Source organism: Engystomops pustulosus, chromosome 4, assembly GCF_040894005.1.
Source record: "Engystomops pustulosus chromosome 4, aEngPut4.maternal, whole genome shotgun sequence".
NCBI lineage: Eukaryota > Metazoa > Chordata > Amphibia > Anura > Leptodactylidae > Engystomops > Engystomops pustulosus.
The window spans coordinates 48,670,543-48,742,631 of NC_092414.1; the positions used below are offsets into that span (position 1 = coordinate 48,670,543).

Consider the following 72,089-nt stretch of genomic DNA (forward strand, 5'->3'; position numbering starts at 1 on the left):
TGTGCCTCACACCGCTCAGTACATCAAAGTATGAAAATGTTATTAGCGTCAGAAGATGGCGAATTTTCTTATCTTTTTTTGTACACGATCGTTTAACTTTTGAAAATGTATTAAAACACCATAAAACCTACATAAATTTGGTATCACCGTGATTGTACCGAACCAAAGAATAAAGCAGAGGTATATGTGCAACATCCCCCACTGGGGCCTAGCCTTTTCTTGGGGCCTGGAGGCAGCCAGGGCCCAGAATACCGGAGTGGCTGGCGGTTGTGGCCTAGGGCAACGCTAGTCTCACGGTGCTTGGTATGGGGACCGGAGGGCTGTCCTACAGCGTGGCAGTTCTCCAGCAGGTGGTGTGTGCAAGAAAGATGGAGGGAGAGGCTGATGTACTGGTTCTCCCTGGGGCAACCCCTTAAAGTCTGTAATATATGTCCCTGGATGATGGATGGGGAAGCCCGTGGTTGTACAGCTGTATCCAAGGATCAGACGGAGGCAAAGTTGTGCAAAATAACTCACAGTTCTTTATTGGAACAACTGATTCGAATTACTAGAGTGGTCCTCAGGAATGGGTCCTTAGGCTGGGATGGAGCTGTGTCCAGGTGTGGATGCTGCAGCTCTTGTTCTGGGATTAGCTGAGTGTGAGTGCTGATGGTGCACAGACATTATCCCTCTCTCGCCGCCATCTTGCTGCGGATCGTCGCTCCCCGATGAAGTCACAGGGAGTGGTGATCCATTGCCATGACAGCTTCGGGTCTCACGAAGGCCCAAAGCTGTCTCGTTTTAACCCATTCATTACAATGTGCTAATATGAGTAAAATCCCCATATACTGCCATATTGCAGTATGACAGTATATGGTAGGATCGATCAGACAACCTAGGGTTAAAGTACCCTAGAGAGTCTGAAAAATAGTAAGGTCTGCCTGCAACGCATGCGTTTCATTGCAAACGCATATGCGTTTTGGCCAAACCTCCTCCCACTTTCGTTTTGGATGCGTTTAAAAACGCGAGAAAAACGCCACGTGGGAAGGCGCTCCTAACAAGGAGAGGGCACTGTTCGCAACTGTCCCTTGCCTATTGTATTGGCAGGGGTGTTGCATATGGAGCGCACGGTGAGGGCATGTTCACATGCACAGGGTGTGGGGCTTGGCCCGATCGCGGTTAAATATGGACCAAGAATGCATTGTGTGACAGCACCCTTAGTTTTAGCAAACATATGTGCGTATATATGTGTATTGACCCAGAGAAAATAGTTTTTACGTTATTTTAGGTACCATAATACACTGAAAAAATATATTTCAGCCCTAAAAAACCATACAGCTATGGTGACTGGAAAAAAAGGTTTTTATTATAACTTGCTGTAGAAGGCATTGACAAAAACAAGAGGGGCTTGATCCAAAAACAGAGGGTTTATGCTGTGACAGCTGAAATCTCTCTGTGTCCTGGGGCCCTGAAGCAATATCACAACCGCACGTGTGACCCCCAGACTGTGCAGTTTACTACTTTCACGATGCTCCTGAGGGCGGTTTCCACTTGCGTTTTGGATGCGTTTAAAAACGCGACAAAAACGCTAAGTGGGAAACCGCTCACACAGAGAAGCAGAGACCTGAAGCGGTGCACTTCCTGTAGGCTCCGTCACTCCTACAGCTCCTGGTGGCTGAATGCACGTGTAACCGGTACAGGCCCCGGGATCAGCCCGACAGGACAGTGTACAGGCCCCGGGATCAGGCCGGCAGGACCGTGTACAGGCCCCGGGATCAGGTCGGCAGGTCGCCATGAGCAGCTTCCTGTCTATTAGAGGCACGGGCAGGCTTGTAGCGCGGCTCCTGCAGCCTGTGTGCAGCACGGAGGGGATCTCGTCAGCCCTGAGCAATCACTACTCCAGCATGGTGAGTACACGCAGGCCTTTCCCCGGTGCAGACACTGATCTCATGTAACCCGGGTATTGACGTGTTCACTGCTGAATAATAAAGAACTGTAATTAGGGGTCAAACATTTGCAGGCAGATGCTGCCTACTCTTCTATGTAGGTATCTGTGCTTATACCAGCACATCACGTGCTATCCCAGGATCATGGAAGAGAATAGTCACATGACCTGTTCCTCCTGCATTTATTCATGTTGCACAGTCAGGTACATCATTACAAGTCAAGCACACACTGATCCTGGTACCTTCCTCAAGCCCAGAGGAGCCGTCTCAGCATAACTTGTCCCCAGCCTCCATTTACTGCCTAGTATAAAGTCTCCCTTCTGGATAACCTGTAAGCGGTCACGCATTGCGTCATGTTTGCGTTTAACGCATGTGTTTTCAAAAAGCTGAAGAGATTTGCCTAGTTGCATTGTTGTCAACATTGCGTATACAAAACACAAGTGTTAATGCAATGTTAACAGATATATTAACAAGATGTTAACAAACGCATGCACATTAATGCATGCCTTAACAAAGCGTTAACGCATTTGTTTTATAAATGTAATTAGGCAAATCTCTTCAGCTGTATAAACACTCATGCATTAAACGCAAACGAAACACAGCGTGTGGCCACAGCCTTAGACCGTGGTCACGAGTTCCGCTAGCGTTGCGTTTATAATGCGCTGGTAGCTCATAGGAGACGGACTTCAAGGGAAACGCATGAGATCGGTTACCTAGGCCCCAGTGTCTTGTATTGCTTACATGCGAGACCTTGGGTCCTGGTTATCGATCGCATGTGTTTCCCTGGAATCGCATATGCGATTGGGCCGAGGGGACATTTATCATAAAACGGCACTCGTGCTCCCCCTGCATCCTGCCGGATACATGGAAGCGTGGCCGCTGGGCAAAACTACGCCAGGTCCGTTCTGGCATAGTTTTGCGCAAAAACCTGTGAATGAAAGTCCACAGATTTTTCTAAATTATGTAGGCAGGAACACCTCATGCCTGCCCACTCTGATGACAACAGCGCCCCTCTACACCTCCTTCACACCCACATGGCGTGGATGGATTGCAGTTGCTAGTATAATTGAAAATTCTTGCTCTGCACAAGAGTTAGTGATTATTTCACATATTCTACGCTACGCAGTGATTAAATCTCCCCCGCTGACTGTTGCTTTGCAAATGCTCTACCAGCAGGATACCAGGAGAGGAAGGGGTTATTGAAGGAAAGAGCTTTTGAGCCATGATTCTAATAACAATGGAGTCACGAGAAATTTGGCATGAAATTCAGAGTTTGTAAAGTTATAAGGATGTTAGGGAAGTTGTTGATATAATGGTCCTTAAAGGGGTTGTCCCACAAACCAAGTTAGGCCCTATCAAAAGGATAGGGCCTAACTTACTTCTCGATGGTGGGTTCTGATGAAATATTTATTACTTTTTCATTCCTTATTACCATCTATATTAATATAAAAAAATCATGAACTGCCATTTTTTATTTTGGCCACAAGGATTTATAATTGATAATTCTGGAGGATATTTTTTCTGCAGCTGTCACTTGGTTACCCTGCAGACAGAATTACGATAAGGGAGCGTTCATAAGTGTGTTAACACATGCGTTTGCCTTATTAAATTGCTGTTAACATTTGTTTTAACAAAATGCATGCTTTAACACCACGTGTGAACGCACCCTTAAAGATAACACCTGTAAAGTCAGTTCCTATTACATCTACTATTGGAGTGATGATGTTGCAGTTTATAGACGTGCTCGGTGCACGTAGGTAAACGCCTCCACAGACTATTAATGCATACGACCATGAGGCTGCTGTATTACTAGAGCTCAGACCAGAAGGCACCCTTGTAATCATGGCCAGAAAATAGAAGAAAAAAAATCCACAATCAGAAATTGGAAACGGAATAGAAAATATTGTTGTGTTTCACTTTGTGATTTCAGTGAGACAAAATGAAAATTGGTGATACATGACCTTAAGATGTTTCTGCATCTTTAGCAAGATTGGGCCAAGGGAAAGTATATTATTTGTCAAAGAGTGTCATCTAGTGGTCATATACAGTTATATACTTGTGTTAAAACCTTTTCAGTATTCTCCAGTTTTTGCATTTATTTTGGGAAAGTAACATTATAGCAAAGAACATATTTGTGTGTAATATGTATATGCTTAAAGGGGTTGTCCTCTTCCAGCAAATAATTGATATTGTTTGTGTAATGCAAAGTTATACAATTTTCCAATATACGTTCTGTATAAATGGTTCTGGAGATCTCTGCTTGCTGTCCTTCTAAAGGAAGTTTCTATGATTACTTCCACTGGATAGAAATGTGTCCATGGTTATAGGATGGACATGCAGGGTTACAAGCCATTATTATCACAGAGAATATGCGATACTAACTGCTTGTACACCTGCATGTCCATCAAGTGACCATGGACACATTTCTATGCACTGGAAGAAACCTTTCCTTGAACAAACCATATAATTTTTTTCTGAAAGTAGACAAAGCCATTAATAATAAGAATAACTTTATGTATAATAATTATAAATTATTATTTTTTTCAATTCTGGATGTTGGCAGACTTCAGAAGCTCACTTATTGTCTCCAGAGGAAAGAACAGAAGCCGTCCAGGAACTCCAGTCTTTGGGATGGTCAGAAATCACAGCCAGAGATGCCATTTACAAAGAGTTTGTCTTCAAGACTTTCAACCAGGTAATTTGGTTAAAATATTTTTTTATTAGATTAAAATGTACTTTCTTGTCTAGAATGTTTTTATCATACCTTTTTAACTTTTCTACCAATTTTTGTTTTTGCTGTCTACGGCTTCTAAAAAGATATATAAAAATATACACTCATTCTAGTAGAAAAGCAATGGAGGATATACGAGAGCTTACATTTACTCTATACATTGTTGAATTACATGCCGCATTCACTAGTTTTACTGTAAATTACAATTTTCTTTTACTTATGGATTTAGTAGTTTGGTGACAAACCTGCTTTTGGAAAATGGCGTAATGAGTATTTTACAGTCCACATGCACCACATATAGGCAGGTTGGGTAGATGCTGGATTTTGGTGATGGGGGGGGGGGTCTGGCATAGCAGCTTCCCGGGGCACCTTTTGAATAGGCGAGGGGCACAAATTTTAAATTAATAAACAGAAAAACAAAAACCATGGCTCTCACGGACTAAGAAATTTCGGAAGTCTGGAAATGTGCTCAGTTTATTTGCTAAATCTGGGATGTAAGTTGTGTGTCTATGGCCTCTTGCCCACAATCGAGTGTGATGCATGAAGCTTGCATCGTCTGCTTGGTGAAACCTCCACTTTCAGAGCACTTAGGCCGGACATTGCTGCTCCAAAGCCCGTGGGCACTTGTTACTTATTCTGGGACAGAATTAAACCATTTATATGCAAACGCTGATCCCTCTCTGCCGCAGGATAAACGGGCACAAAAATGACAAACAAAAGACTGGCAATTTTGTTTTTTTTTCCTGCTTCCTAAATTACCGGTTTTCTAAGTCATTGTGCAATGTGCAGATCTAAACTTTCAGTCCCCTCTAAGATTATGGGAAAACTCCTCCTGCTCCACTTTGGCTTGCGTTTTATTATTCTCTGTTCGGCCATGCTCGCTATCATCTCTTGATCCATTCTGAATAGCTGTGATCTATGAGCCTGTTTACCCTGCCACAGAAGGACCTGTAAAAGGGTGAATATCTATCGCTTTACCCTTGAGCGTAGATCTAAGGGGTAATATATGGTACAAAATGTTACATTTAAAGCCATACCTCTTTAGGGCTTACTCGTATCATGCTGATCCTTTATTTTCTATTTGTCTTTTCACATTTTTTTTCCACGGATCCATTCAAAAATCTAAGAGCCTGTCCTATTTTTTTCACATTATGAATGGAATAAAACATCTTTTATCCTGATTGTAAATTATTTTGTAGATCATTGCTCTAGGCTAGTAATCGCAGAGAAAGTAACAGTACATTACAGAACAAAAAATAAAAAATAAACGTTACAATACAGAAAACTTTAACACTACTAGAAAAAGAACTAGAAAAAACTTCCTGGAGCTGTGATCTAAGCAAAATCTGGCAACAAAATCAAGCATGAAAAACCAGGGACACTTACTGATATATCGAGGCACCGTGACTGTGGTAATCTTCTTATATTTGTTATCCATGACCTCCTTCATTCTAAAATCTACATTTATGCTAATGAGGCACAAGTGCTATGGAGGTGTTACAGAAGCCGTATGTGCTCTGGATTCACAAGCTGTTACACTGTGCAGCAGCACGTCTCAGTCTTGCCCCCCCCCCCTACACTACCTGTAATCTCGGTAGCAGTGAGCACAGTCTTTCAGAATGTAACAGCCTCTGAATCTGTGGCATGGAGTGACTCTAACAACATTCCAATAGAAGGAAGGAGGATAACAAATGTAATATACAAAGGCGCTATAACAAGTGTCGCTAAAGCTTACCAGGATATGTGGATAGGGCAAGTATGAACTGTATAATTTTTATACCCCCCATGGAGTCATATATAAAAGTTATATGAGCATATGGAACCCCATGGTTATTCGCGTCAGTATCTGCCTTATGTGCCACTTTTGTTTTCATATGGAGTTTGGATGAAAACTCAGCAAACATTTATGTTTCACCATGTAACGCACAATAAAGAAAACCTGCAAAAACAGTGAGAACTTGTGAAAACTTGTGTTTTTCTTGTGGTTCTGTTTGTGTAAAGCAATAGCATGTGGCTATTCTTTTCAATGACTGGTTCCACTTAAGGTCCCGGTTTCATTTCCCATCAGCGATACATGACTCCATGATAGCCATCATACAGTAGGGTGTTCTTCATTTGAGATTCACATGTGATGCCAATTAGATTACTGCTTTCTGACTGCTCATTGATAACACGCATGGAAAATTGTGTCCTTATTGAAATGTCTGCCAGACTCAGAAGCGCTGTACACTACATCAGCAGATGGGAATCGTGCAGAAGATCAGGGCCTATAGATCACGGACATTGGGAGGTATTTGTAGAAAAGCGCTTTCAGATGTATGGAGGGCCGTTCTGCTAGAGAGATTGAAAATTGAGGAATGATTGCGTTTTGGTGCTTCTCATAGGAGTAAATGTATGAATTCATTTAATTAGGATAATGGTATATTGACATGAAATTTCCCTTCGCTGACGTCTGTTGAATGTTAGGACACTACTTATTTCATTGTTAAAAAGTTTTGACCTAGACATTGATTTCGGAAAGCATCAGGTGATCTGTGAAGCAACCTAGAAGTTGTCTGCTATACTGATTCATACAATAGTTAATATTGTACATAAATAGGCATACAAAATTTACTTATCTTTGGTTTATTGTTTGTACTATACATTTCTACAGCTTAAAGGAATTTTCCAACAAAACAATTTAGGCCCAAACTTGCTGATTGGGGTCTCGGTGATGAGACCACAACAGATCACGAAAATGGCAGGTCCGATAAGGTCCATGAGGCCATCTCAAAAATGGCATAATAGTCAAAAATAATAAAGGTATTTTTGACAAAAATAGTGCATATCTACAATATTCCAGCAGATTAAGATGCTTTGGGAGCTGGTAGATTCCTTTTTTAATATTTTGAAGAATTTGTAGGATTGGTTATCCATATCAGATTAGTGAGGATTCAAAACGGAATTGGATATTCCTGTGAATGAATATCAGTATCCAGGGCTCAAAACAGAACATGGAAAAAGATGGTCAAACATCTGCATTGGGCAGCACGGTGGCTCAGTGGTTAGCACCTACAGCCTTGCAGTTCTGGGATCCTGGGTCCAAGAAACCATCCAGGTCAACATCTGCAAAGAGTTTGTATGTTCTCTCCATGTTTGTGTGGGTTTCCTCCCACTCTCCAAAACATATTAGTGGGTTGATTAGATTGTGAGCCCCTTGGGGACAGGGACTGATTTGACAAGCTCTGTGTAGCATTGAGGAATATGTTGGCGCTATATAAATAAAGGGATTTTTATTATTTGGTCCTTTTAACAGCTGTAGAACACCCAATCCCGGGCAGCGGGCAAAGAACTTTGTAAAGTTCCCCTTAGGCAGCAGGAATCTTCTTCTCTTCTTGTCTTTGCAGAAGTGCCCAGCTACACACAGGCGGTGCCTCTATGGTGGTCTGCAATACTCAGCATCATATTCTGCATCTTTCTTCAGATTATACAATATACCAGCAAATGGAGAAATTACAGAGCAATAACATGGTCAGATGTAACAATAGGAAAGAGTGTTGTACCCACAAGAGTTTATAATCTGATATGATCTAATCAAACCAATAAATTGACACCTACTTAATATTATTATAAGCTTCATCTCCTTTAAAATCTACAAATACCTTTATCTCCAAAACACAGTTATGGTTTGATCATTAGACTGCTGGGCAATGGAAGAACGTATATACAGGGAGTCCTTGACTTAAATACACCAGTCTTACAGACGACCCCTAGTTACGAATGGACCTGTGTGCCCACTCTAACCTGAAGAGTGAAGCTCTCTGGATGCTCCAGGCTGCAATTATCAACTGTAAGCATTATGAAAGGTGTCTACAATTAAGCTGTATTGTGTCCATTGAATTCTATGGGTCTGTCTGTTATGGGGTTTTTTTTTCTGATGTACAGACCGTTTAAAAAAAAATTGCTGCCTGCACTATTTTTTTTTTTTTTTTCTCGCATGGAGACCACATGCATACCTCCAGAAATAACGGGCGAAACATGAATGACATCCATATGCAGTTTGGTTTTTTTCAAATGTTGCGAGGCAACCAATTGGGCAGAGCAAAAAGATTAGAAACCAGAATTAGGATTCCAGAATTTTTAGTGCGATACAATAACTCTAACTCGATACTGATACAATCCTTTCAAGAAAAGGAAATAAAGTATTATCTGAATTCAATGTTTAGTACACCCACCCTATATCCCACAGTGCTGATGGACGGCTAGAAGCTGGTCCTAGCGCATCTGTTTGTTTACAGGGATGTGTCCCTAGTGAGTAGCGTTCTCCCTTCGTCCTCACCAGCATGTTGCCGTATGCAAACTCAAAGGCGTTCAGTACCGAAAATGACAGAATACCAGTATTAATCCGTTTTGACTTTGAAGGTATTGAAGTACAGTACATGTATTGTTCAATCCTAATTAGAAAAATACATATCACCACCTCCTGAAACTTTTGTTTTGATGTGAACCAGGTGTTTTCCACCGTATGGCTGTAAAGTAGTCCTGTGTGTAGACCGTGTACTCTCCGTAGCCTGTCTCAACCCCTTGGACGGTCACATGATTGTGTCACCTAGTTACTGATTCGCGGATAAATTTCATAGGCCCATAGACTTTTATAAGACGACAGAGCTGCAAACAAGGGCAAGAATAGGGCCTTCTCTGAGTCTCCTGGACACTAGGCTCAGACACACGACTGAGGAATCCCTAGCTGTTTAGGAGCCTGAATAACCAAAGGAAAAAACGATTGTGTGTGTAAAAAAAGGTGGGAGACTAACCCATTACTATGCATTTCTCCAGTTAAAGCAGATAGACACGTGAAAGATCATGAAATGTTTACCACAGCTTCAAAATTGAGTTAGTCTATAAACAGTTTAGACTATTCTGAGATGTACTAGTCAGGTTAGTACATAACTCAGAGAATGTGTGTGTGTGTATGTATGTGTGTGTGTATATATATATATATATATATATATATATATATATATATATAATTTGGGGGAAATATTATTTTTCTATCTTTCATGTCTGATAGTGATGTCATTCTCAGTCTTGTGAGAACTGATATTCCCAGCCAGCTGCACCCTATATATTAAAAGCAACACCTGTGGCTGATATTGCAGCCGTTTACCATAAATTTACATGGTAAGGAGGATTATGCTTGTCATGACTGTTCAAAAAAAGTCTACGTTTAATTTGATTTCCAGTTTTGTGAGAGGCATCCAGTCCTGTGCTGGGCGACTATGAAGTTGAAAGGTAGAAAAAAACGACTTTATTGTGTTTTATGATCCTCTGAATAGCCATAAACCTATCAGTGGCACTGAAGTGAGGGGTACAACATTGTTTAGCACTTTTACATTTCGTTCTTTTATGAGCAGGTTGCTATTCTATGTCATTTACTACAAATCTTTTATATAAAGTAGTTCAGTATATAAATGGTTTCTTGTAAATAGCTTATTGTTAAAGTAATTCACTCAAAAAAAGGGGATTCTAAGCATCTCTTTCCTGGCCTCTGTTCAGATATGTATTAGAAGCTCCTCCGACAATGTCTTTTGACATCCCTTTCACAAAAACGGAGATATAACTCCTTTTAGGTTTTTGGGTTCTGTCCATTAGTGTCATAAGCAATTGGAGTATAGCCTAAAGTTTTTCTCTGTCTACCTTTTTAGGCTTCTTTTAAATTGGTTGTCAAGACCCATTAAATGTTTGTCTATCCATACGATAGGGGGATCTTATTGGTGGAGGTCTCGGTCGTGGAACCACTACAGATCACGAGAACAAATAAATGGAGATGCAGATCATAGGGTGGCACCAAATATGGCAATTACCTAAGGAAATTGCAGTAGAGCTGAATAGAGAAGCAGGTGTTTAATGGACACCAGTTCTTCTGGGGTCCCATCTTCAAAGGCCTTTTGTAATCAGTCGATACAATGTTCTTTTTTTTATTTTGGTTATTTAACTTTTTGCTACATACACCTAAAATGCATTATTATAGTTTTATATGTCACCATCATATTCCAAAATGGATTACGATAAAGTAGGTAGAGATAACAAGGTGACAATTAGAGAATTACTAATGTTGCTATACCATGCAAATTGCAGTCTTTAATGAAAAAAAAAAAAAAGAAAAATGCTAATCCCTTATTAACTGTTTATGGAAATGTTAAGATTTAAAGGGAACCTGGCACATATACAACCAGTAAGAGATTCCTATGGAGCTCTATTAATTGACCGACACCCTTCTTTTAGCTAAAAAATAGTTTCGCTTACATCCAAATAAATCACCTTTTATCTTATATTACCTGGCATCGGGGGAAGGGCGTGTCCTGCTCGGCCGGCCCCTCCCATCTACTCCTCCCCATGCCTTATGGCTCATTACTGGTCACAGTGTGACCAGTGGGACATCGCAGGTCGTTTAGTCTCTTTACAATGGCAAACTGTACCCAATGCATGTATCTGACCACATGAAGTCACAGCAGCCTCCATGGACTTCTCCTTTCCATTCTCTATGGAGGCTGCTGTGATGTAATCAAATACATGGGGTACAGTTTGCTATTCTTAGAAGGCTAAAGGACCTGCAATTAGGTCACTGGGCACATGTCATGAATGTAACACAAGGAACCATGTAATAAATTGACACAATATTTCCCATCTTTACATAGAGCTTTATATGTCTGTAGACAGTACCCAACTATAACGAGGCAGAGCAGCGATTTGTAATGATACCGAGCTGTCAGTCAGAATAATGGGACGTGGTTCACTGCCAGCATGGGAAAGAGAAGAGTCACAGAAATAAGACATAAGTCAGAAAAACTAATTTGCAGATCAGAAAAACATCTGGCAGCTAACTTTAGGTGATATGGGGAGGACTTGTAACTTTATCAGAAGGCATTGTTAGTCAGGGTGGTCAAAATCTGGTGACAGGTCCTTGTTAAAGGAAATCTACTATGGACCAGGGACTCAACCATCAACCAGGGACAAAGATTCCTAGATGCATTGAAAGTTGAATAGCTTGGTAAATGAGTTCTATTACTTACCTTTGCATATTTACTACCCTTTTGGGTTGAGGTTTTGTTGGTCAATTATACATAGTAGTGGACTCTCTTGGGGTATTTACCTTTTAAAGGTTCAACATTTTTGTGTAAGGTTAGTTGTGTTGTGTGTATGCTACTTGCCATACTCTCTTTTCTTGTGTTTACGTCCGGGCGCCATGCTTCACTGTGGAGAGCACACGGCTTTATGCTCGGCCAGACAAGCATACGGCAGTGTAAAGCACAGTTATTAATTTAGAGAAATTTAAGCTTCCAAGTCTATTGTACATAGTGTTGCCAGAAATAATTGACGGTGTACGTTAATTTTCTGGCGAACAAGCCATGAAAAAGTTGCAATTCCAGGAATTGCATTTCTCCCCTTACGCCGCCCTTATGCCAAGTGGGCTTGACAAGGCTGGGAATGGGCCAGAGAGGAGCAGGGGCGCAGGGACTGGCACAACAAAAGTCTATGCAAGACAGGACGAGGCGTAAAATCAATCAAAGCCTCTCTGTATATTGAACACGTCATGTGTCGGCAGGAGGTGTTATTATAATAATAATTCCTTTATATATCGCACACAGATTACGCAGAGCTATCACGACTGGCACATAATGCAGTCAGTAGTGAGACTGCTTAGACCTCATTTGCTGTGTAGTGTTCATATATTCATATATAGACTCCAAGTCTTGGGTAGAAAGGTCAAAACTAGTGTTTATTGGTTGATCACCCTTTAGTGGGGAAGAGGCGCTTTGTGTTCTTTGCTATTCCTATCCCTTTGCTTATGTTTTAGATATAGTATTAACTGCTTGTAACCTCGACAAGACATAGATTTGTGGTTTGGTCTACTCTAGAAAATTTAATGCAATTTTATTACTACGTGCAACAAATTTTTTTTTTTGTGCTTTTCAGATATTTAAGGCCCACAATTTGTCACAAAACCCTGGTATTCTTTATGCAGTTTGGATGTTATTGGACACCAGCCCTTATAACCCCTTTTGATTAGGCAGATTTTTGTTTAATACACAGTAATCTGGGTCTGTTGTACATTACTGTTATTAGATGTCATGGTAGATATCTTTATCCAACATAGTTAAAGAGTTTCCTTTCTACTAGTCATAGATGGATTCTATCCTATCTATCTATCTGAATAAAAGTTGAGATTGCAATACTATTGGATGGTTAACATAATTTGATGCAGAAACTGTTATTTACCAATAAACGTAAAGGAACCTGGATTATACCCGCATGTTGACTATTTACAGGTCAAAGTTCAGCACTTGTTACAGTCCAGCATTGCAATTACAAGTCAGGAAACATAAAAAGAGATCGGGTTAATGCCTAAATCTGCTGAATATTTTACTACAGAATGGTCTCCTATGACCTTTTTTTTACCTCTGTCCTTATTTAAACCACAATGGGCTTTGATCGGCTTAATAAGACTACCCTGCAACGTCATCTTTTATATGTAACAGAACCTATTACAGAATGTGGTTAATTATGACAATCACTAAAGGAAATTGTATTGTAAGTATATTTCATAAATTTGCACTAAAACATATGGTCTTCAGTTATTTTGCACAGATGACCTTATTTCCTTGCATATTTTCAGTTATAAGTATTAACATGAGTTGGCATGGAGTTTCACATATTAGGCTTACATAAAAGGCAATGCAAGGGGAATCTAATAGACGGAGCGACCTAGTGACCATACATACTAAGTGTTAGAAAAGTACAACAGTATTTATTATTAGCACATAGTTTTTATATACATAACGTTCTGTCTCTTATATATGTATAATGAATGACCTTATAAAATGTCTTATTTTCAAAATTTTTACAAATACAGCCACAAATCAAGGAGCCAAACTACCACTTTACCATGCTATAGTTTGTATGTATTAAGGCCTCATTCACACGACATAGCACATATGTCCCCATAGACGGCAATGGTGTGGCACCATTCCACACCGTACATAGGTAAAAGATAGAGCATGCTCATGCGCTGTTTTCTATGGAGAGGGGAGGAGTGGGCAGAGTTCAACCCTCCTCTTCAGCGTGCCAGAGTAGCCGGATGGGAATACGTTTGTGTGAATGTTCAAGCCACAGCCACTTATTGTACTTCTGATACAGCCTAATGAAATGAGTATATATTCACTACACCGGAAATAACATACTAGACTATGGCACTATATCATCGCTTTTCATTCTTTTTATGTTCACAATTTTTTAACTTTTCTTCTGGAGATCTACTACTACTCCATCTTGAAATTTGAAATATTTTGTACTTATTCATAGCTGTGTGCATGTACCGATAAAAATAAACGCCCACCATCCAGCTGGTGAGTTGCCAGGCTTAACATGGTCTCCAGCACACTAAGTTGTGACCCAGGCATTACCACTTCTGTAAACTCTGGGTGTCCTACACCAAAGTTCATCCCATGCAGAAAGGAAAGTGCAGTGGAATTGCAGGCCAACACTTTTACTATGTTGAAGCACAATTTCTGTCTGAGTCCCAATTTAGTGCATTATTACAAGCTAGGAAACTGTATTGGAGATTTTATCAAGCAGTCTATGACCAGGTTTTACAGTAATTCGTACCAAAAAAAAACTGTCGGAAATACCATGCACCACATTTATTAAGGGTTTGACAGTTTTAAGGCACTTTTGCATCTAGTGTGAAAATGTGCATGGCCTTGGAAAAAATGCAACAAAAGATTTAGCTGGAGCGCCGGAAAAATGACTTGGCAGTCTTCTACTACACCTGGTTTATCATCAAGCATAAGACGCAGTGATAAATTTGGTGCAGAACAAGACTGTATAGTCGTACTCTGCACTGGTGTAATATGCAACGCAGTGATAAATCTTCCCCTGTACTGTACTGTTATTCTGTTGTCGCTACTCAGAAATAAAAAGTAATAATATTGTAAAAATTTAATTGATGAAAATACTTGTTCTGCTTACTTCAGACCTTCGCTGTGCTAGTTCATACGTTTTTGTCCTCCATGTTATCGCTACTTGTTTGGTACTTTGATTTCTGATCTTTATTATTTCTTTGCGCAGAATTGGTGGATAGGCAGAAGAATTTTAATTTTCTTTCATCCAGCCAAATATATATTCACAGAAAAGTTAAAACTTTATCAATCATGAGTATAAAAACACTTTTCCTAAACAGAACTGTTTTTATAATGGTTGAGTGACCGGGAAGATTATTAAGATAATGATTGTAAAGGGGCTCTACAAAAACACACTTCCCAATAAATTAAAAATACACTGTGTATCTAAATCTTTGAAGGAATCCAGAGATAAAGTTATGCTTTCATCAGACTCCATTTTTATGTATAGGCAACCCCAAACTGTAATGTGTGTATTAAATAAATAGGGCATTCCAGGCCCTCAGCTGCAATTTTTATCAAGTTTATAGGTTCATGCGCCAAGAGGCAGGAAGAGCTGACGGGTGCAAGGGCTGGGTGTGAGACCCCCACTGCGCACCTACTAATTCCCTATTCACTGCCCATAAAATTTTTTATAAAAAAGTAATCCTAATATCATGCATTTCCCAAAATGTTATCAATGAAAACGCCTGCTTAAAAAGCTTTGTTTGTAAGAGTATAAGTTATGGGTGTTTTGAAAATGTCAATACAAAGTTTGTTGTTTTTTTTTTTGAAAATTTTTATTTTTAGTTATTAAAAGTAAGAAACCTATTTAAATGTTGGTATTTCCATAACCATTGTGAACCGAAGAATAAATTTGAATTCATTTTCCAAATTACCTATATCTATTATCTATAAAATAGGTTGCTACTAGAATTCAGAATATGTTCCACAGAAAAGCAGCCCTTTTACACAAAAGGTTAGGCCTTTTGTGGCTCCCACATGTCCCCATAGAATAATAATCTACACATTGCCAAAGGATTTTTATAGCAAACTAGCCTTTGATCTAACTTATCTTTTATTCAGAAAAGTTTACTTTTCTGTATGCAGAGCTGTGTCCCTAGTCCCCTGGGAGTGGCCATTGAGGAGTGTGTTTTTTGTATGTATAGACAACCCAAAACTTTGGATATTCTGGTATAATTTCTGAATTAATTAAATCAGGAAATCACTTCATCATGCATTGTTTTCAAATAATAATAATAACAACTGCTTTTCCCCGTCCCTACCCCCCTCAGGGCGTCATACATGTCTGCCCCACTCCTCACTGGCCGCTCCCACAGCTCTGCATACAGAAAAGTTTGATCTAACTTTTTTTGGGAAAAGCCAGTTTACCATAGAAACTCTTTGGCCATGAATACACTCTTTGGCCATGAATGTAAACATTGCCGCACAAAACTCTGCATCAGATTCTTGCCCAAGCCTTTACTCTTTAAACGTCTTACTCCACCTCTACAAAATTCCTTTTTCCGGATCAGACCACATAGGCCTTGCGAGATGATATGAGAAGAGCTTAGCCTTGAAACAAACCTTTGGAGGATTCATTTTCTCTAATCATCACTTCAGAGGTACCCGTAGCATCGTGTGCACCTTAGTAGATCTATGCAAAACTAATCAATAATATGCGTTCATTAGCCTTTACTTTGACCAAGGTAATTATTTGTATGTTTCTAATAATGGGGCCATTCAGGGAAAATGTTATGCATAAAATTTCTGGGTAACGGGATAGAAGAATAATAATACTGTATTAGTAAATTTCTTAATAATAATCTGATGTTCTTATGCCTAGTGAAATTTTAACGACTTTAGTCCTGGCCTTTTATGTATATTAACTCCCAAATCTTCTGCAGCAACATAAGCGCTGGAAATACCTAAATTTTGCCAAAAAAAAAAAGGGTTCACGTCAAACCGCTAATTTCCTTAGAAATATATATATTTTTATTACCACACAGTGTCAGAGCATCAACCTTTTATTTCAATTTTTTTGTTTTGTTTTCGTGCATTTGATTTCCAGTAAGGTTGTGGTCTTCTTTCCTAAAAAGGAACACAAATGTTTTAGTTTTATCCGATTACACTGTAATTACAACTTGTTGAAGCTCATCTGCCCTGTCTGTAATCAGCACCACCAACCAGAAGTCTCTTTCTTGCTGGAGTAATCTGACTGGTCTGCTCTGCAGTTTTTTTTGGGGGGGGGGGCAGAGGGGGGGAATGAGCCTAATCTGCAGTCTGTCTTCCCAAAATATCTTGATTTGCAGCAATTTAGAACCATTTTAAGGAACACTCTTGCCTTTCAAGCAATTTAGGGGTTGTTGTTAGGTTTCTGTAATCAGCTATGACATCCCTGAGGTCTGTAAGGTATTTTTGGCATACTGATCTACAAAGCACCGAGTTGCTTCCCATATGATTCTATTTCCATCTGCGTTTTCTGGAAAGGCCAATCCTTACAAATACCTCCATTATACAAAACATAAAGACAAAAAAATATATATATTTTCTGCATGTCAATATTATTTTATTTTCACGGTTTTGCAAGTGTTGTCAAATTGTTTTTGTAAACGGCTTGAAAATGTTAAACTCTAGTAGAGGCAAATGCCAATCTTGGATTAGGTGCTGAAATATCAATAAAAGGTTAAATTTATTAAATATATCCACTATCTATAATCCAAAGCACAAAGGCCGTGTAATGACCATCCGTTAATCCATCAAGCGACTATTTTAGACCTTAATGCATAAAGTTTTACACTTCAACGGTTTTCAACTGTCTGAGTTGACCCTTCACGTCTGCTCTCTTCACAGTAGGAATCTCCACTTACTGTGACCTGTCAGAACAGATTACAAGTGACATTATGCAGGAGCTGTATTGGCTGCATTTTACTTCTTGATCAGAATGATTCCTTCCACAAACAATCACATTGGCTAAAATGTTACATCTGCTCTTTTAGGATAAAAAAAAATGCTGGCAAAGCCGCCGTTCATCAGTAAAAGGCACATGTAATTTTTCATTTGCTTTTCATAAAAATCTAATTACAGTAAATATAATTTATATTTTTCATTTAGTTTGGATTTTAAGGGTCCATATTGTTTTGAACAAAACAAAAATGTTCAGCTCAAATAATTTTGACGTAATATTATTCTAAGAATTTTTTTGCATTTACTTTTATTATTTGTGTTATTTGTAAACCTTTGTAATATAAGAATTAAAAAAAAAGAAAGTTAAATGACAACTTTTGTCAGGTATCAAAAGATAAATATAATTTCATTCGCACAGCAAACTGGTTCATTTTTGGCACAAGATTTTGAAGAAATTCATATACAGGCGGTCCCTTACTTAAGAACACCCGACTTACAGACGACCCCCTAGTCCAAATGGACCTCCTGGATATTGGTAATTTACTGTACTTTAGCCATAGGCTGTAATAATCAGCTGTAACAGTTATTACAGGTGTCTGCAGTTAATATTTATTGTTAATCCTGGTTCTTATGACAATCCAACATTTTTAAAATCCAATTGTCACAGAGACCAAAAAAATTTTGACTGGGGTTACAATGATAAAATATACAGTTCCAACTTCAACTTCCGACATACAAATTCAACTTAAGAACAAACCTCCAGAACCGATCTTGTATGTAACCTGGGGACTACCTGTAGTTTTAATTTGTGTAATGTATAGTTTTAATTTGGCAAAACTATTCATAAAAACTTTCGTGAACTGTGCTCCAGTGGTGTAGATGTGAGCAGATGGTAGCATTTTGAGTTGTCATCTTGTACCCACCTGTATTTAGAGATTTATTATGCTTGTGTGCATCTTGTTTTGGGTATCATTTATTGAGTCTTACTGTTCTTTTCATGTTCTATAGTTTCGTACGAAACCATAAATAAAAGTTCTGTTAAAAATGTTTATTCACTCAAGGAAAAAAATGTCACAAGCTAAACAAATCCCTGGCCAATTCCTTATTAGACTGCAGCCATACACAGAACTTTTTAAAGTAAACTTTTTTTCAAAAACTTACTAAACCTTAGTGACCATTTTCCAAGAAATTTCAAAGGGATTTTTATATTATTATGGAGAAAACAAAAAGCTTGGACTATTTTAAAACCATCTTTTGCTGTGGTTTCAAAGACTTTTCAAGATTCTTTCTGCTTTTGTATACACTACAATTTTCGTGCTTCCTCCAATTGACAGCTATCTGTGATCACTACATTTCCCAAGCTCTCCACGTCACCCTATCCTTTGTTACTCTCCTAATAAACTTTTTTTTTCACTTTTGTAACATGAATTTTTGTTCTTTTCTTATGTAAAGTTATTTCAAGATATTGATTATGTGATGTGAAAAGTTCTGTTGCTTTAGACGCTACTGAACCCCCCCCCCCTCGTCAGGTAGAAATTCTAACAGAGGTTGCTATAAACATTCATATCAAGATCATCTAGTTTCTATTTTTATTTATTTTTTTTATTTAGTACAATGGTTCTAAAATGTATATGTGATCTGGTTAATCACTGGTCATTCTAGCAGCTTAACAGGAAATTGCAAATTATTATGAGTTTTTATGGGCCCATGTGTTGAACCCTGTAACAGAAGAAAAACGCCGAAATGTACGAATTGCTACTTTTTTGTCATTTCAGCACATATAAATAATTGAATAAAAAGTGATCAAACGGTTGTGCAGTCCCCAAAATGGTAAATGTAAAAAGTCAGCTCATCCTGCAAAGAATTTAACCGTACACAGCTATGTACTCAAACTCCTCAAAAAAGAGCAATGAAAAACGATTTTTTTGTCAGTGGCACCACATTAAATTGTCTCAATATGAAGTCCAAATTGTTATGCAGATAACAAGCCCTCATAAATCTCTGTACATGGAAAAATAAAAATGTAATGACTTTTCAAACGGAGCCAAAACAGAAATGGGCATCAACATCAGGGGGTCAAAGGTAGATCAGTCACATATAGTAATTGACTGTGTTGTGGACATCTTATTGGAATTCCAGATGAAAGGGACTTAAAATTTGTAAATTTCCATGTCAACATTCCATGACATTTTTTTTTCTTCACTTGTTTTGGACTTTTAAGGTGCTGTTTTTTCATGTAGCTTGATATCTTTCTGTCAGGGTGGGTTCACGCTGTTTCTTTAATTTTTCCACGTTACTTATTGGATCGTCCTTCCCCGTATCGGCATCGGGGAGCGTAGATCCATTCCCATGGCAGCCTGGAGTGTGTGAGACTCTAGGACCTGTGATTGGGCAGCCTCTAAGCGTGTGGATGTACACTGTAGTAGGTAGAAATGATTTACTACCTAAAAAGTTGTAAAAAAATAAATAAATTCAAATCTCCTCCCTTTCCCTAGAAATTATATAAAAATTAAATAAAATCATAAAGATGTTGGGTATTGTCGCATTCCAAATTCCAAAATTCTATCAACATATAAAAACAGTTATTTCTAGCGGTGTACCCCAGAACGGAAAAAGTGCCTAAATGTACGAAGCATCACATTTTCGCCATTTTGCAACACCAAAACATTTAATTAAGTAATTTAAAGGTCAAACAGTCCCCAAGTGCTATCAATGTAAATGTTGTCATGTCCCGCAAAAAATGACTGTATGCTGAAGCATGGAAAAAGTCTTTTGAAATCTAGTAAAGCATAATAAAACCTACATAAATTTGGTGTTCCAATGATGGTACCGACCCAATAAAGTAGAGTTGTCCTTTGGAGTGCACAAAGAAAGCTGTAAAAATTGTGCTCACAAGAAAATGGGACATATGCGATTTTTTTTCTACAATTTAATTTGCATTTGGAATTTTTTTTCAACTTCCCAGTAACCTGCATGGAATATGAAATGCTGTCAGTAGGAAGTATATTTTGTTACACATAAAACTAGCTCTGGTACAGCTCTGTAAGCAGAAAAAAAAATTATGGCTTTTAATGACTGAGAGTGAAAAATGGAAACGCAAAACATGAAAATGGCTTGGCCCTTAAGGGGTTAATGTTCAAAATTATTCAGAACATGGAGGTCTAAAAATCTTTTGTATATGTTTTATTGATCATATGTTTTACACCAGTTGTTCTATAAATAACACTCTGCTGGTCATTAGCTAAAAATACAAAGCCTGTAACTTGCCAACCATAGACTTGGCTAAAACCAAATATAATGTTAACCATATTATCTACTGATAACATGTGGAAACCTCTGTGTAATGGTCCCTCAGTTTCCTCCTAATGAAACCATATATACTTGAGCAGATGTTCTTTGTTAAACCTAATAGTGAACCATGCAGTGATGTCAAGAGCCTATTTTTAGCAGTTGAACTAGGTTTTTGACATCCAGATACTACAGTAGACTTTGTAATTCATGAAATAATGAATATTTCGAATAGATATTTAATATTGTGTTGCACCAACTAATAGGAGTTTCAAAGTATGACTCTCCAATTCTATACTGCACCAGATTATCATGCAGAATCTGGTACAGCTAGTTCTAGTTCTACTCTGCATCGGTCTACAGATCAAAACGGCTTGTCGGGAAACCATGGTTTTCCCATGGTTTCCCGACACAAGCTGTTTTGATCTGTAGTCCCCTGTCTAAGGGCATCTGAAATTGTGTATATCAGGACTGATAGAGACAGGTTGGACTTGTGTCTGTTAAATGCTGTATTTTTGTTAACAATTAGAGAATGTGTTATTTTGGTATACTCACTTCCTGCCAGCAAACAGCACATCATGAGGAGAGAAAAGATGCATCTATCATCTCATCTGCGATCTGATATCAGTACAATGTTCCGAAGCCAGACGAAAGTGTATATAAACCTGTATCCTAATAATCTTACCACACTGTCAACTCAAAGAACTAGATGGATCATGATGTGTCTGCTTAGTCTTCACCCACAACCTGAAATTTTGCACTGACCAGCCTATGGAGTGATAGGAGCTAAAACTGAGAAAAATTGTAAAATAAGGAGTTGAAATGATCTTTGTGTAAACATGGCTAGGGGATTGAGATTTGCGAATTTTCTTTTGTGGGAAAACCCCATTATGCATTCTCTTTTCTGTCTGACATGTATTCAGAAAGGATTCCATTGAGCAATCAAACAATTTCCGACAACGAATACTTTGCAAATCCCTAGAACTCAGTACTGAAAACTACAACCTTGTATTGAACTGTTCCTTACAACTCTATTGCAGTATATTGTTAATACAGCTCTTCTATTACAGGCTACCTGTGCAGGCTGTAAATCATTGTGCTGAATGGCACGCCTGGGAGCCCGGGCAGTCACGGCAACAGCAGGTTTACTGCCAGTACTAATCAGTTATTTTAGCATATTGATGTAAATTTATGTCAATTTGTATCAAGGGGTTATTGTCTGAAAATCTATTTTTGTGTTTTTAAAATAACATAACTATATTTAAAAGGAAAGTTTCACCAGATTTTCCATAATGAAAGGTTTCCATATCACTATGCTGACTATTGCTCACACTGTTATTAGCTAAAAAATGCAGTTTCTATCCCTAGAAAATGAACTTTGTACACCTATCTGGCACCCTGCGAGAAGGCGCAGCAAGTTCCAGGGGCATGTGTTATTCATGCGAGGCAGTGTGTTACTCAGCCCATGTCTGCCAGTATGTCCCTCATTTTCTGTAATTTTCTGAGGATAGAAATTATGCATTTTTTAACTAAAGACAGTGGGGCACATTTACTTACCCGGTCCATTCGCGTTCCAGCGGCGGCTTCTCTGACGAGTGTTCGGGTCTTCCGGCGATTCATGAAGGTCCTGCGCCCGATGTCCACCAGGTGTCGCTGCTGCGCTGAAGTCCGCCGAGGTGCCCCGGAGTTCATCGCCTTCATCACGGTGCATGTGAGTATGGCCCATGCGACCAAATTTTTTTTTTTAAATGCGGCGGTTTTTCCGAATCCGTCGGATTATCGTTCGGCCACGCCCCCCCATTTCCGTCGCGTGCATGCCAGCGCTGATGCACCACAAACCGATCGCGTGCGCCAAAATCCCGGGGCAGTACAGGGAAAATCGGCGCAAATCGGAAATATTCTGGTAACACGTCGGGAAAACGCAAAGCGGGCCCTTAGTAAATGACCCCCAGTGTGTGCAAGAGTTTGTATAGTTCTATGGGAACTTGTTATTAGTTTTATTATTGAAAATCTAGTGACCTGCTCCCTTTTACGCCTTAAGGACGTAGCCTTTTTTCATTCATTTTTTTTTCCACCTTAAAAAAAAAATCAATAACTTTTTCTTTTTTTGTGTGTATATAACTGTGTGAGGGCTTATTTCTGTATAACAAATTGTAGGTCTTAGTGATGTATTTATTATTCCATGCCTTGTAGTGGGAAGCCAGAAAAAATTCAAAATCTGGTGAAATCTGTGACAAAACGCATTTTCACCATTTTCTTGTGGGCTTGGTTTTTATAGCTTTCACTCTGCGCCCCAAATAACACCTCTACTTTTAGTCATTTTTTTCAGTACGATCACAGGCACACAAAATGTATTTAGGTTTTATTGTGTTTTAAAAAACATAAAACTTTCTGTATGAAAAAAATTCTGGTGCTAATAACTTCATACTTTGGTGTATGGAGCTGAGTAAAGTGTCATTTTTTGCAAGTTGAGCTGACATTTTCCTTGTTATTTTTTTGAGGACTGAATAACCTTTATTATATTTTGATAGACTGGACATTTTGGGACGCAGTGATACCTACATGTTTATGATTTTACTGGTTTATTTTTATATCAATTCTTGGGAAAGGGGGATATGAATATTAAATATTTTTGACATTTAATGAAGAATATCTTTAACTGCTTAAAAAAAACATTGTGATCCCATGTAGACTGAACGTGCATCCCCATCACGGACATAGTGGGCCAAATTTACTAAAGCCCCGACTTTGCACATTCTTTCATGTGCAAACTGCTTGCACATGTATTTAAGAAGTGTCCGAGGTACATTTGCACTGCACTGAACCTGATGCAACAAAAAAGTCTGATTGAAATGTGTCGCACACCCTATGTTAAAAGGTGCACCAGAAAAAAGTGGTGCACTCTGTCGGAGCAGTGCAGGGAGCACAAGATTCATGACGCACCCTGCATAGTACATGGGCACACTGCACATAGAGAAGTTTGCACTGTTTTTAGTAAATGTGGGCCACTGTATAATCCCATTAAATCTTCCAATGTATCAGCAGATGTGCCCATGTATTTCAATGTCAAATTGTTGTTCTTTTATCATTACCTTACTATCTTACACCCTGCGCAGTATCTAATGGTTTGGTCATCTGCGCTTTGCACAGCTACTTGTTATAATTTTTATCACGTTGCACTCTGTAGTAAATGTATGCAGTGTAAGCGTAATGGCCCACGTTTATTAAAGTGTTTGCACCAGTTTTCTGTCTGACTTTGCTCTGAAAATAACAAGCTAACCGCTTGCACATGTATTTATAAAGTGCCTGCGCTAGTTTTGTGTCGCGGGGGCACTGTGCGACACCACAAAATTCTGCACCTAAAGTGGTGTTCTGGAGCGGAGTCGGACCATGCACCACATTTATTACTGTGAATTGACAGATTTTTAAGTTGCACCAAAAAAAGTTGGTGCGCACTTCCCGAGCAGTGCAGGGAGCGCCAGATTAATTAAAACCGTGCACAAGTATTCCGTAATCTGTCGCACATAGTGACGCGCATAAACTGCACATATTACAGTGTGCAATACTTTAGATATGTGTGGACCATTATCGTACATTCCACACACATGTAATTGGCAAACCGTGAATTGCAAGAAGGAATGTATAGTTTTCAAGCACAGACCCCTGTAAATTACTTACTTTTTATAAATAGGTGGTGGACTGATAGGTTCTCCTTATTTTCAGCAATGCTGTATACAAGTCATATCTTGACTGTAATAGAGTAACTGATGGCCCGTTTTCTATAAGTTTCTTGGGGTACACATAGCTGCTGTCAGAGGACTGATAATGAAGTGTTAGGAATTTACCGGCATGCCCTTTATAGGTCTATTAAATAAATCTAGTCGTGGGTCAAACACTATGCTAACACCAGGTATTCCCATTAACATTGAATTTGGCACCATTTCAGCTTGTACACTGCAGATCCCGCACCCCTTGTTTAATGATTTTTTTATCACAATATTACTGTCCACATTAAGTTTTGAGCATGGTATTCTTTAAACCTGGTTACTAAGAATTTTAGGATCTATTATGGTAGTAATATTGGTATTTAGTAAAAAAAATATTTAAAGGTATGTTAAAGACTGTTATTGGAGATTGTGTTTTCATCGTCCTGTGCTCTGCCTGTGTGCCAGGGTGGAGGTGATGATACAGTTTTCTGGTTTGGGGAGGTCTATGTTGGTAGGCTTTGGTCATATATCATGGATTGTATCTACATAGGAGCATGCTGTTTTTGCTAATTGAACTCCCTTTGCATCCAACGCATCACAATAATAATAATGATGATGGTGATTAATTTAACCCTTTCTGGACTAAGCCGTTTTCGGGCTTGAGGACCAAGTCTGATTTTTGAAATCTGCCCTGTGTCACTATACGGGGTTATAGCTTTGGAATGCTCAAAACATTGTTTTGAGATTGTTTTCTCGTCACACATTGTACTTCAAATCAGTTGAAAAATTTGGATGATACCTTTTGTGTTTAATTATGAAGCAAACAGAAATTTGTCATAAATTTCTAAAACCTCTTCATTTTCAAAGTTCAAAATTTTTCTGCTTTTCAGTAAATTTTTATGAAAAATGCTAAAACCTATATTTAAAGGCACCTGCTCAGCTTTAAGTGACTTTAATAGGCCTAAATAAAAGTAAAACGGATATATCCATCAGCAAGCTATGTAGGCTGGCTGGCTATATATACTCAACCCGTGAGCCCTCTTCATATATGTAGATTATGTAGATATGCCAGCCCTCAGTATGCCGGGCACATGGAAAAAATAAACTGAGTACTCCCCATTCAGACTCCCTTGGCAGTTCCTCTTCTTTCTTCACGTGTGCCGGCTCCAGGTCAGCGACACTTCCGTGTGCAGGCCCCGGCCAGCGCACAAACTATGTCAGCAGTGGCATGGACCTATCGCTGACCTGAAGCCCGCGCACATGAAGAAAGAAAAGCTGCCCAAGGCATCGGAATGGTGAGTACCTGGTGTATAACTCTGCTTATACTCAAGTATATACAGTAAATTATATTTTGTAACAATTTCTCTCAAGCATATTCCTCGAATACATACCATGTGCGTAGATGCCAAACCTTAAATTTACCTGGCAATAAACCTAAACAAAATTTTTCATCTGTCCCCCATGCCCCTTCTAAGGGACAGTAGGGAGATGTAGAGATGTCTGACTTTGGGATGCACAGGAACCCCCACCTCTACATGCCGAGGTGAATGGTCCATTAGCCCCTTACCTCATAATTAATGGAAACCTACAATCATGGATCTACCTAATAAGGTAGATCCAGTGTCAGGTTCCTTTATTTACTTGCAGCCTGAGTGTTTTTTTTTTTTTTTTTTTTTCTTAAAGAAAAACTTTTTAGTGGCCCAGATTTCTAGCAAAAATTTGTGGAAAATTTTCTGTAGAAGCTACTGGAGTGTGAAGTATCCGCACGGTTGAGCGGGTGCTGAAGCTACTTCACGCCTCAGTAGCCTCTTCCGATACCTCCTGCATACAGTCTTTAGGGCACAGTTTGCTGTAGCTGCGCACACTCATCTGCGAAGCTCTGTTGATCCAGCTATTAACATATCTAGAATATGTGGGAGAATATTTCTCCACACTCTTCTCAGTGAAGCCTCTATAAGTTAAAATGAATTTACTGCAATAATCCAGTACTTTACACCAAGCACACTGGTGTGTGTCCCCAAAAACATGACTCTTTGATGCAAATGAGTTTCAAGGGCTTGGATACAGGAACCCCCGAGATTCATTTGCATAATTTTAAAGGATGATCTTCCCTAAAGCTAGGCCATTAGAAGATAAAGGAAAAACCTATCCAGTTTCAGAATACACACACCAGTGTGTAAGTGTGGTTATTGTACAATATTGCATGGGACATAATAGTACTGCACGGGGGGCAGTTACTTGCCGACCAGTGTGGTACTATTAAAGGAAATCTACCACTGTACACCACCCTGTAGGCTATTCAATACTGATTACAGCACATACTTTGGATAGGGACATCAACCTTTAGTTTAGCTAAAAATCGATTTAACTACATATTCAAATGAGCCTGCGGTTCTACCCCTACGTCACTGGGCACCTTTCGTTCCCTTCTTAATTATGCACGCCTCTGTCGTCTTATGCGCCCTCCTTCTGGTGTCGAGAGCCCTGACGTCACGTGGCATATGTAACGCCAAATAATAAAACAATAAATAAAATAAAACATATCTAAGGCCAGGGATAAGCCAAAGGTATGGACCCTGGGGTACATAACTCTCTGCATATGACCTTTCAGCCAGTTTTCAATCTAATAATGATTCTTGCCAAACCAATAGACCTTATTTTACCCATCAGGCGTCCATGAGGGACAGTGTCAAATGCCTTTGCAAAGTCCAAGAACAGAATATCCACAGCAGCTCCTCCATCCATGCATCTGCTCAGCTCTTCATAGAAGCAGGTCAGCTTAGTCTGAAAACTTCTGTACTTGGTAAACCCATGCTGACTGTCACTTATTATACCATGTGATGTCACAGGACGATACTCCTTCCAATATTTTCCCCACAATGGAAGTTAAGCTTACAGGCCTGTAATTGCCTGGCGAAGTTCTAGAGCCCTTTTTATATATTGGTACCACATTTGCCTTGCGCCAGTCACTTGGGACCACACTAGAAACTACGGAATCCCTGAAGATTTAAGACAGCAGTACAGCAATAACAGAACTGAGTTCTTTAAGAACTCTGGGTTGTAACCCATCTGGTCCAGGAGCCTTGTACACATTGATTTTATTGCACTTAGATTGGATCATGTCTACATTCAGGCAGTCTAGTATATTACAGGATGCATGAACTGCACTGGCACCATCCACGCCAGAAGTTTTCTTCATTTGTATAAACTGAGCTAAAACCCCCATTTCACATGACAATATTGTATCATTACTGGAAAGAGATTTTTCTAATACTTTTGGGCAACTTTTCTAAATTTGACTTTTTACAATCTTACATTTTATGTCTTTATTACATTTGCAAAAGATTCTTTTTTTCTTGAGTAAAGAACATTTTTTTTTCCAATGAAATTTATGGGTTCATCACACTGCATTGGTACTCAGTCTGCCACTGCTATACACACATATTCTCCCTTACACATGAACGCAACAGTGCAATAACCCGGGATAGTAAATAACTGCTCTTGGCTATAACAAAATAGAATGGGTTAACAAGTAATATTTTATTTGTATCTATCTCTCCCTGAATGTGTGTCTCTGTTTTTCTCCGATCGTCTCTGGCACTTACTGTCTAGCTGTTTGTCTCTGATTATAGTACCATAGTATATAAGACCGGAAAAAGATGTGCAACCCTTAAGAATTAAATAAATGTTTTTTTTTTCTCCATAACCTGTTTTATTTTTTTTCTCTCCAGAAAGGCATCCAGGCCTCTCTTGAACATGTACATAGAGTCAGTCATAACAACCTCCTGCAGCAGAGAGTTCCATAGTCTCACTGCTCTTACAGTGAAGAACCTTTGTCTATATTGATGGTCGAATTGCCTTTCCTCTAGGCGTAGAGGATGCCCCCTTGTCACTGTCACAAGCCTAGTTACAAGAATCTCTCCAAAGATCTTTTTATACTGCCAGTCCAGGTATTTGTACATTGTAATGAGGTCTCCCCTCATTCGTCTTTTTTTCTAAACTGAATAATCCGAAATTTTGTAATGTCATTGTATTCTAGTTCCCCCATTCACCTAACAATCTTGGTTGCTCTCCTCTGCATCCGTTCCACTTCTACTATGTCCTTTTTATACACTGGTGCCCAAAACTGTACACAGTATTCCATGTGTTGTCTGACAAGTGATTTGTTTAAGGGCAAAACTATGTCCTTATCATGAGAATCTATTTCTCTTGATACATCCCATAATTTTATTTGCTTTTGCAGCAGCCGCTCACCTATGGTCACTAAAATGAAGTTTACCATCCACCAATACCCCAAGTCTTTTTCAGCTCCAGTTTTACCAAGTAATTGACTGTTTAGAACATAATTATTCCTTTCGTTTCCATGGCCGAAGTCCATAACTTTAGATTTATCTACATTAAACCTCATCAACCATTTCCCTGCCCACTACTCAAGCTTCCACAAATCCCTCTGTAATGCTAAACTATCGACCTTAGTATTTATTACTTTACACAGCTTAGTATCATCTGCAAAAATTAAAACTTTACTCTGTAAACCCACTACAAGGTCATTAATAAGAATATTAAAAAGTGGCCCCAATACTGACCCCTGTGGTTGGCGGCGTCCTACCTCTTCCTGGGTTAAACTGTTTACATTCCAAAGAGAATTTACATCATTCCTCATCTTATCATCCACCAGGGGATTTTCCTGTGTAAAGACCACCAAGAAGGCGACATTCAGTAGATTGGCTCTTTCCTCATCTTCTTCCACCATGACCCGCATGTTATTCCTCAGAGGGCCCACACTCTCCGTTTTTAGTTTCCACGTTTTCATTTCATCTTGCAGGACATGCTTCAGGCAAGATGGTCTCTGACTGTGACCGTCCTCTATTTGTCTCTGACTGTCTATGGGGGGATTTATCAGAAGTGTCTGAGAGCAGAACTGTTCTGGTTGCCCACAGTCGCAATCACTCAAGTTTCATTTTCCCACAGCTGTTTATAAAATTACAGCTGATCCGTGATTACTTTCCATGGGCAACTTGAACAGTTTTTACTTCACACATTTCTGATAAATCTCCACCTATCTCTGTATCCCTATCCATCTTATACTCATTGCCTATAGTAACCAATCAGAGCTCATATTAATGACCTGTGTCAAAATGGCAACCAATCTCAGCTCAGCTTCTAACTGCCACAGCAGCAGCAGACAATGGCTCCTGTATATGGTGGTTAATAAATGGATTTTGAAAAGCGTGGGGTTCAAATTTCAGCTCAAAACAGAGTCTATGATGTTCCCTGAGTCACAGAGAATGGCTGTGCAAAATTTGGTGATTGTAAATCCGATGGTGCAGATTTCTTTAGCGGACATACATCTATACATACACTAAGCTTTATATATATATTAGATTAAATGTGCATTTAATAGAATGCATTGTCAATTTATCTTTTGCCATAAAAGCGCAAGGTTAAAAAGGCAAATATTCAATAGTTCTTGATTAGATTTTATAGCTGCATTCAGGAAACGGCAATAATAATCCATCCAAGAAAAAATGCCATTCAGCTGTCTCTTTATCTATGTATCTACCTACCTATCTACTGTATATATGTGGAAACCATTTATAGGATAAGCCAATACTCAAACATGTTGCTTCAAAAAAGAATTGTTAGCTAGGCATAAAAAAGTTACATAATTTATTTTACAGAGCTGCCCATATGCCAGACAAATTGGTTTTTAAATGGTAGCATTCCATATTTCTGCATCCTTGGTACTGACAGGCCTCAAGGAGGTGGTTGAAAACCTCACCCGCTACTACTATAAAAATTCCCCAAGCAAGCAATTGGAATGGTAGTCGCGGGTTCTCCCTGTAATGACAGGCAGTATTATTAACAGGAGCTAAAAATATTACAAACAGCACATTTCATCAGGAAATATCCACAAGTCACTGGTCATGCAGGTCAGTAAAAGAGCCCCTTTTCGGTAAGCCAGTGACGATTCTATTCATTTGAGGTTAACTTGTGGATATGAATTAGGAGATCTTGCATTTTTCATACCTTGACCAAGGGACCAAGATGCACAAGAGTGAGTTCATTCAAGCCAAGAAAGCTGATATTACAGTTTTACCTTGCTAAGTAGAAGACATATCTTAGTAGGCTAACGTACAACTTTACTGTACAACTAGACTGGGGCCATGTCGGCATAGCTCAGAGGAATTATTGAGAGTTCTGTTTTACTGCTTGAGATCTATCTACAGCAAGATAGCTATACTACACAGACCTCTAGTAATATTTATAATTTTTTTTTTTTTCCTTAAAACATATATATATTTATATATAATATATAATTTTTTTTTTTTGTAATCTGAGTTTTGTTTTATTAATATAGACCTCCAAGTCTGCATAGGCTGGGACTAACGTTCTTATGTAAGGAAGAATCGACAGTGTTCACCTTTAATAATGCAACTCTTCATGTGCAAATCAATTTGTGGCTCTCAAAAAACAGAGCTGAAAAAAGTTGCAGGTGTCTAATGGCCAAACCAGACGGTGTTTATAACAGACTTGAATATTAGCTCTTCTCTTGACGTTCTACACAAGATCATGGGAAATTACATTTTTACACTTGGCCCTGTGGCTAACACTATATTTGCTGCATTGATCAGTTAAGTTGTCCCTTAATAAATGACATTTTTGAATAAAACTTGCTGTATAATGGTGATTCTGTGGCATTATTGATTTTCTTGCTTTCTACTTTTGTCTTCTGATTCATGTGCTCTTTTGGTTCTGGTAGTTGATATTATTTTGGCTGATATAATTCATTGGTGTACTGATACTCGTCCCCAGAATGTTGCCTACATCATAATAAATAGTCAGATTTTACACATTTTTATTAGTGTCTCTAGTAGTGAGATGTTGCTCAATGTTAAAATGGAGCCGTTTATAAATCTATTTATTAAATGCTCAGTGAGACAAAAAAGAACATCATAAAGCCATTAAATCTGCTACCAAAAAATGCCTAAACCACAAAAACGGTACAGTTATTAAACGTGCCCCCCCCCCCCTAATTAAAAAAAAAAAAAAAAAACACTTGTTTATTGCCCGGGATTAAGGCATGACACAAGGTTCTGTATTTGCTGTTTCAATGTCTTTTAAGGGTGTTTTGAAGACCATTTGTCACAAGGAAAATCTGGCTCACTATATAGCTCACTATTTTTATTGTAGCACATTGCTGCTTATCAGAATATTATCTTCTGCATTTTATATAATATAAAGAGGTTATATATTTCATTACAATACAAGATTAATCGGTTGCTTTTCATAGAATGTACATATCATATATAGCAGTCGCAATTCGCTCGGGCACACTAATTGACGTAAGTCATGGAATCGGGGAAACTCTGTGTCCTTAATGATGGGCAGATTTTATTTGTTGGTCATCAAGCAATGTTGGCGCTTGGTGCCCACTATTGCTTCTTCCTCTACCATCCCTCTACCAACTGTATTGGTGTCCTGAGGACATCTTTTTGGGACCCCCTGATCTGGGGATTTCTCATCATATTTTTTTATTGAAGCAATTTATATATTCTGGGAGATAAGTCTTAGGAGTCAACTTTTTTAAACAAAGCCTGGCTTGTGAGAGGTTTGGGGATTGTTCTAAATATAAGAAAACCTCTTTAAACAAGCTACTTATTAGTTTATAATTGAAATGTCCACATTTCATGTTTCTCCATTTGCAATTAAGGAACTTAAACCAATGCATTTCCAAAGATAACTTCAGTAAAACCTGCACAACCTGAGATAGTTTTTGTCACTACAGATTCCAGGGCCATATGCTGTGGATTTACCCAGCCATAAATGTTCACGATGATATATTTTAAACGGTGGTGTTTTAACCTAGACCTTTTTATCTAGAGGTCTAGATACAGACAGTCCCCGGGTTACGTACAAGATGCGGTCCGGAGGTTTGTTCTTAGGTTGAATTTGTATGTAAGTCGAAGCTGTATATTTTATAATTGTAGATTCAGACAAAAAAAATTGGAGTTTAAACATTTTTTGCTCTAATGGGACCAAGGATTATCAATAAAGCTTCATTACACACCCCTTGCAGCTGATCATTGCAGCCTGGGACTATAGTAAAGCGTCCAGGGAGCTTCACCAAAGGCAGAAGGGGTCTGTCTGTAACAATGGGTTGTCTGTAAGTCGGGTGTCCTTAAGTAGGGTACTTTTGTATACTGGTTTGGTTTTAATCCTGCATCATGTAATAACGCTTATTGTAGGTCATTGCTTGATGTCAGGGGGAGCTGCTTTACAAGGTAGCTAAAACTGGTGTGATTTTCCATATCCCATCCTGGGAAACTTATTTGCATATTTTCCCAGAATCCTCAAGTGGAGGGTCCATGGCCATAAGTCCCCAAGTCCTACACGTCACCCTTAATTGGAAGTCTCCATAAGGAGAACTCTTACTTCAGGACCACAAACCTAGGTGAACAGTTTTGAAGATGAACTAGTGGATTGTTCCTGGTATATAGGATGATCATCACAGTCCTACAGATCTTTATTATGTAATCAATAGCTACTATCTATCTACATCTATGAGTCACTTTTCACTTGGCATCAGGAAAACCAAGTCAACAGTTTTTAAGAGATTGTCCATGGAAGTAATTTCTTGGCTGTAGACTTGCGTTGGCTTGTCAGATTTCATGCATAGAATTACCGTTCTCTGTTTTGAATTCAAAGGATGTCAATGTAAATTTTCTTGAAGGACACGGGATAAAAAGAAGTTCTGTTGAACTCCTGCGTGATGAACCAGGGTCAGGATCTATATGTGGATAAAATCCCGTTTTAACACATTTCTGGATAGCTGCTCCCCATTCAATGTTTGTTTGCCACGTACATTAAATATTTATGTGCATGTCAGTTTGAGACTTCATAACTTCTTTTCAAAAGCTGCTGCCATGGTGTCAGCAGAAATATGTAGTATATGACAGTGCACCTGGTCTAAATTGCAGAGGATGAACTTAAGATTTGCCCTCAACCGCAAAGGATTTTGGAGATGAGATTGGCTGAGCAGACAGAGCCTTGGGTAGACTGACTGGTAGCTGAGCACACACAGGACATGCCGTGCTGGGCTACACACAGAGAGAGAAGAAACCCTGAGCCTATCGACCGGTGGTTTGACAGCAATTATTGGCAAAATTCTTCAAATTAACAAATGACACGACAATAAACAGAAATGCCGTCTGCAGAAAGAAAAGGGAAACTTTTGTTTATCTGGTCAGGTGGTTTAGATTAGCTGTGATGCTGGTCTGTATTATGTTACTTTAAATCATTGCGTCCCAGCAGGACATAAATTATGAAGATTGCTACAGTATGTTTCATCCAATGTAGAAACAACAAATTGGAATATTTTTTACGGGCATATCACAGCATTTTGGCAGAGATCTGTGCTGCATTAAATTTAACACAAGCTATAGTTCATATGTTATTCCTTAATACACATGCTATTGTTTGCATACAACCAGTTGTAAAATCAGAACAGTTTGGCTGCAGATCTGTTTATTTGAATGAAAGAAAAGCATCAAGCAGAGTATGTACAAGAAGGAGATGATGAGCCATGTGCAGAAACTCAAGCAAGTCTTCTAGTCCCAGGCTCTTGCTGTATTCACATTGCATTTTAATGGGGAACCATTGGTTAGAGGCAGGTATTTCCATAATGGGTACCTAGCCTTCCAAAAAACAATAGTACGGTTTGTGGTAATGAGTATGTTTCTCCTTTCCAGCGTCTATCCATAATTTTTTTAATGTCTTCCTGAGTTGGTGAGGAACTACTGTTGGGACTCAACTTATAGACTTTTCACATTTCTCTTCGCTCCTGTCTGTTCTTGCTAATGAGGTGGAATCTAACTTTTTATTTTTTCAACAGTATATTCCTACATTCAGAGGAAAGTGTGCTCACCATAGCGTATGGCTGGCACACGGCGCCCTGGAGAGGAGTAAGGGGTGAGGGCTACTCGGCCCTGCCCCTTTCCATAGAGAAACATTTAGCACAGCCCGTGTTCCGGGGAAAGATGGGGCATGTCCGATCTTTTCCCCGGGGATGGTACGGTGCTGCACCATGCAGCTCCATACGGTGCCGTGCGCCTATTGCCGGCCTAAGGGGGACGTATATCCGATGTATATATGTCCTCTGCATGCAGCCTTAAGTCAGTTTTTCAGGGGATATAATTTATAAGATTATTTTCAATGTTATAAAATTTGTCATATTCAGTGTATTTAATTATTCAAAATGTATTTAAAAAAATAGTCACTGTTTTTAATGATTATATAAATATTTGCATCTTGTATAAACCATCCCTCTACATTAAACAGAGGGATTATTTGTGAGGACATGGTAAAGTACTATACTGTCCATCTTCTGAGATCTTGCTAGCTTGGAAGCTAGCATTCTTTTGGATGAAATTTATCACCTTTCCTGTTCGCAGAGCTGGGCTGAGAGATGGACAAGGGATAGCAACTTGAGTGGTTTGCTCAGCTGACTCTCAATCAGTTCGTTAACCTGCTTTAAAGCTTTCTTGGGCTGGATATTGCTGTGGGTTGTTGTCAGGTCACAAGGAAGAAGAGTGAGCTCTGATACAAAACCCAATGGATAGAACTGGATCGAATAAGTCATATTTTGACATTTTTCATTCATATACAAATAGAGGTTGTATAACATATTCACTCCCATTATGACCCTTCCCAGGTCCGTGCAACACTTTATTTCACATTACCTAGCTCCCTGCCAGAGGTATGTGATGAGACCCGGTGGGGTGGGGGGAGTAGCTGCAGCCTTTGTGTGCCAGTGTCAGATTACCCTCCTTCACACTCATCCCTCGACCCTCCCCACTTCTGTTCATGTGCATGGATGGAGGGGATGCTGCGGAGTATTGGAAGAATGTATGAGGAGAACTAGGCATACAGGCTGCACCCAACTATCTCCCTCTTCTGGACTCACCATGCTCTTCAGGCAGGGATCCAGGTAATGTGAAATAAACTATTATAAACTACTGAAATGATTCAGAATACAGACGGTCCCCTACTTAAGAACACCTAACTTACAGACGACCCCTAGTTTCATAGTTTCATAGTTTCTACGGTTGAAAAAAGACACTTGTCCATCAAGTTCAACCAAGGAAGGGAAGGGATTGGATGAGGAAGGGATTTAGGGGAAACAATTCTATATAACATAACCATCAATGTTATTTAGGTGTAAAAAGGCATCTAGACCCTTCTTGAAGCTTACCGCTGTCCCTGCTGTGACCAGCGCCTGAGGCAAGCTATTCCACAGATTGACCGTTCTCATAGTAAAAAAGCCCTGTCGCCTCCGGTGATTAAAGCTTGATTTCTCCAAACGGAGACAGTGCCCCCTCGTCTTTTGATTTGATCTAATCTGAAACAACTTACCACCATATTTTTTGTATGGACCATTCATATATTTAAATAAATTAATCATGTCCCCTCGTAGTCGTCTCTTTTCCAGACTAAATAAATCTAGTTGTTTTAATCTTTCCTCATAACTGAGACCCTCCATACCCCTTATCATTTTTGTGGCTCTACGTTGAACCCTCTCCAGCTCCAGGGCATCCTTTTTATGGACCGGTGCCCAGAACTGGACAGCATATTCCAGGTGTGGCCGAACCAGTGCCTTGTATAGTGGTAATATTACATCCCTATCACGAGAGTCCATACCACTTTTGATACATGACAAGATCCTACTGGCTTTAGAGGCAGCTGATTGACATTGCATGCTGTTATTCAATTTATGATCTACTAGTACCCCCAGGTCCTTCTCAACAAGGGACTCTCCCAGATTTACTCCCCCAAGGACATATTTTGCCTTTGGATTATTGGCCCCCAGGTGCATAACCTTACATTTATCCACATTAAACCTCATTTGCCAAGTGGATGACCAAACATTTAGTTTGTCCAAGTCACCCTGCAGCCTATGAACATCCTCCATAGACTGTATTACACTACACAGTTTGGTGTCATCCGCAAAAATAGACACAGTGCTATTAATTCCTACCTCTATATCATTAATAAATATATTAAATAGTAGTGGGCCAAGCACAGAACCCTGGGGTACACCACTCATAACTGGTGACCATTCCGAGTAGGAATCATTGACCACAACTCTCTGGATACGATCCTTCAGCCAGTTTTCAATCCAATTGCAAATGATTTCTGCCAAACCAATAGCCCTAATTTTACCCATCAGGCGTCTATGAGGGACAGTGTCAAATGCCTTTGCAAAGTCCAAGAACACAATATCCACAGCTGCTCCTCCATCCAGGCACCTGCTCACCTCTTCATAGAAGCAGATAAGGTTAGTTTGACAACTTCTATTCTTAGTAAACCCATGCTGGCTGTCACTTATTATACTATTTGATGTCACATACTCCAGTATGTAGTCTTTTACTAACCCTAGTTACAAACGTACCTCTGGTAATTGGTAATTTACTGTACTTTAGTCCCAGGCTACAATAAACAGTTATAACAAAATAAAGGTGTCTGCATTTTAAGCTTTATTAATCCTGGTTCTTATGACAAGCCATCATTTTTAAAATTCAATTGTCACAGAGACCAAAAAAAAAATTTGTCTGGAGCTACAATTATGAAATAAATACAGTTCTGACTTGCATACAAATTCCGCTCTACTATGAAGCTGCAAAAATTGGAAATCCAAATGTGGTGAAATTGTTAAAAAAAAACAATTATTTTCACCATATTCACATTGGCTCTCTTTTTACAGCTATCAATGTACATGCCAAATGACAAATCCCCTTTATTCGTTAATATGACCACAGGGAAACCAAATTTAAATCTGTTTTATTATTTTTTAACACATTAAAAATTAATGTTACATTACACTTAATTAATATACAATATACACTTAACCCCTTAACGCTCTGCGCCGTAGCTCTTTGTTACGATCGCCGCGCCACCGAACATCATCGGGGGGCAGCGATCGGTTGCCATGGTAGCCTCGGGTCTTCGTTTGACCCAAGGCTATCTGGCTTCTGCAGATTCATTACAATGAGCCAGTGGCTCATTGTAATGAATGAGCTGCAAAAATGCCATATATTGCAATACAGAAGTATTGCAGTATATGGTAGGAATGATCTGACCATCTAGGGTTAATGTACCCTAGATGGTCTAAGAAATGGTGGGAAAAAAAAGAAAAGTTTAAAAAATAAAAACAATTAATAAAATATTAAAAATTCAAATCACCCCCTTTTCGCTAGAACTGATATAAAACCTAATAAACAGTAAAAATCACAGACACATTAGGTATCGCCGCATCCCAAAATGCCCAATCTATCAAAATATAAAAACGGTTACGGCCGGCAGTGACCTCAGAGACGGGAAATGGTGCCCAAATATCCGAAATGCGACTTTTACACCTTTTTACATCCACATAAAAAATGGAATAAAAAATTATCAAAATGTCGCACAGACCTCAAAATGGGAGCAATGCAAACGCGGCTCATTTCGCAAAAAATAACACCTCACACAGCTCTGTGCGCCAAAGTATGAAAAAGTTATTAGCTTCAGAAGATGGCAAAAAAATTTTTTTCTTTTTTGTACACATTCGTTTAATTTTTGAAAATGTATTAAAACACAATAAAACCTTTATAAATTTGGTATCACCGCAATCGCACTGAACCAAAGAATAAAGTAGGCGTGCTATTTGGATTGAAGAGTGAAAGTCGTAAAAACTGAGCCCACAAGAACGTGATGCACGTGCGTTTTTTTTTTTTTTCCACATTTGGAATTTTTTTTCAGCTTCACAGTACACGGCATGTTAAAATAAATAACATTACGGGAAAGTAAAATTTGTTACGCACAAAATAAGCCCTGACACAGGTCTGTACTCGTAAAAATGAAAAAGTTATGGATTTTTGAAGGTGGAGAGCGAGAAATGAGCGAAAAAACCCTGGTTCCTTAAGGGGTTAAAGAAAATCTACCATGTAAACTTGTTACGCAAAAATCCAAGCACCATGACTGTGGTAATCTAACCTTGTTATCCTTGTTAACTTTGTTATCAAAGGACTCCTTTTAAAATTTCATGGCCTCTTTCTAATCATATTTTATAATTTGCTAATAAAAGGCTTCACAGGTTGTTACAATGAGCAAAGCTGGTATCCCCACCCCCTGTATTTCCTTTTGCTGCAAGATTACTCTGGTCATTCCGGTAACTCCCCAGTGCTTTCAGGCTCATTTTGTATAATTTTAATTGTTGGCTTTAGCAGACAGGAGGCCATGGATAACAAATAAGAAGATTACCAAAATCACCGTTGGATCTATGAGGAAGTGCCCCTGGTTTATTATACTTTATTTTGTATGTGCTGTTGTTTCCATTTCTAACATTTTTCGAACCGTATGACCTTTTGATTGATTCGGTCATTTGGATGTTTTTTTTCCATTACAGGGTTCACAACAGGGAATCCTTTTTATATTTTGATAGATTAGATATTTTGGGATGATAATAATAATAATTCCTTTGTAGCGCCTACAAATTCCGCAGTGCTGCACAGCGTTTGCCAAATCAGCCAGTGAGGGATGTGACGATACCGAACGTGTTTATGATTCTTTATTTGTTTTCATTTCCATTCTAGGAAAAGGGGGGTGCTTTTGAACTTTGTTTTTTAAAATTTTATTGTACCTCAGAAATATAGCAGGACATGCATGCTTTATAAATCATTAATTTGGTGCTAAAGAAGCATGTAATGAAAAAGAAAGTAATGAGCAATACTTGTGCTCATAAGTCCGATTTCTCTGTTCTCCCCTCTGTTACAATGTAGTGTTTTAGCCTTCATCCTATGAACAATAATAGTATGTTACTGAATAGTTTTGGCTTGCTGGCTAAGATACCACTTCCATACAATGCTTTTTAATAGGATTATTGTACGGATTCATTACTTAATGAGACATTTTTGGCCTGAATGTATGTTACAAGCCTCATATCTTTTACCGGGCATGGAATACTTTTTTGGCTCAGCCTTTACAAAAGTGTGAGAGCAGATATATTATGAGATTAGTTGAAAGACTTTGCAAGTTGGCTTAAGCTTTTCCAGGATATTTGATCTGAGGGCAGTGTGTGGTTTGTCACACCTATTCCTGAAAAAATGCAGAGCCTCAGCAGAGCATGGTCAATTTCTGAAGTTACAATACCATTCCGGATTGAGTTAAAGCCAGCCCAGGGTTAATGGTTTAAAATATGGTAATGAAGGAAAGAGATTAGCAGTGGTTGGCGTGCATATGGCTTCTGGGTGTAGCGATTACACATCTGTGTAGAGAATATGTTCAGCATCACTTTAGATGGTTTTCATCTATTTAAAAAACAAAAATGCAAATTGTATAAAACTAGCCAATATTCAATGATATAACAGCTACTTCCATGAGAAACTAGAAGTAGAAAAAAATTATATAAATGAAGTGCTCATTAAGAGTTAAAACACTAAAACCAAAAAAAGCAAAGGTACAGCTAAGCAATAGTGACTTGCTGTTAAACATTGAATATGCTAATCTTAGTGTAAAATAAATGTTCCAAGTAGTGTAAAAATACAATCAACCCTCCTTAAAATTTTATAAAGACTGCAAGTTGGCAAGAGGACCCAGTCACTTATTCTGGTCAGTGATGGCATCTCTGAACTGTACCAGTGTTGAGAACAGAGGGCTCTTTGCTTCTGTGTCACTTGCTTTCTCCAAAGGTCTCGGTCGTTGCCTGATCGTATATTCTATTTTCAAGGTAAGGCTAAGTGTTTGGCTATTTTCTCTGCTCCCGCTGACTAAAAAGGAAAAAACAGGCAGTCCCCGGGTTACGTACAAGATAGGGTCTGTAGGTTTGTTCTTTAGTTGAATTTGTATGTAAGTCGGAACTGTATATTTTATCATTTTAACCCCAGCCAGAACTTTTTTGGGCTCTGCGACAAATGGATTTTAAAAATGTTGGGTTGTCATAAGGATGAATATTAACACTAAAGCTTCATAACAGACACATTTGATAACTGTTTCAGCTGATCATTGTAGCCTAGGACTAAAATACAATAAATTACCAATATCCAGGGGTCCGTTTGTAACTAGGGGTCGTATGTAAGTCGAGTGTTCTTAAGTAGGGGACCGCCTGTATAGGGTATTTATAGGTCATATCATACAGAAAAACGTTTTTTAACGTTATTTTTATCAGTGTTGACCAATGTGATTGGACAGGACCACCAGGGTCGATTAAGGTCAAGTATATTGGATCTGTTTTTTGGATTAGATTAGACCTTGGGGAATATGTGTTTTGGAGTCATGATTCAGAACCCTTCTCCGGGGTGTAGTGCTTTAATGCAATCTCCATCTCTGCTTGGCCAGTGCACCTCTTCAGTAGGAGTGACCGTCATATTGGATTTATCTCCATGATGTATATCCCTATAATGTTCGGACACCTCTGAAGCACTGAAAAACTAAGAGAAGGTTTCAGTGGGAACAACAGCAGGTGCCTGTTGCAGATTGTGCATGACTTGCTACAGTATTATTTATATGTGAAAATCAAAGTACTGTACCGAACTGAGTATAAGCCGAGGTACCCAATTTTAACGCAAAAAAATAGAAAAACCTATTGACTCGCGTATAAGCCTAGGGTGGGGATATGCATTGGTCACAATCTCCCCAGTATACAGCCAGCCCCTGCCCCCCTGTATATAGCCAGCGCCCTGCCCTCCAGTATATAGCTAGTCAACCCATATCCTCCAGTATATAGCCTGCTAGCCTCTGACCCCCAGTATACAGCCAGCCCCTACACCCCAGTATATAGCCAGCTGGCCCTTGGTGCTCTGACTCCGTGTTTGTGTGCTCGGGCTCCTCTTCGGGTTCCTCCAGCTCCTCTTTGGTTACCCGTCCACGGCGGGCACACAAGATGACGCCAGCCGCTTGCAGGGTGGGGTGTCGGGGGTTGGGGCCGTCTGAAAGGTGAGTAGTGTGTTAAATTTTTTAACAGGCTAGAGTAAAAGCAGAGTTAGGGTTTTTCAGCACAATTTTTGTGCTGAAAAACTCCACTTTTATATATACGGTAAATTCAGTAGCTTTCTGCAGCTTCTTCAGAATTCCAGATACCAGATTCCATTGATTTTGGCCTATTATAAAATGTGTTAAATAGCTACGGAATGTAGGTACAGATATTTGAAAGATTGAATAATCCCCACAAAGCATGATAATGTTATCAGATGGTGAACTTGGGTATTTTATGGGGATATCATGTCCACTGACAGATGCTATATAGCTGTCAGTATTAGAACATTTCATGCTCCAACAACTTTCTGTTTGGTTTCATGTGGCATTAAAATAACTTTTGTTGTCCATAAGACCCTACAAACACTATAAAAAAACCCTGTGGGATGCCGCAAGATGATTAAGTTGAGCATTTCCCTGCCAGCAGCAAAACACATCTCTCAGATTTTAGTGGTTGACTGGCTAAATCCGGCCATGTTCAGCCTCTCAAGTAACAGAGAACAGAAAAGGGAGACTGCAAAGTTTCCTTGGGTTTGTACTTAAGTTGAATTTGTATGCAAGTCAGAACTGCAGACAAAAAGTTTTTTTTGTCCCAGTGACAATTGGATTTTCAAAATGTTTTTGCTGTTTTGTGCAACGATTATCAATAAAGCTTAATTACAGACAACTTATAGCTGATAATTGCAGCCTAAAGTAAAGCCTCTAAATAGCTTCACCAGAGGTCACAGGTGGCAGAGAGGTCCGTCTGTAATTAAGGGTCCTCTATAAGTCGGGTGTCCTTAGGTAGGGGACCGCCTGTATAAGCAAACTGTTTTGGCATCACCTGGTGTGTTTGTGTGTGTCTGTCTATTTTCCCTGGATAAGGATTTGCTGGAATGTGTTTTTTTTTTTTTTTTTTTTTGCTGTATTGAACAAAAAGTCTGGCGGAAATTGACCCAAAAGAACAATGACTCCTATATTGTAATGTAGATCAATACTATGTTTCTTTCATGGGCCAGTGTGGTGGTTTATCCAATAGAAATTTTGAAGTGAGAAGTAAGTTGGATTTATCATGGAGGTGGCGAGTTTAGTACTGAAGTCAAGCTGTCCTGTCCTAGTAGGGAGAAGTAAGGTCAACACCGGCTGCTCAAGAGTTGGATCTTGGGTACTGGAGAGACTTCACACAATCATTTCTGTTTTTATCACACCTCACATGTAGTGTTGAGCAGACCCCAACTTTGGAGGTTCGGGCCCCTAGCCTGGACAGAAAATTCTGTCAGTTTGTGTCCAGGTTTGGCTTAACACCCTTCCCCCTCCAAATGACTTGGTGCTGGCACTGATCACAGGTGTTATCTCTTTAACCGCTCCAGGCAAAGCCACCGTAGACATTTACATAAATGTGGGGCATGGGGAGTAACGGTCAAGGGCAGCAATGATCCTTCCCAAAATTATCCTTCACTGGCATGATGGTACCGGCATGTATGTGCCACATTAATTTGAATACCCTCAGTGCCTTTGCCAGGAGCATTTGAGGAGATAACAGCTGCGATCAGTGGCAGCCAGATTGTGAGTGTCGTGCTACAGGTACCAGACCTGATTTTAATCAGATTCGATCATCACAAGTGGTGATTTACAAGAGTGTGACAATTTGAGGTTTACTCCTGTGCCCTATCAACTCCAACTTTAATATTGCTTTTCGTAAACAATTGTATTAAAAGTTTGTGGCTTGAAGGAATAAAGAAGTTTAGACCCGAAATGTTGCATTGCATTAACTGTAGGTAGCAGAGGTTATCTAAAGCAGCCAGTGGAAGAGGATAATTTTGCATAGATTCAAGCACAGGAGTGTTATATGTCTATATGTTTCTGACATGTAATACATTATGCCTATAAACCTGGAAGATTGTCATCACAAAGTAGATTTTGTAGCGAAGATCTGCAGCAGACCACCGGGACAAAAGCATCTGGTCGCCAGAGAGGGGATACGAGTGCAGTTTGTAACAATGTGACTTCTTTCTTTAATAACCAAAACGTACACACCTTTCCATTTTGTGTGTCTGTTGTACAGCAGTTTAGCCCATTTTCCGTCAACTGAGATGAACTAGAAAAAACTGACTCCTGGTCCTTGAGAAAATCATTGGCTGAGGCTAAACTGAAATTCCACACTAAATGACAATCGCTTTAACCTTAAAGGGATTCTCCAGTGACTAGAAGTTAGCGCCTATACACAGGATAGGAACTAATGTGCTGATCGGCAGGGTCTCAGTCAGACCCGTTTGTTTCACGGGTGGGGATATGAATTCATTTAGGGAGAGCAATGTCTAACTTGGTGGGATAGTGTGACATACACAATAATCCATACATAAAATCATGTACTTAATATTTAGATTTTGTGGGGGCTGTTTGTGCTAAAAATCGGGCGCTTTATATATTTTAGTATAACTGATGTTGTTTTTTTTTTTGTTTTTTTTTGAGAGTCGCCCTGTACAACAAATTACCTACAAACTGCCCTGGTCTCAGCGATGAGACGGAGTTACCTGAGCACCGTACTCGGCTATATCCATTAGTGTCATAGAGATGAATAGAGTAGCTGATCGACTGCTCTGTTCATCTCTGGGTACCCCCACTATCGGCAAGTTATCCAATACTTGTTGTCACTGGAGAAACACTTTAACAGTTAACAGATCATTTCTGTCGGCTCCTTAGTAACAATGTTACTAGAGATGTCGAACTCTCAAAAATGCATGATGAATGTGTGCAGATGAGAGTAGAATTTTAAAGGTTTTGTGTTACCATATAATACATATTTTCATATTGCCCTAAATGTTGCCCAAAAGTTTACTAATCTGTCCAAAAATGTAATTGAAATATCTTTTCTTTTATGTTGCATAGCTTTATGACCATTCAGGTTAAAATGAACTTTAACAGCACTTCCACCTGCCCGTTCCCACACTATACACATTGGAATGGGTAATCTGGGATTACCTATTTATCAATTTATCACATTTCATTTCTATTCATTCATTGAGCTGTGAGTAACCTAAAAAGAGCAGAGATGGGTATTTGACCGTATTAAATGTCATGGTTAGTGAAAGGAGAATGAAGAGGAGAATTAATAGCCATACAGTAAATAGCAGAGGCCTGTGTAAGTAAGTGGCAATGACAAGTCGGTTGATGCTGAAGTAAAATACGTAATAAGTGTTACTTATGAAATCTATGTTTTAATTCCAAAGTTGGAGTAACATTTAATGCTACCTCTTCTGTGTTTTGGACCCACTCCTGGTTAGAACTTACAAATACTGGTGCAATATTGTCAGTGGTAAACTACTGTGTGAATAAATACATAGAATGGCTAAATGTATGAAAAAAATAAATAATGATAATTGTCAAATCTATAACTTTTTTTCATATTATTTCAGTTGAATTTATTATAAAAAGCAAAGTATAATGATTGAAATTAAAAAAAAAATGTTTTATGAAAATGTCTCCTAAAAGAGCACAAATGTAATATCCCCAAAATTGCTAATAGGGGCACGTGTATCATTGTATTTCTGCTGCCTCATTTCGAAGTTGTCTGCTTTTAGCACACTTGTGTGTTATTTTATGTATCTTAGTCTTCATTTTTAAAACATTTTTTTTATAGGGTTTTTATAAATTTATTTTTGTATATCAAAACATGTATGGTGGGTCAGTTGTATTTCGCTTTGTGAAATGGCAAATTAGGGATCCCAAGTGCTGCTTCACCCTTCCAATGCCAAACCTCAGCTTTTATCCACATTTTCCCATGGCTCTGTTTGACAAAAATGTCACGTTATGTTTGCGGTGCCACTTGAACAAAAATAACCTTCAGCATCTACTTAACCCCTTAACTCTGTGTGATGTATCGCTACATCACGAGTCGGCTGCTGGTGTTTGGAGAGGGCTCACGGACTGAACCCTTTCCACAGCCGGTGAGCGTTTGCTGCATATTGTATCAAACGCCTCCCCGAAACACCCATGCCACCTTGTAGGCTGAGATAGATGCTCTCAGTGATCGGGGAGCGGCAATCTGCTACTATAACGGCCTTGGGTCATGCAAAGACCCGACGCTGACTCGTTTTAACCCATCTATTACAATGTACATTTTCACATTTTAATAGATAATGTGGAAATTCCCCATCTACTGCCATACTGTAGGTTCAATCAGACAGCCTAGGGTTAAGTACCCTAGGGCAGTGGTGGTGAACCAATGGCACGGGTGCCAGAGGAGACACTCAGAGCCCTCTATATGGGCACTCTTGCCATCACCCCAGGGTAGAGTTTGCCAAACAGGACTCAAGGCCTCTTGCAGTCCCAGGCAGTTCAGGACCCTTGAAGAAAGCTACAATTATAATCCAAACTTCTTCTCCTTCTTTCTACTGTATTGGTGTCCTCAGGGGCCTATATAATTTGAACCTGTGAAAGAGCAGGGAGTAATAAGTAAATGCTTAAATTGTCGCATTGGCACTTTGCGAAACATACGCGGGGTCTGGTTGTAGTTTGGGCACTTGGTGTCTAAAAGGTTTGCCATCACTGCCCTAGGGGGTCTTAAAAAATAGTAAAAAAAAAAATTAAGGAAAAATTGAATGGAAAAAATATTCAATTCACCCCCATTTCCCTAGAACTTGCATAAATGTAAACATAAATAAACGCTTCCCAAAATGTCCGATCTTGCAAAATATAATAACGGAAAGTCAAAGCCATTTAGCAAAATATTAAAAACTCAATAATTGATTAAAAGGTCGTAAAGTCCTCAAAATGGAAGCAATGAAAACCTCATCAAAAGTCACAAGAAATGATAAAACTTGATAAAACCTATATAAATTCCAAATCCCCGTGATCGTATCAACAGAAAGAATAAAGTAGACAGTTCATTTGGGGTGCATACTGAAAGCCGTAAAATGCAAGCCCACAAGAAAATGGCGCAAATGCATTTTTCACCCATTTCACTGCATTTGGAATTTTTTTGGAATATAAAATACCGTCACTATGAAGTGCAATTTGTTACACAGAAAACAAGCCCTCACACAGAAAAATAACTACACACCGTATACAAGACTGTTTGATGGTGTTCTTAAGTAGGGGACCGCCTGTAATTTGTTTTGTTGTGCAGCCACAAAAATGGGTGAATGGAATTAAAATGAACTAAAATTCTAGTGACCCTAATATAGAAGATAACAATGAGGCATATTTTTGTTGTTATATTAAGCATGCTATAATATATTCTCTGTACATTTTAACACCTCTTCTTTTCGTTTATTTTCACATTTCTTTAACTAAAGAGGACCTTGTCAGGGTTGATTTGGGGCTCTAAACCAAAATTAGGTCTGTATGGATCTTTGGTTTAGGATCCCAATTCAACCTGTATATTATCTCTGTATGGCTTCAATTAAAAAGAAAAAAAAAAAAAGTGACTACAATGAGCCACTTTGGACTCACATCAGCAGATCCTGTTCCGTCCAAAACTCAAGTGAGGACAATATGCCAGTTTCACTGCACATGCGCCATACCTTTGGCACTTGTGCAGTGAAGCTGGGGTGTAATACGCCAGTTTCACTAACGCGCAGGCGCCTGGAGTTCAGGACAAGCTTAAAGCGGTTGTCCACTTTGAGCAAATAATTGACATGGTTTGTGTAAGGAAAAGTTGTACAATTTTCCCTCGTACTTTCTGTATCAATTCCTCACAGTTTTTTAGATCTCTGCTTGCTGTCCTGCTAGAACAACTTCTAATTTTATTTCCAGTGGATAGAAATCTGTCCATTGTTTAACTTTTCCTTACACAAACCATATCAAATCTTTGCTGAAATTGACCAACCCCTTTAAGTATAAATGTTTTGCTTTTGTTTTAATGCAGCTGTGTAGGGGGCAATTTTGAATGCTAAACCCTCCACAGTGCCTTGTGGACCGGTGGGTTAATGTCCCTTTAGGCTTTTTTTACATTTGATATTATTGATGACACCCTAATATAATCTAGTTTCTTGGTCATGTGTGAAATAACAGAGGTGACACAAATCTTTCTTCAAGGTTCTCCTATCTGAACAGCCATGCTTACCCTATTTTTAAAAATGCAATTAACTCGAATAAGAGCCCACAAACAAACTTGATCTCACTAAACCTTGGGCTGATGCTGTGTGACATAAATGTGTTTGACAATAATATTACTCTGCAAAACTGTTTGATAATTTTCATTATCGCTAATTAAAATTGAAGAAGCACAGACGTCTGCCAAAATTAACATAGGTTTTGCAGCCGGAAGCTCAAAATTACTTTAATTGATAGTAAGATAGTTTCCCTGATCACCAATTAGACCAAATTAGTGATCAGATTTCAAGACGTGAATAAATGCCTTGCCTGATGAGGAATAAAAACAAGATTACATAGTGTAACATAAATATCATTTCCTTTTATCACCAATTGTATCATAGCAAGTAAGAAGGTTGCAGACCTTTAAATACATAGGGTTGGTCAGATACAATACTTTTCAATTAACGTAATGACAGGGGAAGTATTTAGGAGTGTAATGGAGATTGCACGGCAGAAATTACTTCCAACTCGTGTATTTTTTTTTCCATACTTGAATTCATGTCTGTTTTTTTTTAAATATTTAAGTAATACATTTTTTTAAACACTTCACAGAACATTCAATGTCGCTTGTTCACTGTTTATGCTGCTGTGTTTTCTGAAGCCCGTACGAGATGTTCCTTACTATTTACAATATGAATATGCATGAGTGGTTACCATGAAGGTGAAAACAAATTTGATAATCCAGAATTTAATAGTAGGCTCAAATAAATAGTCTCTAGCATGTTACACAGAATTATTGCAGAGTGGAACATAATTATAGGTTAATAGATGGAAGGCCTAGGCATAAAGCTAGGAAATTCTTATTCTAGAACAGACCTGGGCATTGTACAGCATGCAGGCCACATCCAGCCCTCTAACTATCTCTGAGCTTATTGAAAAAAAATTTAGCTTTTCTCCCCATCATTAAATAATGATGCAATCAGGTCCTCCATATTTTCATCGAATATCTGGATATAAAATCACTTCATACAATATTACAGTGGACATTTGAGCATAAAGCTCACATTAAATTAAGAGTATTGATCATTTTGACCTTTTTGACTCTTGACACCTTCTATAGACCAGTATAGTAGAATACTTTGGTGTTTTAAGACAATAGATTCAGACGTTGGGTTAATAGCTTGAGATGCTCCTATTTTAATTTGTAAACGCCCACTCCAAAAAAAATCATTTTCACTGATTGATACTTTCTGTCATTTATACATAAAAATATAATTTTTTTTTAATACAGACCACTATGCCTTCTAATTTTCCTATTCTCCACATTCAAGAAGAGTAGATAAAGAAACTATACTTAGAGACAATACGATGAGGTTCTCTTATTTTTTATTTTTTTTTAAATCTTCCATGTCAGAATGTGTGTCATGCTCACTGAATGAGCAGCATACACTCCCCAGTGGCCTATGGATCGGTTTTGTCTCATTGAGGAAAACATTTTAATTGTTGACACAAATGACAAACTTCATTGGGATCAGTTGAGACCCCCCTCCTTCCTCCTCTCCCTTCCTTGGCAAATTGGCCCTTGATTCATTTCTGCACAAAGTGTTTGTGAGTTCTCCACACGCAGAGGCATGAAATCATTATCTGCCATTACACACTATTTGCTCGTGGCCATCATGTGGGAAAAGACTCATTTTCAATAAAGAACCAATTAAATGTGTGCAGCTATATTGAGCAGCTGTGCAAATGTAAACAAACATTCAGGAACTGGATAGACTTAATAGCCTATCCCTGGTCTCCAAAGGTTTATTTTCATCTTGAATACATACTTTATTTTAGCAAGTTTGTTTTTCTTTTAATTTCTAAAGAAAAATAGTTTGACAGTTTATTTACTTAATTGCTGGCAAACCCAACCACAGATCAATCGATCAGTACCTACCGATCAATCAGAACATTTGTGTAAGTCATCTTTGCGTGACTCTTCGAGACCTCTGATGTTGTCTTGTGGTTTGTGGCACCAAGACATTAGCAACTAATTGTTTAGAGTCATCTGGGGTTGAGTTTAACAAATCCATCAATAGGATTAACATCTGGGGAATTTTTCATGTAATGTCAACTCTCTCTGAATTCTTTTGACAGTGGATTTCATTGCTTTTAAAGGATGTATTTGGTTTACAACACAGTAATATAGATAGTATAAAATAAAATGCAATTCCACCTTTATACTTTTTGCTGTTAATCTTGAGGCATAGATAACGGTAAAGTAAATATATTTCATGGGTTGATATGATTGCAGCAACACAAAGATTTTATAGTTTTACTCTTTTTTTTTTTTTTCTTTCATAACTGAATGAAACACTTTTTCTTATTAGGAAAAAATAGCATTAAATGACTGCTTTATTCTGCATGAAAACCTGACAGGAAATAATTTGGAGGAAATAAGACCACTTGATCGGTTTTAATGTGTGTCAAATTAAGAAAAAAGAGGATGCCAGTATATAGAATAATTGAATTAAATTCATCTTTATCAAATAAAAACATTTAAAAGCATATAAAATGTACACATAAAATATCCCCAAACCAACAGTCCAATATATTGTGATAGACAATAACCATGTATGTAGAATATGTATATACTCCATATCTGATGCATACAGTGGATACAGGAAATATTCATATGCCTGCATCATGATGTCTAATGAACTCCCCAAGGAGCTCAGAGACAGAATTGTGGCAAGGCACAGATCTGGCCAAAGTGGCAAAAGAATTTCTGCAGCACTCAAGGTTCTTAAGAACACAGTGACCTCCACAGTCCTTAAAAAGAAGAAGTTGGCCGTGTAGCCAAACTAAGCAATTGTGGGAGAAAAGCCTTGGTGAGAGAGGTAAAGAGGAACCCCAAGATCACTGTGGCTGAGCTCCAGAGATGCAGAAGAGAGATGGGAGAAAGTTCCACAAAGTCAACTATCAATGTAGCCCTTCACCAGTCAGGGCTTTATGGCAGAGTGTGCTGACAGAAGCCTCTCCTCAGTTCAAAACAAATGAAAGCATGTATACGTTTAGCAAAAAAACATAGAGGGACTCCCAGGCTATTAGGAATAAGATTTTCATTTTTGTGTGGAGAAAACTAGGCACTGCTCATCATGGTGACGGTGATTTGGGGCCAGCATGGTGGCTTGGTGGTTGGCTCTGCTAGGCTGTAATGCTGGGGTCCTGGGTTAAAGTCCCATCCAGGTCAACATCTGCAAAGAGTTTGTATGTTGCCTGGGTTTCCTCCAGGTCCTCTGGAGGTTGAATAGATTGTGAGCCACATTGGGACAGGGACCCACTTGGCAAACTCTGTGTAGCGCTGCGTAATCTGTAGGCGCTATATAAATAAAAAATTATTAGTAGTATGTTTTTCAGCTGCAGGGACAGGATGACTGGTTACAAAGGAAGGATTGATTATTGCGGCCAAGTACAACGATAACTGGGCTGAAGAATCACCGTCCGACAAGACCATGACCTTAAGCATACAGCTTTTGATCTTGGCAATTGGCTACAATAAAACAAAGTGAAGAATTAAAGTGCTGTGAATTCTTTCCAATAACTTTATGTACAATAATGTTCATAATGTTAATAATCAACAATATATTAATCTGTAAATATTTATAGGCTTCCTCCACATATAGTAAATACAACAATAGCCGACATTAAACTAATACCTATTAAAAGTAGAGTTGGTCACATTGTAAGGATGGGGAATAAGGTTCCCACGCATATTGCCTGTCCACGTAGACTTCCTGCATTACAAGGATGGTATATACCACTTTTCTAATTCTCTTAATATTCTATGGACTAGTTAGGAGCCATGGTAGTTGTAGTCTCTTCTACATAACATAATTTAACTCATAGGGATGAAGGGGGTAATAGTCTTTGAGACAACCCCTACAAGTTGTAGATTGCATAGCTTTAATATAGGTTGTCTTGCACAGTGCTTTGGGATGCATCGGGCGGGGAATCCTTTTGAGAGATGTGTTGGGTGAGTGGCAGTGCACGATCACATCATCAGGGAAATATCACCATCTGTCCTTTTTATATGGTGTCTACACCTCCCAGGGCTTTCCCAGAGACGAGGTCTATATTTAATTCATTCAAATAATTTTTTTGCTCTGCCCAGGATTTGAACCCACAACCTTCACACTCTACCTGCCATAGAGAGACAGAGCCTCTATCTACTAGGCCAGTGGTGGCGAACCTATGGCATGGGTGCCAGAGGTGGCACTCAGAGTGCTCTCTGTGGGCACTTAAGCTCAGAGTTCACCAGACAAGTCAAGTTTTACTAATCACACTGCTATTAACCCTTTAATCGCCAAAGAAGTATCTTGTATGTCCTCATAGGGTGGCACCTCAGTGGCCAAGCATGTATGAGATACATCCTGGAAAATAGAAGCCATAAATTTTAGATCCCTGGCACCTAGAATCTCTTGGCTGCTTGGGACAGAAGGAAAAGCGAGAAGGTGCAGAGAGGACCAGAATATCTATGAAGGTCCTCCTGCTGGCCCCACAATTCTTCCTGTACAACAAATAAATTACTGATTATATTGGCACTTTGTGATAAATGCATGGTTTTTGGTTGTAGTCTGGGCACTCAGTCTTATAAAGGTTCGCCATCACTGTACAAGGCTATGGGCTCAGTGGTTGTCTATGGGAGGATTTCCCATGAAGAGGTTCACTGTTACACGGGCTCCATGCACTGGTATATAGTGAGCTATCTTCTCAGAGATTATTATTATGGAGATTATTATGATTAAGGAGATGATTATTTATGATGATTATGATGGAGATTATAATATTTTAAATGTATAATAAAGTTAAATTAAATGACAAAAAGACATAAAATAAGGGCTCATTGAGACAGGTGTGTCCACTGCTCATCTGCAAAAAATGTGGAGGTGATGTTTGTGATCAGACCCTTTTTTATCCTTTTTTTCACATCCGTTCACCTATGCAAAAAAATGCTGATGGGTTTTTAATCTACTTCTTGCCCTGCCCAGTTGGTTGTCTAGCAACATTTGAAGAAAAAAAACACCCTGCATACGGATATCATGCATGTGCCATCCATTTTTTTTGCGGATCCATTGACTTCTATGGATGTAAGTGGTCTGCATTCTGCAATTTTATTTTCTCGGTCTGCACATCAGTCAAAAAAATGGACATGTGAACAGACGTATAGGATACAGTGCGTCTGTTTGCAAAAAAAGGATAACACGTGGACCTCTAAAATGCCTGTCTACACGAGCCCTAAATTATACTATTTAGTATACTATTTTATACTAACATCACCAGGACAGCCTTTACAACACCTATACTACACTGTCATAAAGCACTCAAGCTTCTCCTGGCAAATCACTAGTGACCGTTACTGATCGCATAGGTTTCAGAGGAAATGCAAATGTGATCAGACTGAGCCCTGCCCCCAGACTTTTGTATTGCATTTCTAAACACAACGTAAACGCCCCAAGTGACCGCACCCTAAACATTCAGATAATACTTTTTTTCATTTCTTGAAAGTATTGTATCGGTATCGAGTACCGCAATACTTATTCTGGGTATCGAAATCACACTCACAATTCTGGTGCAACCCTAGTCTTGACTACACTGCCCATTCATAGAACATATGGAAAGTCTCGGTAAATGGAGTAATTTAGTTAATAACTGTACCAAAGTAGTAGTAGTACTGTATAGTAGTTTAATATTACTCCAGAGGTAGCTATTTTAATTCTTTAACAATACTATATATTTTAGCGGCTTTTGAATGTTGTGCAGATTATGATACACCCATAACTATACATCGCAGGCCTTAAGTCTTTCAGCACTTCATGCAGAAGCAATTTATCTTGTATTACCTTGCATATTTTAGCCCGAGAGTTCAGAACATTTGGAGGAAAAAAAGTCTAAGTGAAAAAATTCCTCATGCATATCAGTTATATGAGAAAACCCTCCCATTAACAATGTTTCTGTGTTGGCCTTATGTCTGTATAATTTTTGTTTCTCTTCCTAAAGGCCTTTGGATTTATGACTCGTGTGGCCCTGCAAGCAGAGAAAATGAATCACCACCCAGAATGGTTTAATGTGTACAACAAGGTAATTCATTACATTTTTCTTCCATCACCTGAGCTTAAACCACTGGTGCATTTTTTTCAGGGTATCGCTTTACTGGGTTTGTAGCTCAGATGGGAATAAGGCTTCCTGCTAAGGCTTTCACTGCTCAGACCTACAAGGTCCCAGGCTGGCATGTGCACAGTTACAACACAGGAATAGTTGTCACATGTCAGGATGAATTTGTCACCTCTGCACTATCAGTATGTTCAATCACAGCAACAGCATCTATCAATTCATACACTGTGTTCACATCTGGCACCTCCTTGAACTTCACTGTAGTCAGCCAGGAGCTGTACTTTTGACCATATTCTGGAAATAGGACCATAAATATGTCATGCCAAAATAAATAGATTCTCGGCCAATCCCCTCGTTTCCCTTCTTTCATTCGTTATCATGTAATTACTAATTCCTTGGTCTTATTAATTAGCTTTATTGATCAAAACCATCGTTGTGCACTGGAAATAGTCCAAAATAATTTCCAAGCTACTTATTACTTATAATTGTTACAGTTATGTATTTAACATGTACTTTAAATGATTTAAGGGGTTGTCCACTTTCAGCAAATAATTGATGTTGTTTGTGTATTGAAAAGTTATGAAATTTTGCAATATATTTTCTGGTTTTCTAGATCTCTTCTTGCTGTCATGCTGTAGAAAGCTTCTATGTTTACTATCACTGTATAGAAATCTGTCCATGGTAATGGGATAGACCTGCAGGTGCACGAGATGTTATTAACACAGAGAATATGCGATACTAACTGCCTGTGCACCTGCATGTCCATCACATGACCATGGTCAGATTTCTGGCCACTTGAAGCAAACATAGAAGCTTTCTATAGAAGGACAGCAAGCAGAGATCTAGAAAACTATGAACAATTGATAAAGTATACTGGAAAGTTATACAACTTCATTACACAAACCATATCAATTATTTGCTGTCAGTGGACAACCCCTTTAAATAATGCTTAATAAGTACATTTTACTCTCCCCACCCAATGGTTATTTTATTCCTTCTCTCTAACATGGTTACTGGAATATATGCACAATCGCCCATTTTCATAGAATATGTGGGAATCTGTGCTGGCACTGATCGCAGCTGTTAACCCCTTATTGACCTATGATGTAATACTATGCCAGGTGCGGGCGCATGGAGAGGGCTCACGTGCTGGAAGCTTCAAAAAGGAGGATCGTCGCTCCCGTGACGTCATCGGTGAGCGGTGATTCGTCGGCACATTGTAATGAATGAGTAAAATCCTCATATGCTGCCGTACTGTCATATGGCAGTATATGATAGGATCGTACAGACAACCTAGGGTTAAAGTAAAATAGTTAAAGAAAAAATAGTAAAAATAAATTAAATTAAAAAAAACTAAAAACTCAAATCACTCCCCTTTCCCTAGAACTGATATAAATAAACATGAGGAGTACAATAGGTAGGTGAACGTATGTTCCCGACCTCTTCCACCTAGTGGGGCATATAAGAAAGTACAAGTGGTGGAGAGCTATGTTAAAAAATAACTTTTATTGTTTTGATTCCAATAAAAGTTATTTTTTAACATAGCTCTCCACCACTTGTACTTTCTGATATAAATAAGCAGTAAAAATCATAAACACATTAGCTATCGCCACGTCTGAAAATGCCCAATCTATCGAAATATAATAACGGTTATTCACTCCGTCTAACCCCGTAATGGGAAATCGTGCCCAAAGTAAAAAATGGCACTTATTGCCATTTTAAAAAAATTAAAAATTCTATAAAAAGTGATCAAAACGTTGTACAGTCATAAAAATTATAACATTGTAAACGTCATCAAAAGCCGCAAAAAATAACACCAGCAATAGCTCCGTACACCAAAGTTCTTAGCGCCAGAAGGCGGCAAAATGCAAAAAAAAAATTTTGTACAGGTTTTAATTTTTGTAAAAGTATGAAGACATTATAAAAACTATACAAATTTGGAATCCCCGTAATCGTACCAACCCAAAGAATAAAGTAGACATGTCATTTGGGGCGCACAGTGAAATCCGTAAAATCCAAGCCCACAAGAATATGGCACAGATGCGTTTTAAGTTCACTGCATTTGGATTTTTTTTCCCGCTTCCCAGTACATGGCATGGAGTATTAAATACCACCATTTTGAAATGTAATTTGTTACGCAGAAAAATAAGCCATCACACAGCTCTGTACATGGAAAAATAAAGTTATAGATTTTTGAAGTTGGGGAGTGAAAAATGAAAAAGCAAAAACGAAAAAGGGCTGCGGCGGAAAGTGGTTAATTGGTAGTTGCAGTACAGTGGACACTGATCTTTTGTCATGATGGGTTGATGAAAGTATTGCAATACAGGAGGTACCCGACTAAATGACAACGCACATACAGACAACCCCTTGTTACAGATGAACGTTGCTGCTCACTGTGACCTCTGTTAACATCTCTGGTTGCTTTACTTTAGTCCCAGGCTCCAAGGATCAGCTGTAAGCTGTCTGTAATAAGTTTTGTTCATAATCCTTGTTCTCATGACCGCAAAAATTTTGGAAATCCAATTGTCACTAGGACAAAAACAATTGTCCGGAGCTACAATTATAAAATATACAGTTCCAACTTGCATACAAATTCAATTGAAGAACAAGCCTACAGAACATACAGTATCTAGTATGTGACCCGGGGACTGCCTGTAAATTGTATAGGCTTCCTAGGGTGGAAACACCATTTGGAAAAAAACTGTAAAAAAAAAAAAGTAAAATTTTAACCATCCCCACATCCCAAAATGCCAGACCTATAAAAATAATTATACTATATGGTGAATTCTGGTGAATTGTTTTTATTTGGCAACCATAAAAATGTGTATAAATAATTATCAAACGGTTGTACAATTCCCAAAGTGTTATCAATTTGTATGTCAGCCAGCCCTGCAAAAAAAATTACACCATAGCTCTGTTCACACCATAGTATAAAAACAAATTCTGATTATCATAACATGGCAATATGAGGGTTTTTTTTTTTGCAAAGTTTTCTAAAGCTATCAACACACAACAAAACTCTAAATTTGCTATTGTGATCATAATGACACAACAAACATAGGGGAGATGTGCACTGCACAGTGTGAACCATAAATAAGAAAGCATTTTTAAAAATCTAAATTTTTTTCCAGCTTCCCAGTATACTGCGCAGAATATTAAATTGTGCCACTAGGAAGTATAATTTGCTCTGCAGATGACAAGCCCTCATACATCTATCATCAAACAATTTTTTTTTACCACAGTGGATGTTTTCAAACACAACATAAAAACAACAAAAACCTAAACCTTTTATGTAAATATTAGCTAATTGAATATAGGTTGAGTCTGAGTCTGTGATTATTCTGAATATTTATCACGCTGCAGCCAGAAGTTTAGATATATTTTAGTGCCTTTTAGTGATTTTTATGTATTGTAACCTAAATCCGTATCAAATCAGGAGACATTGCTGACGTTAACTTCAGCTGCCTCTTACGGTTGCGGCGCCACGTGTTTTACAAACACAATGCAGACGCCTACAGGCTAAAATCACATTTTTGTTTCAATGGAACTGCATGTACGATCAGTGCAATACAAACGCCACATGTGGCCGCACCTTCAGGGTTCTGCTCCATTCATCTCTATGGAGTTGCAGAAACCTCCGTCGGACCCTCCGGTTAGCAATGGGGAATAACCCCATTTAATACATGCATTTCAAAACACATTACATCAGCTGAAGAGAGATTTGCCTAGCTGTGAACATTTGCATTTACAAAACACAACTGTTATCGCATGTGTTAACATTGTGTTAACTGTTGCGTTTTATAGACACAATTTTTTTTTTTTTTAGGCAAATCTCTCTTCAGCTGTTGCAATGCGTTTTGAAACGCATGCATTAAACACCACGTGTGATCTCACCCTGAAGGGCACACAGGAATACAGGAACACAGTGAATAATTGAGCAATCTCTATACAAGGCAGGTGTCTGCTGTGTTCTACTCGCTATCTTTATTGATTTCACTATGGAAACTCTTGACAAAAATATGTTAAAACAGAATTTCATTAATTCGATTTTTTTTTTTTTACCTTGTTATGGATTTGTGTAATTACAGTATGAAATAAATCAGACAGTAAACATTAAAATAAACAGAAAATATATTTTTGACATAAAATACAAAAAAATGATAATGTCTGTTTTTGCTCTTTTAGGTTCAAATCACTTTGACAACACATGATTGTGGGAAATTGACCAGAAAGGACGTAAAACTGGCAAAATTTATTGAAAAAGTATCTATTTCCTAAAACATTAAAGTGTCCAGAACGAAGTGATGTGCATGATAGTATTTTATTATACTTTACAACCCTCTATAATTCCTTGTTTAGAAACTGAAGATGTCTTTATAGCATTATTTTTTAAACATCTTGTTAGTTTCAACATGCATTGGCTTGAAAAGGAGTAGCTCCTTTAACTTTCTGGAATGTTTATGATATAAATTAGATGTATATAGATACCTTTCATAAGCTCCCTGCTTCTTAGTAATGTACACTCGAGCTTTCCATATTACAGGGGTTGGAAACAACTGTCCTTGCAATCTGGAAAATCAACGTAAAAATTAACAGCATTAGGTACATGGCTGAGCCTGAGTCTCTAAAAAATGGCCTATGGGGGAGATGTATCAATCTTTCTGTGCCAGAGTACTGAAGTAATTTGCACCTGATATGCCATGTACCACATAAATTTAAGATTTTAGACCATTTTTAGGCAGTTTTCCAAATTGTCTCAAATGAGAGTGTGATCCCGTAAAAGGAGGCATGGCCATGCTAGAAAATAGCTTGTGCAACAGAAAATTCAATATTGTGGCACATCAAACTGGACCAACTAATAGGAGATGCAAAATACAACTCGCCAGTCTTATACTACACCAGATTAATCATCCAGAATCAGACACCGTGATAGATGTGGCGCAGCAGAGAACTGTCTATGGTTATTCTGCACTAGTCTAAAGACCCACACATTAAAGCCACAGCCATGTATTACTTTCATCCACCACAAGCACCACAGCTGTTACTGACCACATCCAGAATGTAAATCGGACCAGGCCACTTGCTGTTAGCTTTATTCTGGCACCGGCTCACGAGTCGGCATGAGACGCAGCCGGCTTGCTAGTGTTAACCCCTTACATGCTGCAGTCAATCATGACCGTGCCGCTTACTGGGGGATCCAATCCTTGTCTGTGCAGCCCCGAGGACTGGGGTCGTCTTATACGCCGGTAACGTTTCTTCTCACCTTTCCCGCGATCCACCGAAGCTCCGCTGCTACACTCCGGCCGCCGGTGACAGCTCCGTGGGTGCTGGCGTCGCAGAGAATATGACGTCGGCACGCGGCTGACGTCATATTCTGTGAGCCGCCATCGCTCAATGAGCTGTCACCGCCGGCCGGAGTGTAGCAGTGGAGCTTCGGTGGATTGCGGGAAAGGTGAGCTGTTGTAATACAACGTGGCCGCCTGGCCGTTACCTTGGACCCCTCAACGCTGCTCCCACGGCCTCCCGGCGCGCTCTCCGGTCCCGCGGCCTCCCAAGGCCACTCACCAAGTTGCTGCCCGGCCAGCACACTTCCTAGGCTCGCAGTATGCCTCCTAACCGACCCACCCCACTGCAAGATATGTAAGTCCCTATATATGTATGTATAGTTAATGAATGTATGCTATGTGTGTGTATTTGCTTACAGTATGTGCTGTATTTATGGAAAAGGGGTAGTCTTATACGGCGAATATATCTTAAACTCTATATTTTAACAGGAAAGTAGGGGGGTCGTCTTATACACCAGGTCGTCTTATACGCCGGAATATACAGTAAAAAAATAAATGAATTAAAAAAATATAAGCCCCTAAAATGTCACTTTTCCATACAAAAACTTAATAAGCAGGTCCATCTAAATAGGAAATTTTTTTCCCAAAAAATGTAAAAAATGGAAGCCAAATTGTTTGCTTCATAATATTCTAGTAAAATGCACGTTTACTTAAAAAACCATGCCAACATTTGGGAAAATGTACGCTATGAGTTATTATGGGTGCTATGATTATCTGCTTCGAAAATAGAGAATTTAGAACTTTGAAAATAAAGAATTTTTCAAAATTTTTGCCAAATTTCAGGGTTTTTTTTTTTTATAACTAAACACGAAAGATGAAATCCAAATGTTTAAACTATTTTGATGCAAAATGTGTCGCAAGAAAACAGTCTCAAAATCCCCTGGTTATCTTATAGCATTCCAAAGCTATAACCACTTATAGTGACACAGGGCAGTATTTGAAAATGGGTCCGTGTCCTGAAGGGGTTAAAAGGTTTGGAACAAATCCAATGATGGGATCCAATGATGGGAGATGCACTGCTCAAAAGTTGAATGTGCTGATAACAAAATCACAAAAAAAATCATCACTGGAAATCAAATGTATAAACCAATGGAGGCCTGGATTTGGAGTCACCCACAAAATTAAAGTGGGAAAACACACCACAGATCAAAGCTCATTCTACTCGCTCTACATCAGCATCCTTGGCTGAATTTGGCCAAATTTCTTTACAACAACGTGGGCATCCCACTCCACATTCATAAAGCATTATAAGTTGGACATCCAAACATCAGGGGGTTCAGCCTTTGGCAAAGTGGTATATATTCAAGGCAACCCAGAATCCCTCCCATTAGTACTGCTTCGTAAGTCCCATGTGTATGTGCTGCCAAACGGATGATAAAGAAGGTTGAAATTTGCTTACCAAAATTTCCCTTTCTTTGAGTCCGTGAGTACCACTTTCTTTTTTTATTGCTTACTTCAAATAAAAGGTGCCCTGGCTCTGCCGCCTGCTTATAGGAGGAGTTACCAGACAGTTAATTGATCTTATTATTAACCTGTTCTCTTCTGATTTGTACCTAGAGGAACTGTCAGTATAGAATTAAATAATGCAAAATAGAAGTAAATTCTCTATCGAACAAAGCACAAAAACGTATGCTCTTTTGGGGTCAGACAGATTTTTTTTGAAGGACTTAAACCAGGGCAAAGGTTAGTGGGCAAAATAAAAAATAGTTATGGGAGACAGACAATTGATTCCATAAAAAATGAGGCGAAGTAGTGAGGAATAAGAGATTAGGAGAGCATTTAATAACTTCTTTCAGACATTGTATAAATCCAAGTTAGATATTACAAAATGTCAGATCCATGAACATTTAGATAAGTTGGTCTTCCCAAAGATGTCTGACTATAAAAGGTCTATAGTAGGAGTAACATTGATAGAATTGAAAGCCACTCTCCAGACTTTTGTAGGGGACTCTTCTCTGGGCTTGGATGGATTTCCAATGGTGTGGTTTTTGATTTTGGTGCAGGTATCTGAGAGTGGTAGGAGGGAGGGATTATTGCCCCCTTCAGTGTACAATGCATGTATTAAGTTGATTTGTAAAAAGAATAACTATCCACTGGAGAAAGTTGCATATTGCCCTATATCGGTGTTAAATAATGATGGGAAGTTATTGGCTAAACTATTGGCAAATCATCTCAAAAAAGTTTTATAGCAGAGGTTATGCATCTGGACCAGACCGGGTTTATTCCAGGTCATGGTATAAGTATGAACCTGAGGAGGTTATATGCTACTATTCATTTTGGGCATGGGGAGACCCTCTCCATCCTGTCTTTAGACGCTGCAAAAACATTTGACAGGGTAGAGTGGATCTTCCTCTAGGAGGTAATGGAGAAATTTCAGTTGGGGAAGGAATTAATTAAAAGTGTTGATTTATTCTATGCCAAACCGATGGCGCGAATAAAAATGAACAGAGCTTTGTCAGATAACACTTTTTCTCAAACAAGGGACAAGACAAGGGCGCCATTCTTGTTTGCTATATTCTTAGTAGGGATTAGAAACGCAGAGAATGTACTGGGTTGCAGAAGTGATGGGACATAAGAGAAAGTTCTTTTGTATGCGGATGAAATGCTCTTAACTTAGAACCCACATCAATAACAAACGTTATGAAATTGGTAGAATATCTTTCCAGCGTTTCTGAGTGGCAAATTTATTAGAAAAAGTCAACTTTGTGCAAAATAGAGGAGTTCTCAGTAATGGAATATATAGAACCAAGTTCATTGAACATGAAGGATGGGTTTGAATATTTGGGTATTCAGATTACTACCAATATAAGTGATTTATTATAGAATAAATATAGCTCCCATTGTTGAAAAAGTTGGAAATAGAGTACAATTATGGATGAAAATGCCTCTTAGTAGAGGTGAGAAAATCGGATTGATTAAAATGATGGTTTTATTTGTTATTACTAACAGTCTGTGTTGGATATATAAAAAATGCCTTCAAATCCTGAGAGCTGATGAATCCGCTTCTTTTGCAAAGATCTAGGGTAAGGATCAATCAGAATTTCTAACGGAAGAATAAACTAAAAGGGGGAGTCTCATTTCCAGTTTTTTGTTACTGTTTAGTCTCGCAAGTGCAATATATTGGGGAATGCAGAAACTAAAAAAAAATGTTCATGTTATTTTGGAAAAAGTTGGAGGAGCTAATGAAAATATCTTTGTTGCTCTTGAAGCTGGGCTGCTGGGTAATAAGAAACGGCAATACCTACATGTGTCGTCAGAAAGTTTGGAATAATTCAAAAAAAATTTTAGGAGTAACAGGTGCAATCTGGGATAATAGGAATTTGGAAAAGAAAGGGTTTGAGTCATATTACACAATTATTTCATGCAGAAAAAATCAAAAATTTTGATCACCTAAAATTTTAATTTTCAGAGGGTAATAGTGATCACTTTAAGTATGCACAATTGAGACATGCGGTTTTTGTAGAATCAAATAATTTGATATTTGGGAACACTATTCACGCAGAAATATCACAGAGTTATAAAATAAAGTATGAGAAAAAATGTAACAAGGATATATAGGGTACAAATAAAAACATTTAAAACCCCCAATGTAGGGGATGAGAACATAATGGTCTCTCCTCAAAGAGATATTCCCCACATATGCAACAAGGATAAATAACAGGGCTGCTAAATATGCATATATGCACAAAGCCACACAAAGAACAATGATGTCCAAGATTATAATCTATATATATAATAATAAAGTGCAATGTGTCTTAGCTACGTAAACCAATAAATCACTTAAACTCTATAGTGTATAGTGCATGGAGTAGATGGACAGTATCTCTGTAAAAAAAATTAATTAATATACTGTAAGTAGAGTATGAGAGACACCACACCAATAAATTATATAAAAAAAACGTAATACTCGCCCTCCGGTGCCCGGATCCCCGACGGCGGCTCCCGATCCCCGGCAGCTTCTGTCTTCTTTCTTCTCTAGCCGGCAGTCACCTCCATGCGATCTCCTTGTCGGCGCACACATTCTGATGCGGTGGTTTCGCCACTGATGACGTCATCAGCGGAAACACACCGCATCATGGTGTGCGCCCCCCGGCAGATCGCATGGATGTGACTCTGCTGGCTAGAGAAGACAGAAGCTGTCGGGAGCCGCCACCGTGGATCGGGAGCCGCCGCACAGGAGGGTGAGTGAGTATTACTTTTTTAAAATTGACTAGTGTATAAGCCGAGGTGAGGTTTTTCAGCACAACATAGCTTTTGTCTTGAAATGTTAAAAAATGTTGTCAGGAAATTTATAACGAGATTAAAGGGAACCTACCACCACAATTCTACCTATAATGGTAGAATCTGTTGGTAAGGGAAGTGAGGATAGCTCTTTTTTTAGAGCTAATCCTCACGTCCCCGCTAACTTTTAATAAACTTTATTCCCTTAATATGTAAATTTACTTATGCGGCTACTGGGGAGTGGAGTAGCCGGGCATGAGGCTACACAGCGTGGCTACTCCACGCCCCAGTAGCCACGATACTCCTCTTACCCAGTTGTGTGCGTTGCGCAGTGTCCGACAATCAGGAGTTCTGAGCTCAGACTGCCAGCATGTCGGACGAGGGCGCACAGCTACGAGGAGCTGCGCGCCGCACACAACAGGGTAGGAGGAGTATTGTGGCTACTGGGGCGTGGAGTAGCCACGCTGTGTAGCCTCGTGCCCGGCTATTCCACGCCCCAGTAGCCGCATAAGTAAATTTACATATTAAGGGAATAAAGTTTATTAAAAGTTACCGGGGACGTGAGGATTAGCTCTAAAAAAGAGCTATCCTCACGTCCCTTACATCCACTTACCACCCGATCTACCTTTATAGGTAGAATCGTGGTGGTAGGTGCCCTTTAAGCAAAGACTCGGATTGAAAATCCCCTTTGATCCAATGTTGGGTATATTAGGGTTTACAGGAGGTTTATTTAAATTATGGAAGGTAACCCAATGTTAACTATGTATATTACTATTTTCGGTCAATTCTAAAAGACTGGATAAGATTAAAGTTGGATATTAATAATTGCCGAAACTTAGTAAACAGGATTCAAACTTGTGAATCCAATTTGGGAGGGAAAAATCTGGCGTTAAACATTGTCAAAAAATGGAGTGAATAGGTAGTCTAAGAAATTTGTCATGAAGGTGTCCCCCCCCCTCTGTCCCTGGCATCACTTACTTGGTGGGGGAAGGGTGATTGTGGTATTGTGTTAGGGTTTGTGATTGATTGTGTATTGTTTATACTGCTGCTCGTAATTCTTTGAGCTGAGAAATTGGTTATAAATTGTTCCATAGTCTTTCATAATACAAATGCAAATAATTTGGTTTGATTTTTATAATTGCCATTCTGTTTTATCTTTATAGTTTGTTATCTTCTTCAATAAGTGGGTAATAAACATATCAGCGACTTAAGCTACTATGACTGATAACATATAGACACTATAAAGGTTTTTTTTTATTGTAAACTGTGTGATAAGACTGTTTGCATTAGTTAATAGGGACAGTGGTATGGATTGAATGGAGGAAGACCACTCAACTGCTTTGAGGACAGTGGGCACTATATCCTTCCCCCAAATCGTCACTGTCCTTTTTGAAGTACCATACCGGGGAGGGGGGGGGGGGTTAAGAATATACTTTGTAAAACACTGTGTCTCACAAAAATGGTGTGTGTGTGTGTATGTATTGTGAGACACTGAAGGGGTTAACTGTGGATGGGCGGTATGTTTCCCCTAGGTTTTGCTTCTATGCAAGGCCTTAGTGCTGAGGTGGGTTTGTCCAGCACCTTGGACACAGGTGATGGGAACAGCCTAATTAGCCTGGATAAAATGACTCAGCAGAGTTGAGTGGGTTGTCTCTCTGTGGAAGGAGGCTGAGAGGACACAGCTCTGACCTGTGTGTCTGGAGCAGCCACGTGTTCTTTGTTTAGTGTGAGCTAGTGGACTATTTGTATAGTTAGCACCCTGACGGGTAGGTTTTCTTTTGTTTATTCAAATACCTGAATGTAAAGGCTGGTTTAATTTTGCTGCAATAAACGCAGGCGAGACCTGTTTGGACTGTACCTTGGTGTCCCTGTCTTGAACTGCATCCCAGCACCCCGCTACCACGGTCTCTACTGGGCCAAATCCCCACATATGGTGGAGGATGCGGGCAGTTCAAAAAGACACACACCTGAAGGGCTCGCTACATCCTGCAACATTGCATGGCCTGGGTGAAAGCAGCAGGCAAAGTGCAGGATAAAGCCAAGATGGAGGACTTTATTAAATTCCTGCAAGAGGAGGCCAGAGCTAATCGGCAGCAGCAGCAGGCCATGCTTCAGCAGCAGGAGGAGAGGTCCCGCCAGCAGCAGGAGGAGGCCAGAGCTAATCGGCAGCAGCAGCAGGAAGAGTCCCTGGCTAATCGGCAGCTGCAGCAAGCCATGCTCCAGCAGCAGGAGGAGAGGTCCCGCCAGCAGCAGGCCATGCTCCAGCAACAGCAGGAGGAGTCCCGAGCCATGTTCCAGCTGATGATGGAGAAGTTTTCTGGCATTATGGCAGCACCGCAAGCATCGACTACTGAAGGGTACCCGGTTGTCCAGCGTTCCGCACGGGCTGCAGTACAAAAGGCTTTACAAAAAATGGCGGCGACCGACGACGTGGAGGCGTATCTCACAGTGTTCGAGCGAGTAGCAGAGCGAGAGGAGTTACCGGCTGAGCAGTGGGCAGATGTCCTGGCACCGTTCCTGACCGGCGAGTCGCAGAAGGCTTACTACGACCTGAGTGAAACGGAGGCCCGTGAGTACCCCCAGCTAAAGGCGGAGATTCTGGCTCGTCTTGGGGTCACCGTTCAAGTTCGCTCCAGCCGGGTCCACCAGTGGGCTTACTCAGAAAAATTACCCCCACGCTCCCAAATGCATGACCTGATCCATCTTGTCCGGAAGTGGCTACAACCAGAGAACTGCACCCCCGCACAGATGGTAGAGAGAGTGGTCCTCGACAAATTCACCCGTTCTCTGCCCTCTCGGCTCCAGCGGTGGGTTGGACAGGCCGGTCCCACAAAAGCTGAGGAGCTTGTGTCCCTAGTAGAGAGGTATCGGGCTACGGAGGACCTTCTACTTACCTCTCCGACACGAAGCAGTGCCAGTGACAGGGTCACCAAACCAGCTGGTAAGACTGCTACTGTGGAAAAGGGGAGACATGTCAGGTTGGGAGGGGGTTCATTGGGGGGCGTGGATACCCAGAAACCCAGTGAGGCTCGTGACAGAGGTCATGGCCGTATCCAGTGCTGGCGGTGCCATGAAATGGGCCATATTGCTGCCAACTGTCCACTGTCAGTGGAGCCAATGGACTGCAGCCAGACCCGGCGAGTGTCACTGTTTGCCCGGCCAGTTCTGGCGGCTGAGTCAGTCACGGATGCAGAACCCCAAGTATGCATGGTCACAATCGGTGGTCACACAGTGGAAGCCTTGCTAGACTCAGGGAGTCTGGTCACCCTGGTGCGGGGAACTTTGGTTGATCCTGGACTATACAGTGGGCGGAGAGTGGGAGTGTTGTGTATACATGGGGACACTCGCGAATATCCCACTGCTGTCATCAACCTACATACCCCTTGTGGTACTGTTACCCATGAAGTGGGGGGTGGTGGGGTCCCTTTTTCATGAGGCTATTATCGGCAGAGACTTACCGGTGTTTTGGGACCTCTGGAGACGAAGACCCACCTCAGGTGCTGTTGCAGATAATGGACATCAGGTATGTCCGGCCTTGGCCCCTGAACCCTTTGAGGCCGATGTACACACACCAGCAGTAGGGGTGACCCCATGTGATGAATTCTCTCCCCTAGAGGTCCTAGCTGGTGAGGTCGAGGGCCACGAGGAGGTGGCCGACATGCTGGACCTTGAGATTTCCTGTGACAATTTTGGGGCTGCACAGCTACAGGACCCTACCTTGGTTAAAGCACGGGAGAATGTCAAGGTGATAAATGGGGTACTCCAAATACCAGGGGCTGATAAAATATACCCCCGAATGGTGATTATTGGGGAACTGTTGTACAGGGTTGACCAGATACGGGGTGAGGAGGTTGAGCAACTTGTAGTACCCCAATCTCACCGTAGGCTGGTGCTAGAGTTGGCACACAAACATGTGCTGGGAGGGCACTTAGGTGCTGAGAAGACCCGAGAGAGGATCCTGCAGCGATTTTTCTGGCCCGGGGTATGGGAGGGGGTAAACCGGTATTGTAGCTCCTGCCCTGAGTGTCAACTTACTGCCCCGGTCTCCCACTTCAGGAGTCCTTTGGTCCCGCTTCCGATCATAGAAGTGCCCTTTGAACGGATTGCAATGGATCTGGTTGGCCCCATAGTCAAATCCTCCAGGGGGCACCAATACATCCTAGTTATCCTGGACTACGCTACGCGGTATCCCGAGGCGATTCCATTAAGGAACACCTCCTCCAAAAATATTGCTAGGGAGCTGTTCCAGGTGTTCTCACGCACAGGCCTCCCCAAGGAAATCTTGACTGACCAGGGTACCCCATTCATGTCTAGGGTAATGAAGGAGATGTGCAAGTTACTACAGGTAAAACAGCTCCGCACCTCTGTGTATCATCCTCAGACAGATGGCCTGGTCGAGAGGTTTAATAAGACCTTGAAGGGGATGCTTAAGAGGGTGGTCAGCAAAGATGGGAAGGACTGGGATTGTTTGTTGCCCTATTTGATGTTTGCCATACGTGAAGTTCCCCAGTCCTCCACGGGTTTCTCACCCTTTGAGCTGTTATATGGCCGTTCCCCACGTGGGCTTTTGGATGTAGCCAAGGAGACCTGGGAACAGGAGAGGACCCCCCACCGTAGTGTGATAGAACACGTCTCCCTTATGCAGGACCGCATAGCGGCGGTAATGCCCCTTGTAAAGGAACACATGACAAGGGCACAAGAGGCCCAGTCTAGGGTCTACAATAGGTCAGCCAGACTCAGGACCTTTAACCCAGGCGACAGAGTGCTAGTTCTGGTGCCCACCGTGGAGAGCAAGTTCTTGGCCAAATGGCAAGGGCCATATGAGGTCATGGAGAGAGTGGGGAAGGTAACCTACAGGGTATCTCAGCCGGGGAGGAGGAAACCCGAACAGATATACCACGTGAACCTCCTAAAGCCATGGAGGGAAAGAGAGTCCCTGATGGCCATGGGAGTAGAGAAGGCGTCTGTCTCCAAGAAGGGGACACCGGAGGTAGGTGTACCCGATGCCAAGGTGCCTGAAGTACGGATCTCGGAGTCCCTCTCCAGGGCCCAGATTCAGGAAGCGAAGGAGTTTGTGCTCCGAAATATGGAGGTGTTCTCTAAGTTACCGGGACGTACTTCAGTCATCAAGCATGACATCATAACCGAACCCCACATCCGGGTACACCAAAAACCTTACCGGGTCCCTGAAGCGCGCCGCCTTGCTATATCCGAAGAAGTCAGGCAGATGTTAGACCTGGGGGTCTAAAAGTGACTGGTCGAGTCCTATTGTGTTGATTCCCAAACCTGATGGTTCCCTACGGTTCTGCAATGATTTTAGGAAGTTGAACGAGGTGTCCAAATTTGATTCCTATCCCATGCCCAGGGTTGACGAGTTGATAGAACGACTTGGACAGGCTAGGTTCTTCTCCACCCTTGACCTGACGAAAGGGTATTGGCAGGTACCCCTGACTGACAGGGCTAAAGAGAAGACCGCTTTTGTTACCCCTGATGGGCTTTTTCAGTACGTGGTACTCCCCTTTGGGCTACATGGGGCTCCCGCCACATTCCAGAGGTTAATGGATCTCGTGCTAAAACCTCACCGGAGTTATGCCTCGGCCTACTTAGATGACATTATAGTCTATAGTAACGACTGGGAGAGTCATCTAGCCAAAGTACAAGCAGTGGTAGACTCCCTGAGGGCAGCAGGGCTGACAGCGAACCCCCAAAAGTGTGCACTGGGTCTGGAAGAGGCCCGTTACCTGGGGTACCGTATTGGGCGAGGGGTCATCAAACCCCAAGTAAATAAAGTAGAGGCGATCCAGCAGTGGCCACGACCTTTGAGCAAGAAGCAAGTGAGGGCTTTTTTGGGCATAGTGGGCTATTATCGCCGATTTATCCCCGATTTTGCGACAATAGCGGCACCTCTGACTGACCTGACTAAGGGTAGCAGGGCGGTGATGGTAAAGTGGAGTGAAGAGGCTGAGGGGGCGTTTCAGCGACTTAAGACGGTTTTGTGTGAGGGACCGATACTGATCACCCCTAACTTCACCAAGACCTTTATTGTGCAGACTGACGCTTCTGACGTGGGCTTGGGGGCTGTCCTGTCCCAAGTAGTGGAGGGTGAGGAACATCCTGTAACATTCCTGAGCCGCAAGCTCACACCTCCTGAAAAGAACTATAGTATAGTTGAGAGGGAGTGCTTGGCGATCAAATGGGCTCTGGAATCCCTGAGGTATTATTTGGTAGGGCGGCAGTTTACACTGGTGACCGATCACTCTCCCCTAACCTGGATGAGTCAGGCCAAGGAGAGGAACGCCAGGGTCACAAGGTGGTTCCTAATGCTCCAGAATTTTAAATTCACGGTGGAACATCGAGCAGGAAAATTGCATGGGAATGCCGATGCCCTATCCCGTACCCACTGTCTGATGGCCAAAAGTGTTCGTCCCCACAGGGTCAAACAGAGGGGGAGGGTATGTGAGACACTGAAGGGGTTAACTGTGGATGGGCGGTATGTTTCCCCTAGGTTTTGCTTCTATGCAAGGCCTTAGTGCTGAGGTGGGTTTGTCCAGCACCTTGGACACAGGTGATGGGAACAGCCTAATTAGCCTGGATAAAATGACTCAGCAGAGTTGAGTGGGTTGTCTCTCTGTGGAAGGAGGCTGAGAGGACACAGCTCTGACCTGTGTGTCTGGAGCAGCCACGTGTTCTTTGTTTAGTGTGAGCTAGTGGACTATTTGTATAGTTAGCACCCTGACGGGTAGGTTTTCTTTTGTTTATTCAAATACCTGAATGTAAAGGCTGGTTTAATTTTGCTGCAATAAACGCAGGCGAGACCTGTTTGGACTGTACCTTGGTGTCCCTGTCTTGAACTGCATCCCAGCACCCCGCTACCACGGTCTCTACTGGGCCAAATCCCCACAGTATGTATATATACTCGAGTATAAGCCGAGTATCAGCACAAAAAATACTCGAGTCAGGGGAAAAAACAAAAACTGAACTCTTCTTCTGATGTTCCCCTGCATCCATCGTGGCTCTGACATCGGGTCTCGGTCCGTCACAGTCTTCGTGGCGTCAGCTGCACGCTGACGCTGTAATGTGCAGTTAACGATCACCCGTAATGGTTCCTTCTTATTATCATTATTATTATTAATAATAACAACAACAACAATAACACCATATTGGACATTGTGGCTACTGTTTATCGATCTAAGGAAGTGGCATCAAAAAGTATATGTTGTATGGGATATACAGTTAGGGCCAGAAATATTTGGACAGTGGCACAAGTTTTGTTATTTTAGCTGTTTACAAAAACATGTTCAGAAATACAATTATATATATAATATGGGCTGAAAGTGCACACTCCCAGCTGCAATATGAGAGTTTCCACATCCAAATCGGAGAAAGGGTTTAGGAATCATAGCTCTGTAATGCATAGCCTCCTCTTTTTCAAGGGACCAAAAGTAATTGGACAATGGACTCTAAGGGCTGCAATTAACTCTGAAGGCGTCTCCCTCGTTAACCTGTAATCAATGAAGTAGTTAAAAGGTCTGGGGTTGATTCCAGGTGTGTGGTTTTGCACTTAGAAGCTGTTGCTGTGACCAAACAACATGCGGTCAAAGGAACTCTCAATTGAGGTGAAGCAGAACATCCTGAGGCTGAAAAAAAAGAAAAAATCCATCAGAGAGATAGCTGACATGCTTGGAGTAGCAAAATCAACAATCGGGTACATTCTGAGAAAAAAGGAATTGACTGGTGAGCTTGGGAACTCAAAAAGGCATGGGCATCCACGGATGACAACAGTGGTGGATGATCGCCGCATACTTTCTTTGGTGAAGAAGAACCCGTTCACAACATCAACTGAAGTCCAGAACACTCTCAGTGAAGTAGGTGTACCTGTCTCAGTCAACAGTAAAGAGAAGACTCCATGAAAGTATGTCATCCATTGTGGTCAGTTTGGCACCATCCGTTTTGAATCTTACTTTTTTCCATAAAAAAAAAAAAAATTGCAAGCTCCATATTTTGTTCTGTAAAAAACCTGAAGCATAACTGATGACATCGGATGACATACAAAATTTAAATTGATTTCATTGGAATTTAAAACTGATCTATTACAGTTTTTTATTTTTCTAGCCAGATACTAGAAATGGAAATAACAACCGTAGTGTGAACTGAGCCTAAGACAAATTTAAACCATGGAATGATCAAAACTATTTTAAATAATTAGTATTTGTAATATTATCTGGCATTGTATGTACACAAATATAATTAAAATTTTCACATTTGGCAGAAGTTTATTTGTGCTTTGTGTTCGCTAATCGATAGGAAAACGACATGCAATAAAATGACAGCTGTAGTTTTTCCCATTGGCTTTTATCCAGAACATTATAAATACAGCATGCAGGATATATTTAATATGTCCCAAAGAAACATATTATCAGTAGAAATGTAGATGATATGTGTCCTTTTCATAGAAAATATTGTAAAGCAATACAGATGTAAAGGTAATCAAAATTACACCCTACTTTCTGTAGGATGGAGATGCAACAAAAAATCCCCACTAGGTAGTTAAGTTGATTTTTCCATTTTAAATTTTTACAATAAAATGTTTCCTTTTTGCCCCTTTAAAAATCTGATATTAACCCCTTCATGAGTCAATGGTGCCTGAATGTCCTGGTTAATTTTTGCAGTTCAGTTATGCTCTTTTTTATATGACAATATCTTTGGAACCGCTTTCATTCCAAAATCTATAATTTTTAATTTTTATGTTTACAGAGATGTGTGAAGGCTTGTTATCTGCAAGACAAATTGTACTTTTTAGTGTTGAGCTCTCTCCATACGCCCCCCACCCCCACCCGCAGCACCAGGATGTAATCGTAATTGTGAAG

General features: G+C 39.8%; 1 protein-coding gene across 1 annotated transcript; it reads left to right on the plus strand.

Moving 5' to 3' along the window:
• Positions 1 to 1,582: 1,582 nt before the first annotated feature.
• On the plus strand, positions 1,583 to 57,957 carry PCBD2 (pterin-4 alpha-carbinolamine dehydratase 2). Its single transcript, XM_072150629.1, has 4 exons — positions 1,583 to 1,886; positions 4,489 to 4,620; positions 53,543 to 53,623; positions 57,842 to 57,957. Exons 1-4 carry the CDS (start codon positions 1,773 to 1,775, stop codon positions 57,932 to 57,934), a joined length of 420 nt encoding a protein of 139 aa, XP_072006730.1. The 5' UTR covers positions 1,583 to 1,772; the 3' UTR covers positions 57,935 to 57,957.
• The last annotated feature ends 14,132 nt before the right edge of the window (positions 57,958 to 72,089 follow it).

Bases quoted from the DNA above. Each gene is read 5' to 3' on its own strand.
- PCBD2 (XM_072150629.1), top strand. From the start codon at position 1,773: ATGAGCAGCTTCCTGTCTATTAGAGGCACGGGCAGGCTTGTAGCGCGG. The intron at 1,887-4,488 runs GTGAGTACACGC...GGATGTTGGCAG, and splicing joins GCAATCACTACTCCAGCATG to ACTTCAGAAGCTCACTTATT. The intron at 53,624-57,841 runs GTAATTCATTAC...TTGCTCTTTTAG, and splicing joins GGTTTAATGTGTACAACAAG to GTTCAAATCACTTTGACAAC.